Source organism: Sphaerodactylus townsendi, linkage group LG02 (assembly GCF_021028975.2).
Source record: "Sphaerodactylus townsendi isolate TG3544 linkage group LG02, MPM_Stown_v2.3, whole genome shotgun sequence".
Classification (NCBI taxonomy): domain Eukaryota; kingdom Metazoa; phylum Chordata; class Lepidosauria; order Squamata; family Sphaerodactylidae; genus Sphaerodactylus; species Sphaerodactylus townsendi.
The window spans coordinates 114,335,414-114,407,502 of NC_059426.1; the positions used below are offsets into that span (position 1 = coordinate 114,335,414).

Below are 72,089 nucleotides of genomic sequence, written 5' to 3' on the forward strand. Positions count from 1 at the left end.
TACTTTGTTGGATTAGGGGAATGCTGTAGACATAGTTTATCTTGACTTCAGTAAGGCTTTTGATAACGTTCCACATGAAATTTGTAATTGGTTAACAGAGCACACTCAAAGAGTGCTTGTTGATGCTGATGATTTCTCACCCTCTTGGATAAAGGAATAGGACGGATGCTCATTAAATTTGCAGATGATACTTAATTGGATGATCTCGACAAGCTGGAAAATTGGGGTAAGACTAATAAAATGAATTTGAACAGAGATAAATGTAAAGTTCTACATTTAGATAAGAAAATCAAATGTATAATTAGAGGATGGAAGATGCTTGCCTTGGCAGTACTACATACAAAAACATTCTAGGAGTCTTTGGCCCCTTCCACACATGCAGAATAATGCACTTTCAATCCACTTTCACAATTGTCACACCGTAACTTCCCACTGCAAAGTGGATTGAAAGTACATTATTCTGCATGTGTGGAAGGGGCCAAAGACTTCTAGAATGTTTTTGTAGACAACACACTAAAACTAGTTCTGGTGGGTTTTCCGGGCTGTGTGGCCGTGGTCTGGTGGATCTTGTTCCTAATGTTTCACCTGCAACTGTGGCTGGCATCTTCAGAGGTGTCACAGAGAAAAGTCTGTTTCTCACTGTGTCTAGTGAGAAGGGAAAGTTTAATGGGGTATATTGTCCATGTCCCAGGGTGGGGAACCAATCATTAAGTGTTTGGGTGGAACTTGCTATTCAAAGGTGTGGTTGAGTGCATTGTATTGCGGGTGAGGTTATCAGTCCATTTTTTAAGTACTGGAAGTCAAGCTTTGCTAATTTTCAGAGTCACTTCTTTCTCGTTGAAGTTGTCTTGGTGTTTGTGAATTTCAGTGGTCTCCCTGTGCAGTCTGACATAGTAACCTTCTGAATTGTCCAGAATTTCAGTGTACTCAAATAAAATGTTATGTCCAGTTTTGTTTAACACGTGTTCTGCAACTGTAAATTTTTCAGGATGGTTAAGACAACAGTGTCTTTCATGCTCCTTAATACGAGTCTGAATATTGTGTTTTGTGGTTCCTATGTAGACCTTTCCACAGCTGCAGGGTATGCGATAGACTCCTGAAGAAGTGAGGGGGTCTCTCTTGTCCTTTGCTGAGCATATCATGCCATATGTCAGCAATGCTGATTCTATGAATTTAAGCAGATCAAAAGAATGTTTAAATATTTGAATGTTTAAATATTTGAAGAGTCATGTTGAAAAGGGAGATTGGCCAGGGATCCTGGAGGGGTTTTTTTTTCTTTGTATTCTGTTGAACACAGAGCAGCAGTCAGTGGGAGAGTGGGTGGGGTTGTGAGTTTCATAGACTCACAGAGTTGAAAGAAAATCTGCAAATCTGAAAAATCTGCAAATTTTATTAGCATGCCCTCTGTTCCATCATCCAAGTCATTGATAAAAATATTGAATAGCACTGGGCCCAGAACAGAACCCAACTTGTCACTTCTCCCCAAGATAAAGATGGGCCATAAGTGAGCACCCTTTGGGTTCAGTTGGTCAACCAATCACAAATCCATCTAACAGTTGGATAGTGCAGCCCACATTTTACTAGCTTGCTTACAAGAATATCATGGGGGACCTTGTTAAAGACCCCGCTGAAATCAAGGTATGGTACATCCACAACATTCTCTTCATCTACCAAGCTTGTCACTCTATTAAAAAAAGAAGATAAGATTAGTCTGACATGGCTTGTTTTTGAGAAACCCATGTTGACTTCAGTGATCATGGTATTCCCTTCTAAGTAACAGACTATCAGGCTAACTGGGCGATTATTGTTTGGGACTTTTTCCTTTTTTTTAAGATAGGGACAACATTAGCCCTCCTCCAGTCTGCTGGGTCTTCTCCTATTCTCCAGGAATTCTAAAAGGTTATTGCAGGTTGTTCAGAGATTACTTCTGCCAGTTCTTTTAATGCCCGGGGATGTAGTTCATCAGGCCCTGGAGATTTGAATTTGTTTCAAGTAGCCAGGTATTCCTGTACTACCTCTCTATTTCTTCTGGGCTGAATTTCCCCTACTACATCTTCTGCTTCATTTCCCTCTGGTTAAGTACTGTTTTTCTTTTGGGAGAAGATTGAGGCAAAGAAGGTGTTGAATAGTTTTACCTTTTCTCCATCCCCTGTTAGCATTTTGCCATCTTCTCCATGCAGTGACCTATCATATCCTTTTCTTCTTCTTTTTGCTATAGACATAACCAAAAAAGCCTTTTTTATTGTTTTTAACTTCTCTTGCAAACCTGAGGTCATGCTGCACTTTAGCTTCTCTGATTTTCTCCACAGACATCCTAGCTATTTGTTTGAATTCCTCTTTAGTAATTTCCCCCTTTTCCATTTCTTGTACATGTCCCTTTTAAATCAGTTCAGGTCTTTAGACATCAATTCTGGTTTCCTTAAACATCTCCCATATTTCCTCTTTATTGGAACTGTTTGAAATTGTGTGTTCAAAATCTCACTTTTGAGAAACTCCCATCTATCTCTCCATCCCTTCTCTTTTAGTATTCTTAACCATAGGATCACACCCAATAGTTTCCTAAATTTGCTGAAATCAGCTTTCTTAAAGTCTCTATGTTTCTAACTCCTATATTCCAAGTTGCCACTGTGGGTTGCAGAGTGGACTGTTGCTTCTCCATCCCTACCCCTACCCCAATTGCCTTTCTAATGCACATGGAAATTATTACTGGACAGTCACTGTTATTTTCCACATGATTTTAATATATATTGCAGTTTCCAAGTGATTTCCTGCTCAATGGCAAATTGGAAAGTGTGGTCTGAGCTCCCAAAAGCTCACAGCTACGGCTCTGGCTAAGATGATCATGTGCAGAAGCATGCAGGGATGAGAATGAGAGATAGGTAAATGGTAGAGTGAGATGAGCAAGATATTGCTCTCCCAGCACTGGACATCTTCAGGTTTTACAATTCTGATATTTATTCAGTACCTTCTTCTCCGAGTCCACTCACTAGCAGAGGAAATCCACTGACTAAATCAATATTGAATTCTATCTGCACTGGAAATGAAAGGGGGTGGGGACCTCAAAAGGTTTGTTTTTTTTCTGAACTGAATTGTTGTTTCCCCAGCATATTAATTATGTTCAAAACAACAAGGGGGTTTTGACTCATTCCAGCTAAGCAAGCAATTTGTACAGAAGCTCCCTCTTAAAGGAGCAGCAGTCATCATGCTGTGGCAGACATCTGCTGCAAATACAGCCTGAATCTCGCTGCCTTCTGAAATTGAAAGGGAAGGGATTGCAGCCAAGCTTCGGCCACATACCAGGCAGCTCTTCTTAGCAAACATCCCTTGCCAGGGTTGGTGTTTTGGGTGAGGCCCCCGCAGCGTCTCATTGGACTTCCGCAGCCTATTAATACCCCAGTCCGCAGGTATGGCTGGGAACAGGATGCATGCCATGTGACTCCACCACAGAGCTGCTTTTCTCATGCTCTTTGTCTGGGACGGGAGTTCCGGCTGGGGGTGATCCATGGACTGTATAAAGTGCTCGAGCTTTCCTCTTTGCTTTCCTCAGAGCACTAACAGAGTCACTGATGTTCTCCCTGCCAAGTAGCTGACTAGTTCTGACAAGACCTTTGGCCCGGGCTCAGTGCAGAGGCACCATTATGTCACATTATTATTCGAGCTTTGAGCAGCTCTCCATTCATCTTTGTAGTTTCTCTATTGTCCAGAACACAGAAAACACATCCCTCTAAAAGTGCCCTAGTGCTTGGTCTTGCCGAACTAAACAGTGTCATAGTGATCAGCTCTCTCCATAGAGTAGGAACAAGAAAGAATTCTCTAATTCTTCAAAGCAAAGCAAAATTTCCATCATTCAAATAGATGGCTAGAAACGTGCTGGGGCTCCAGCCTCTATAGAAGCTCCTATATCTACCAGCATGCCAATTTCTCCAATCTCAAATTGCTGTTCTTACTTAATAGGAAGGGAATTGCACTGTGCACATGCCCAGTGATCCCTCCCCCCTCCATACTGAAAATAGGTGTTGGGTTAAAGCAACATGAATTCTGGTGGAGAGCAAGCTCTTCTAGAGTTAATGTGTAGCTCTTATATTGTAATACCTATTCAATAATGAACATCTGAGTGGAGTGAATGGGTTGGATCTAGCAGCATGTGAGTGGAAAAGCAACATCTGCAGCTACATGTAGCTCTTTAGTATAATTTATTAATGGAACAGAAGTGTGCATATGGAGCAATGGAATGTACAACAGATGGTTCACATGATTTCATTGAACTTGAGTTTGAAATTGTATCAGAAGGAATACCTTGCACCATGTCTTCTGCAGGTGGAAAAGATAGCGAGGAAACAATCCCTTTCTCTTAGCCTGAGCAGCTGGCAAAAATTATTTCAGTGCTTCTGCTTGTGCAAGAGTTGTTGTGCATGCAGAAACCTTCAGTGGGATTCAACTCAGTGCATAGGATATTCTTCCATGGGAAAGTGGAAGGACTCCCAGCATTTTTTGCCAAGAGAAGATTCTTTCTGAGCAGATGGTCCTGTTGCTAGGTGCCCATGTTTCTTCACATCTTTTGCTCTTTTCATTCATTCGCTGTTATTGCCTGCCTGTTGCTTGGATCTCCAGTGGCCCAGTTACTCCAATTTAGGCCCACCGATTTCAGTGGGGTTCAGACTGCAGTTAGGCCACTGCTTAAGATGGCAGTGTTTGTCTCTTAGAGTGATTGCATATAGAATTGTTTTCACAGAATGGCTATATACCAGTCACACAAAATCAACAGAATATCACATTTTGAGGCCAGTTCTGAGTGGGAGCTTGGCAGCAAGCCAGTAGTCACTTTTAAAGACCCAGCGGCTGATATAGTTGAGCCTGAATACTTTTTACATTCAAGTCCAGCTCTGCACTGACTTTGGAATAATCTGTCCATGTTCACATTGGTGCTAAATCTAGAACAGCTACCACCATTTTACCATATGTAAGCAAATAAATACTTGGTTAACAACATTGATTATCTGGGACTGATATGTTCTATGGATTCCACCCATTATTCTCTTCTTGGGATTAATGTATCCAAGTTGTGTAGTTTTAGGCAGATAAGGTACACTGGAGTTAAAATTGGTATTCTTACACATTTATTCAAGGAAAACAAAATAGAGTATGCAACCAGGCATATAAGAAAATTTTAAAACACGGAAAAGCTCTGACTTATCAGAAGATGGAAAATGCTTTGTCAGTGTAAGATGCTTAGCATTACAATAGTTCCAAAGAAAGTTACCAGTCCATTTCAGGCAGGCACAGTTATTGTAAGGAGCAAAATAAGCCTCTTTCACACAGCATCTCATGAGCTGGGTTCCCCAAATAGGTGTCCCCCAAATTACAATGAAAATGATACTTTTTTTTCTTTTCAGGGGTAAAGCTTCTTCTTTCAGGTATAGCTGATGACCTTGCAAGTTGACCAATTTTGAACCAATCAAAGGAACGTTGGTTGCATTTTCAGTTACACCAAAATTTTCGAGCTGTGTCATCATTAGGAAGGAAGGTTATTTACCCACTAGGGGCTGCATCAGGAAGTGTCTGCCTGTAGCAACTGAATTGATAGCAGTGGATCATACAAAGATAGAACAAAAGTGGGCTAAATGTATGGCCGTTTCCGCACGGCCTCATTCGCATGCCTCACGCCAAGAGTTCTGGCGGTAAGGTAAGGGAAGCTTCAGTTCGCATGCAAGCATTACGCTTGTAATCCGAGCCGAAGCAGATTAGCTGAAACGACAGGCAGGCAGGCATCCGCGTACGGGAGCCGCCTCTTCCACCTTCTGCGCCCCACTCACGATGTCCTCGTTGAGTCGCCTGCTGTAGGCGTCGAAGCCCCGACCGCGCTTCGCCCTCCGACCCCTGGAGGTGTGAGGACGGGTCTAATGCCCAGCGAGAACTGTAGTATGGCGACACGAGGACATCGCGGAGTGTCGGGTTCTCCTGAATAAGCGCAGGCGGAGATAGCGTTTTAAATCTTCCGGCGGCCAGCGATTGCGCGCAGCATCTTACCGGAAAGACGCGCCTCCCAACAACAACCCTTTAAAGGGTTGTTGTTTGAACTGGAAGCGACCTGAGGCAGCCCTGGGGAGTGGGAAGCCGAGTCAAAGATTCAGGTCAACGGCGGCCTCAGAAATCGAAGCGTTTTTAAAGCTCCCAGGCCGCCGTCGGAATTAATGAAGCACGTCTTGGGCGGAAACGGCCTATGATCTTGATGTTTTCATTCCACTACAACTTTGGAGGACAGAACATAACTACACTTTGTCACAGTTCTGCTTCTCAGGGCTTGCCATGATGCAGTATCCGTATTATTTCATGGTGGTTGCAAAGAAATATATTCTTTGAGCTTGTTCACAAGAGATGCAGGTGTGCTGAGATTTGGATCACAGGGTACTACTGAGTCACTGTGGCCTTTCCAGTATTCCTACCAGTTGGTAATAAACCACGCATGGAATGGCTCAGAAGACTAGGGAGACTAGGCTTCTCTAGGGAAGAAGCTTTTCAGCATCTAAGGCTAGGGAAGAAGCATCTAAGGCTCTAGGCTTCTCTAGGGAGAAGCTTTTCAGCATCTAAGATTTCTCATTTGTGCTTTCTGATTACTACTCCTTGCAGACTCCAAAAAAGACCATTCAGCACAACAGTCAGGCATTATATGGAGAGTGACTAGAGGCCTGTACAGCATCAATCAGGGAGCCATGGAAACAACACTGGGAAGAGGGGTGTGGTTCAGCAGCAAAATTGGAATTGACTAAAACAACCACTACATGTTCCTGCAGATGGTGTTGGATTGGTCAAGGGCATGTCTCAGCAGTGACCAGTGGTAGTACAGAAACCAGGAAAGGTCCTTTTAGTACAAGAAAGAAGGACAAGGATGACTAGTCCCCAAGTGCTATGTCCTCTCAACAGATCACCTCACCCCAGCACTTCCCCAACACAAGACTTGTTTGGATTGCAATTAGAACCATGTCAGAGAGAGAATAAACTACCAGGTTAGGCTCCAGCTATTGTCCATCTATTTTGTTTGGCATTTCTAGACTTATTGATTAAAGAAAAAGTTAAATGTTTATTAGGGAACTATATTTTAAATAGAAAAGCTTGGAGACTGGGATAGCCTCCAGCTGCCTTGCTGACTAAAGGAAAGAGAGGAGGAGGACTTCTGAGAAGAAGGAGGAAATTAGACATATGAATATCTGTGTAAGGGCAGAGAAGAGATGCTAGAAAAGGGTGGAAGGTCTCTAACCTAATATTCCTATTTAGCTAACCACTTGCCCACCCCCTGCTGCATCTTCTTCTGATTTCTTGGCACACATTGCTAATTAGACATTGCTAATTCTAACAAGGAAGACTCAACATCTTTTCATGTGAATTATATGGCATGTAAAATAAGAGTTTGGATTTATACCCCCTTCCCAATCTCCTTTCCCTCCCCACCACCACAACAAACGCCATGGTTGTGCCCAGTGTCTGATGTGTGTGCATTCTCTCTCTCTCTGCTGTGATAAAGGCTTCTTGATACTGCAACATGTAGCTTTCTCTGAGAAGAGACATGCTTTTTGTTCTGTCTTCTCAAGTCATATTTGCCTGTGTTGGTTGCACCACCACAGCACACTTTGGGATTGCAGTGCCCACCAGTGCATAGTGAAGGGCTTTTTTCTTCCATTGCTGACAGGGTCTGAAAATGACATTATAGTTTACTTTCCCCCCAGCTGCCAAGCACTGTGAAAGCAGGAGGTGGCTGTTTGTTGTTCTCTGTTGGGAAGAGTCAATTCTTCTTTTACTGTAATTGGCTCTGCAGGATATACTTCAAAAATTCATCTGTCCCCAAAGGAGAACAATGAATAGGACCTTGCTGTGACCCCACAGGAGCGAATGCCCATTATAACTAACTTGCTGCCAATCTGAACCCTGTGGATTGTAAAGAGTATGAGAGGCCACCTTCTAATCAACTATCTTCTCCATCACATTTGGTCAGGAGACTTTCCCTAATAAGTTTTTGAGTGTTTTTCTCCCAAGTTGGGTTCAGAAAACCTGCAGGAAACAAACAGTCTTATCTCACTATGACAGTGTAGTAGCAGTGCTCCATGGGAATTAGCTCTGGTTCACTAAAAACTGAATGTGTGCAGGTTTCATTACGCCATACTAAAGTGTCATAGCCAAGAAAGAAAGAACATGGCTCAGGCAATCCCACATCCATAATCTAATTCATCCTTGTGGTAACTTCATCCCAGCCACAGGACACTTGTGACATTCCACTTTCTTTCTTCAACCTTCTTTTACTCCCCATTTTCTTTAACAAATAAGATTCAAAATGCCATTAATTCAGAATAGTGTTTCAGAAGGTGTTTCTCCTTCTCTCTGTAAGCACACTGTGTTTCAGAAAGGCAAGGGATGCTTGGGATGATGTCTGAAGAATTATTCTTACATTAGGGTGCTGTGTGGTTTCTGGGCTGTATGGCCGTGTTCTAGCAGCATTCTCTCCTGACGTTTCGCCTGCATCTGTGGCTGGCATCTTCAGAGGATCTGATAGTCAGAAAGGAAAGCAAGATGCCAGGCACAGATGCAGGCGAAACGTCAGGAGAGAATGCTGCTAGAACACAGCCATACAGCTCGGAAACCACACAGCACCCCAGTGATTCCGGCCATGAAAGCCTTCGACAATACATATTCTTACATTAGCCCTCATAGAAATGCACAGCATTCCAATGCTTTTCTGATACTGCTAATAAGAAATCAGAAGTCCAAAGCTCCAGTAGCTCTCAAATGCAGGAAGAACTGCTGAAAAAACAGATGCAGGCATACTGAAGGACAGGTCTTCTCTGCTGAGCTTGCTACTCTTTCAAGCCATCGAGGCTGCCCTGTTTGTGAGTAACAGTGCAGTCCTAAGCGGACTGATACCCAGTCTATGAAGTCTATGTCCATTGAACTCAATTAGCTTAGAAGGGTGTTAACTGCATTTAGGATGGCAGGGTAGAGACGGCACTGTGGTTGGACAAGACTTGTTCTGTCTCACATTGCTAGCAAGCAGTGTTCAATCTGGACAGGCCTACGCCTTAAAAAGGGTTTGTCATAGGGCTTTTCCTCCTCCCAAGCAGCAAGCCTTGCTTCTCATTTGCTTTCCAATGCTTCTGACAAACAGACTAATTAATAAATCAAATGTGAACTATCTTACATTTCCCCCATGCTTCATGTATGCCCTACCATGTTTGCATCACTGAAAAGAACGGAAAAGAAGTGGGTGAAGGCTGCGATGTTACAAACCTCACAGCTGGTTAGTCCAGTGCACAGCTGGCACAGCTGATGGAAAACATGCTGAGCAGGTGTTCCTTAAGCTTCATTCTGGGAAGAGGAAAGAATTCTAGAGACAAAACCACAGCTGCTCAAGTGGGTGTGTTTGGGCACACCCATAGAAACCAACTGTTAACACCAGCCAGAAGTCCAGCAAGACTCTTTCATCTGTGCATTTGGAAACCTCTGCAGTAAAAGAAAGGAAAACAATATTTCTATCTTAGGACAAAAGCTCACAGTGGAGTTTTGCACACAGGGACAGATGCATAGTTTTCTCATAGCTGCTATGGCTGGCAATACAGTATGGCAATAATAGGGTGGTTACCACATGACAAGTTTCCTTACACTTTCCTTGTCTCAATTCCCAGGCAGCGGCCAGCTCACCTCACCTATACACTGCAAAGGTTTCTTCGGTTTTTTAAAGGCAATTCATATTGGTATAATGTTATAGCAATATGTATTAACACATTCTCTGAATTAGAAGCTCATTAAAAAAAACCTAAATCAAAATCATTTTTCAAAACCTAAAACTCTAGTCCTTTTCATTTGAATAGTATTCCTTTCCCTGTATGTCTCCATAAATAATGGCACTAGAATCAACTAGGCCTGTAATTGCGACAGGGGGCAGGGCGCGTGGTAAGGGCTTCAGTAAAGGAGCATGCGTGTCCCTGGGCTGCCGGACGGCCTCGCCTTACCACCGGTAATATGCATGTTGACACACAAGGGCTTTAGGGTGGAGCAAGCTACCTTTATAATGCAGCAAGCGGTGGCCTCCGCCTCTTTCGATGCCTTGAGGCAAACTGACCCACCCAGCCTCCCAGAAGGGTTGGGATATTTTAGTTTTTCTCATCGCAGTCCTGTGGGGGCAGTTTGAGCAGAGGAGCACATTGTTTTGGGGAGAAACTGAGCTTACATGCTGGACCTCCCTTCCTTTGGGGCCTGCATAAGAGGCTTGGAGAGGGATGGGCTCGGGGAGCATGCCCCTAAGGGCCTCTGCAGGTGAGCCCAATACTCCAGATGGCTGGGCCACAAAGGAGGGGGAGGATGCCCCATGGCCCAGGAACTCTGTCCTCCCCAACAAATTGGGGTGAAGCCAGAATCAGCGAGGGAGGCTGAACGCCTGTGAAGATGCACTTCTCTTGATGGCCCAGCTTCGCTGTTAAGAATTACGTAAATAAAAAGGGCTGTGACCCTATTTTAATCCAAGCCATGTCTGTGTTACTTGAGTAGCCTCTGCACATCTGGCCGCAATAAAAGACATCAGAGTCTTATTCACTTTTAAAGTGAAAGCTGGAAATTCAGAGAATTCCCACATGTATTGCTATAAGGTTATATCAATACAACAGTATTCAATTGCCACTTCAAACAACCCCATAGTGGTGAGGGAGAAAATGGCTGCTGTGAGGAAAACTGTTGCTATGTGGGTAGAACCAGGAAAATCTAAACTTTCCTGTCTACAACCATCCAGGCTTTTTTGTGATCATTCCAAAACTTTTCATCAAAGCAGGTTTGGAGAAAATAATAGAGAAGCCAGGGAAATCCTAGGAGGTACCCTGTTGTACTGCAATGAATTAGCAGAGTAAATAATAGGGCACAAATATGAGTTGTTTTGTACAACTTTACTAGATAACAAAATTAAGTTACACTTGCTATAGGAACAGCAAACTCTATCTATGCAAGTGCTCAGATCTGGGTATCTGTGCCTATGTATCTGTCTCTCCTCTTTTGCTGGAAGAAGAAAGGAGATTCTAGTCATCTGACCTTAGCAATTAACTCTTGCTTGACTGAATGAAGCAGACTTGTAAAATCCTAACATGTACAAATGTACCACGGCGCCATGGGAAAGCAGAAAAAAAATCTCAATAACATCACTGAACTCAGGGCAAATAACTTGTGTAGAAATGGCCCGTGAGGCATAAGTGGCTTCCCATACACTGCTCAGCAGGCCTATGAGCGTCTTCCTGAAAACACATGGGCTGGTGGTGCATTAAAAATCATTTTAAAATGGCCCGCTGTAATTTAACCAACCAAAAATTTAACCAACATTTTTTTTTGTAAACCACTGTGTGGTACTTGAAAGTCTTGTCCTCTAATTCAAGGTGCAAGACACTTTGGACATACTCCAAGGAACTCTTCAAGTGTCTCCAGACATTACATAGTAACCAAGCCCAGGCATTGGAACATGTTTCAGTTTACAGTACATCCTAATGTAGTAATAAATGATGTGGGTTGTTGCTAAGGCGCATGTTCCACTCTGAAGAAAAAGATGAGCTGCTTTGTTTTGCCTTTACCCTTCCTTGCCATTTTCAAGCATTTCTTATGTGAACAGCTTGATCATTTGACAGCATCCTGGTTAAGCTGTGAAGAACGCTGCATCCTCTGAGAGGGAGGAAAGAGAAAGCAGAAGGAGAGGTCACAGAATCCTCAACAATTCGTCTTTGCAGCCATTTGGCTTGTGAAAAATATTACATATTGTTCATAGGCATCCTTTTTTAGTAAGTCTGTTCTGCACACTTTCTGTCCCAGGGAGTTTTGTTTCAGGGCATTTTTCCTATGTAAAACTTAAAGCAGTTTTTGCTCAAATCATTCAAGAAAATGAGTGTAAAACATTGGTCTCTTGCATTTTGTCTCATGTTAACACTGAAGTTGTGTGAGACAGAACATAAGGCACTTTGAAAGTTTGGTTGCCAATCTTCAGGCTATTTGTTTATTTATCAGAATTAGTGATATCCCACCTTTCCATTGTCCTTATTCAAGGCAGCTTACAGAGACTGCAGAGATCCATTCCCCCTGCAAAAAATGGCAGCTTCAGAGAATGAGTTCTATGGCTTCATATTCCTCTCCTTCCCCAAACTCCAGAAAATTCCCAACGTGGAGCTGGGCCGGCAGCCCTATTTGGAAGTATCTTGTGTACAAGAGGGTCTTAAAGACTCCCGGGACCTCAAAGGCAGATTGCCCATGTTCAGTTTTTGTTTGACCCACCTCCATGCTTTCTTTCCTTGAGACAGGTCACCCTGCCACAACTATTATATTTTGCCCTTTTAGACCTCTCATCTACAGTTTCCTTGACCTCCAAGGACCATGAGCTCTCATGAGGCAAGATAATATTATCCATGATAGTTTGTATCCGTTCCATTTACTGTTCCATTTCCCTTTGTTTTGGATACACTGTTGTTTTGCAGTGTGTTGCAGGGGATATTCATCTCTGAAGTTAGGCAATAAATTTTTAAGCTGTAACTTCTTGTGTCTGATCTTTGTCTTTACTTAAAGGAAGTAAGCAGGGGGGAAATCCATTGTCCTCATGCAGAGTACAGCAGGAGAGCCTTGCTGCAAGGAAAGCAGCTGTGATGCAAAGGGATTGCCTGTTGCCACTTATGAATGATTAAACACTGGAGATCTGCCATTCAGCTCTGCAGAGCTGGAGCAGATTGGACTAAGAAACTATCTAAGAAAGAAAGGAGCGTGAAATGGCAGCACTTTGGTGCGTAAGGGATGGGAATAGTCTTGAGGATTACACCCTCCCCTTATATTAAAAGGACTTCATGTGTAAGCCGCAGTGAAATAACATTTGGTGACTAATTATATAAAAATTATTTAGTGCCCAGCTTTTCTTCTCTTTGAGTCCCCTTTATCATATAGCAGAGACAGTTCTGCTGTGCAGATCTTTCCTTGGGCACTAGGTGCTTTTTGATTCATCAAAAAAAAAACCTGGCGTTTGTGGGAGCTCCTAGAGCCAGAGGAACCCCCTGCAACTTTCCCCCCCTTGCTATATTTCCCAATTATTTCTTATCCTTTTATTGCCAGCATAATCTACTTATTTCTTGTCCTCCTTCTCCCTTCTCCTCTCATTCCCTTCCCTAGAGGATCTTTCCCAAAAAAATCCAAATTCTTTGAAAACCAAAATCTTGGAATCCCTGCAAAAAAAGGAAAGGAAAGGAAAATAGCAAATGTGCTTGATGGGATGCAGAATTTTATAGTTCTTTTTTGCATAGTTCGGGTCCTTTTTCTGGCAACAGCATATCTTTTTTTTGGTTACAAACAACATCCTAAAATGTTCAGTGCACTTGAAAATGTGTGATGTTACTAGTAGCTCTTTAGCATTTTTCTGCTGCTGCACAAAGCATACCAATACAGCCAATAAAAGTGTTTTTAACAACCCTATTACAGAATAATGTCTACAGAAAAGTGCCTGCTAAAGGACTAATTTGCGTGAGTAAATAATAATGGGCTAATCAAGTAATTTATTTACTTCAGAGCAGATTCTTCTCAAGGTGCATAAGAAGTCAACTGCCAGTGGCTGCTTATTTAATGTGCTTGATACTGGAAAGCTGGGCCATGCTGTGGCCTCCACAGATAACTTCAGGTATTGTTGTCCATCTTCTGAGGATTTCATAAGCTGCTAAGCAGTGAAGAACCCAAACTACACCCCTACCAGGCTCTCCTATCTTTCCCCCTCCTGGCTAGGTTGCAAGACTACCACATGGCAAGGAATACATACATAGAGTACACAAGTGCACACAACTGCTGTTGTGGGGCTTCCTGGGATTGCATCTATTCAACTGCTGCAAATAATAACACTGTTCCAAAATACCTGAAAGGCTGGGGAGTGCAGCTTTCTTCCTCTTCATTCTCTTGTATGATTGCCAGTTCCGTCCCTCTCTTGATGGCACAGATGATTTATAAGGCAGCACTCAATTTTCTGCAAGCCCAGAGGTGAGGCCACCAAACTTATTTTTTCTGCTGACCTTTCACAACCATCCCTGCTTAAAATGGGTTTCCCTTGTCCAAGCTGGGGGGGCCTCTAGCAACATGGCTATGCACTGCAGAAATTGATGCTCTTGCCCTTTGAAAGGCCACTAAAGGAAATTAACTGGGAACTGTGCAGCTGCCCTTCCCTACTTTTATATTTTTCCATAAGTATATGATGCCAGTTCCTAACAACCTTCCACAAGTGGCTGCAGTGCTATATCAAAATCTATGGTGTGTGTAATTCTAAGTGGATATAATTCCCCCAAAGGGGAAGATGCTTCTGACAACTGAGGTGCTCTTTATGAGTAGCCTGGAGGACTTCCACTGGTTTTGAAAAATCAACATGGCCCTTTCCAAATCCAATTGCCCTCCAGGACTTGCCACCTTGTGGCTGCAACTGCTTTCTTGAGTCAGAGTCTGGGCATTATTTTCACCATGAGGATCAACATTCCCAAGGCAAATTTCCCATCTCCCAGTTGGACCATGGCCATGAAAGGAGCACATGCATTGAATGTGGAGACCACCACAACCCCTTGCCAGAGTGGGTACTGATATGGGAAACTCAGTGCATAATGTCACCAGCTCGCCGAATGAGTTCTACTTCATGGTACAACTGAGAAACTCATCACAGGGATGCAGATTGGGAAGGGAAAGGATGAACTGGCCTAAACACTTAATTTATTCATTGGTATTTACTATCTTTTTAGACTACCTTTCAACAGAAAACTTTTCAGAAAGCAGCATACAGCAATATATATAATGTATATATCTGTACATTGTTTTCTGAAAAGTTTTCTGTATACAGTAAAGTATAGTATATTAAAAGTTTTACTATACATAGCAAGAAAACACCCGTACAGCTAAACTTGCACATACAAACTCTTACAACTGAATAAAAATAGTGAGAATAAAAGATAAATGGAAAGTCAGACCAAAAAATGATCTAGTATAATAAAATGTGACATGCTTGCAAGTAGTCCTGCTTAAACTTGCTCGTTCTCTATGTTTCCAATAGTTCTGTAGCAGAAGTGATTTCAGAGGGTGTGGGTTTTTTGCCTCTTGCTTGGCAAGCAGAACCTGCTAGAACTTCCTCTTCCATGCAATTCTTAAACGTACAGGAACTCTGGTCTCCCCCATAGCATCTAGTCAAACTAATGAAAAAAAGAGGGAGGTGGATATTTGCAGAAAATAATTCCAACTTTGTCTGATATTGTCAGCTGGAATTAAAAGCAGGTCCTTGATCCAGCAAGACTTAATATGAATATTGATCCAGCAAGACTGAATATTAATAAACTATTCCAATCCCTACCCTGCGCCATGATTTCCTGGACCCAAGCATTCCTAAATAACTTGTTTATGATTGTGCCAACTAAAGCATATCAGAAGCAAAGACCTAGCCTAAGCAAGGTTGATAATGCCATATGTACCAAATACATTTGTAATATAAGGCAAAGCAAGGTGGCTCCAGACCATGCTCCAAATGAAGATGACCTTACCCAGCCAAACTGACCTCTTGGCTTTTTTCTTTTTGCAACCTTGAATATGGAGATCAGACTTAGAATGACAGTCATCATATTCAATAACAATATGTGAGCTTTTCTGTGATCCACTGGATCTCTGTGAATTCATGTGACACTGTGACACTGAATAAGCACCCCACACATGGAGCAATCCACCACCAACTCAGTAAATCTGATTTTCTTGTGCCCAAGACTGCAAAAACAGGAAACATTCAATCAATGCATGAGCCATGATGAGCTTGATATACCTTGTTGAGGCCGGGTTGCAGGTTTAGCCTGAACCTGCATTTGCCACTGTAATTAAAGGTAAACCTTTCCAGGAAAATGTACCAGAATGCAAATCAATTCATCATGGTTGCTTTGTGTAAGTATTGCTAATAGAGTTGCCAACCTCCTCTGGTTGGCACCCGGAGATGTTCTGCTATTACAGTCGATCTCCAGATGATCAAGATCAGTTCCTCTGGGGGTAAAAATGACTGCCTTTGAGGGTAGCCTCTATGACATTACATCCTGCTGAGGTCCCTCCCCTCCCCAAACACTGCCCAGACTTCACCCCCAGACTTCACCCCCAAAATGTCCAGGTTTTTCCTAACTCAGAGCTGGCAATCCTAATAGCTAACCTGTTCCTTTCTAAATGATGCAAAAGTTCACTGGTTCCTAGGCTAGACTCCATCCAGAAAACACCTGATGTTTGGTCAAGTACAGAAATCTCTGACAGGTTTTTTTTTTAATCCAAAAGTATGACCACCTGAAGGGTTGCAGGCAAAATAAATAGCAACAGTACAGAAAAAATCTAGATGAATCTGACAAGGCACAGGATAGGCTCATTTTAAACCTACCGTACTCCCTGATAGTGATGGCAGCGAAGCAACTATATCTCTCTACTACCATTGCATCTGTACAATGTAGACCTGTGGAACTCTTTCAAGTGCTTAGGAGGCTATTAGGTTCCAGTCTACAGAAGGTGAACTGCTTTGCAGCCCATTGTGATCTTTTTGCTAAAAATGTTGCAGATAAAAGCTGTCTCAACCATTCCAAATTGGACTATGCAAATAGCAGTGATAGAATGGTCCCCAACTCAATTTTGTCCAGTGATGTGGGATACATTTCAGCTTGTTTGCTGTGAGGCTGTGGACAGAATTTGTGGAAGTTGAAGACCTACTACTTGCTTGAATGGCACTTACCCCATCTGGCTACTTAAATCTACTACAGTGGCATGGAAGGCAGTAAATATGTCCCTGAAAGAGAGGGTGGTTGCCCTTCCTTTGAGCAGTGGTCCATTCCTAAAGAAAACTAGACCCAGGGGTGTTGAATAACTACTGTGTTGTACCAAATGGGCAAGTCTTGAGTAAGGTAATTGAACAAGTTGTGGCTAGGCAACTTCAGGGATTTCTGAATTAAACAAATTGTTTAGATTCATTCTGATCTGGTTTCAGGCCTGGTTATAGAATTGAAATGGCCTTGGTTACTGTTATGGATGAACTTCTTCAGAAGATGGATGTGAGAGTACAACTGGGAGGCACAGTTCAGTAATGGTTTCAGTCCTACTTCAAAGTTCAATTTCAGTGTGTGATACCACGGGGGTTACTGCTCTGCCCCTTGACCTCTGGCCTGTGGGGTCTTGCAAGGTTCCATCTTCTAAGCTTTTCAACATATATGTAAAACACTGGGAGAGGTCATTTAGAGATTTGGGCTGAGGTGCCACCAATATTTAAATGACACTCAACTCTATCTCTTGCTTCCAGCAGATCCCAAGAAAGCTGTTGAAATCATGAACAAGCGCCTGGAGGGCTTTCAAGAATGATAGAACTAGCCAGGCAAACAGCACGTGGGTTTTTTTTAAATGAACATATTTTTTTTAAATGCTCCATTGAATTGAACCATTGGGTTGTCTATCCCAATACCTTGAAACTGGCAACAGTTCTACAAGGTCCCAGACATGAGTCTTCTCCAACCCTGCAACATCAGAGTCCTTTTAACGACAAATGCTGAACTGAGTATGGGATCTTATACAGGTGGGTATGTGATCTGCCAATGAACTACAGGATGTTCTCTGGTATGCGTGAATATTCCAACAAAACAAAAGTTTGTAATGGTTGTGGAGAGACCATTCTTGAGCAAACTGAAGTTAGTGAATGCTGTTGTTTTGACTTAATTCTTTATTACATATAAAAATGGCAGGAAATTAAAATCCATGCTACTGTCTCCTTGGAATGGCCATTGCTTTTCCATGTGGTCACTTGCAGCCACATGATATACTTGAATACCCATCATTCTTCCTGCCTTTGTCCATGGACTTTAAAGCTAAAACTACCTCCTGTCCCATTCTACCCCACCAGGTACAGTGTTTGCCACACCAATTAAAGGGGTTAATATTTGTCCTGAGCAGCAGTAAATGGTCATTGAGACTGGCCTGGTGAATGTAACCCTCCAGGAACAACTGATTTTACTGAATTCTTTATTTGCAGAAAACACAGAGATAAAGCATTAAGGGTCTGTTGTTGCTGTTCAGCAAACCATTTTTTTTCTTTTTGGCACAAAGAAATGTCATAGGTGTTACTAAACAAACCATGGATCAGCGACCAGCCTGATAACATGACTCAAACAGACATATCAAAACAAGATTAAAAACAAGGAGATATTCCACATTCAGCTAACAGTAAAACCTGCTCATAATAAGGAAGAGTTAAATGGGAAGTGACAACACTATTCTTAAATTAGACATATATATATATGTATATATTTATAGTTACCTCTTACATTGTAAAAGTAAACAGTGCAAAAGTATATTTCCCCAGGTGTCCTTCATTGTGGAAAACCTGAGGGTTACTTTTTTTCCTTTTATACATTGTTGTGTGAGTCTGATTTGTAAACATTGCTATCCATCCACAGTTTCTTTAATTTGCTTTTAAGGTACCCAATACTCATATTTCATACCATGAGTGGAGATGCTTTCTTCATGTTTACTCCTTTTGAGATTCCCATTCAAGAATTAGTGCAAATTTCAAAGAATAAATGGGGAACGGGAAAATAAGGCAACAGTTAGGAAATGGCTCGTATCAAATTTAAAATACGAAACCCTAATGTCTGTGTTACCAGAAGGGCAAGAAGTCCCTTTCTTCCACCAGGCTGATGGAAAGGTTCTTTAACTCCTCCTCAGAGGACACTAGTTTATAACCTAGTTGTACCAACAACTGCTGGCAGGCATTCTGTGTGAATGCCACAATTTCATACGAAAGGCGGAACCTCCACTTCTCAGCTGTTGCTGCTGAGTTTCGGACTGTACCATACTTGTGTTTGGCTGCAGATCTGTCTCCTCTTGTGTTGTTCTGTATCCATCGTTCCACGTTGCTGTCCATGGGGATGCCCAGGAATTCATACATCTCCTCTGTCTTTTTCAAGGGATTCCTGGCCAGGTCTTCATACCGAAGCAGCATGTATTTGCCCTTGAGCCAAGATGGCCTGTTTAGTCCAGTAGAAACCGAGTTCAAAAAGTCCTCACAGACAGTAGTGAGCTGTGTCACATCCAGGTTATAGGGTTTCCTACCTGTGCCATCCCAGATACGCCAAAGCCTGTAGGTATCTCGAAATGTCTCACTCCTGGAGGCAAGGATGCCCCTAGGGTCCCTCACCAGTTGTATGATTTTCAGGTTGAGCCTGGGGTCCTCTACCAAGGCTCGGAGGTCACTGACTTCAGGCACCCGCACAGTCTTGATAGCGACATGCCCATGCTCTTTGCATGACTCAGTTGCCAGTGTTAGGTTCAAGGTGCCACATTTTTTCACACAGTCTCCTTCCTCCAGCGGAATATCAATATTTGTCAACGACTCACAAACTGGTGGGGAGCACAGAGCCTTGCTGGCCCCCCGGCGGAACAACCTATCTGTTGTATGGTTCACCGGCGGGGGCTTAATGTAATTTTCCAAGAAGTAGAGGTCACAGTCATAGAGGCTCCTCAGTAAATCTCGGCCAGCTCCCAACATGATCCGCCTGTCTGTAGAGCCCTTGGTCTGTGTCAGCTTTGGGATCAAGGTGTACTGGACATGGTAGAGGGGTTCAAATAAATAGAAGACATCAAAATGTTGGTTAAACAGCTGCCCAACAAAAGAGGAGCCACTTCTGGTTGTGGCCAAGATGAGGACATGTGTCTTCTTGGAAAGATTATATGCAAAGGTTGGGCTTTCATCACAAAGTCTGTCAGCTGATTCAGTCTCCTGATTCAGGCTGCAGTTCATTGGGTTGGGTACAGGGCAGCTATGGAAGGACTTGGTTGTGAAGGTGCGGATAGCTGTGTACTGGATAGCAATAGAGGCCAAAGCGAGTAGGAGGACAGCCTTCCAGGAACATTGCATGGCTGATCACCTTCATGGAGATTCTTCACAGGTTGCTTTAGTATCTGCAACACAAGAAAATCAGCCTAGTTGAATACAATATTGCCAGAATACCTATTCTACAATATAAATCAATTGTGGAATATAATTTGAAGCAGGGAAAGAAGCATCACTGGAACACAATCTTCCTATTTCACACATGGGGATGGCTGGATTAGGGTATGAAAATACTATATTCTGCCATCTGAAAGCAAAAGGTACGATGCAAGACAGACAAAGGCACTGTTGTTCTTTCTTTCGGGGATGAGGTTGGAATTTAGGTATTTCATATGTTCCCATTTTAAAATAGGAATTTTGTAGAATTATACTTTCCCACCTACCCCTTTTTTGGGATTGTGGGGAAGGGGAGAATGCATTTCACAGACAGCAAAACTCCTTATGACCAAGGTCCCACTGTGGGCATTTCCCCACTTGCCACGACCCCCCGTATGCCGCACGCCCAGGCTTCCCCACAACCCCGCGCTCTGCGCGGGGTCATCAAAAGGTGCCGTTTGGAAGAGCGCCAGGAATGACGCACGCTGAGGGGGTGTGACAGCAGCAGCCTCGGGGCGGCTGCGTTGTCGCCGCCCCTGTAGTGGGGAGTGCCAAGGGACCCCGCGCTACTTGCCTGCAGTAGAGCGGGGCAGAAGGTAAGTGGGAAAACGCCCTGTGATGCAGCAATTGGTGTGTCAATTAGACCTCTGAGAGCCAAATTCAAATCCTCAAGTAAATTCAAATCTTCAAGTACTTACAAGGCTGTTCTGAAGATAAAATATAGGTGCACCACGACCCCATCTGTTTGCACCCCAAGATTTTTGCAAGACCAGATGCAAAATTCTATATTAACAAGCACACAAACACTAAGTATGCACAAGAAAAAGGAACAAGGCAAAACAGGTTATGAGAGCTACAGAAATCCTTTTTGATTGTTGAAAAATTCAGTCTGTTCTCACATCCTTCCAAAGGCTTTTAGCAGATGCTACCCATGAACTTCCAAACTGTTTTTTTTCTCTCATGACTATAAGGCTCAAAACAATAGTACCATCTTCATTTTACAAAATCCTCAGAAACTTACATCTTGTCTTACTTCGAGATGTGATCTTTTCCCTCCTTTAATCTATGCATCTCCTTGCCTAAAATGTAACTATGTTTGCCCACAGCTTAAACCTGATGTGTTTCTTTATCTGCAGAGCTACATGGCAGTTCAAGAGTCAACTCGGCTATAGGAGCAGGAGGAGATATGTAGGTGCAAATGACACACGTGCATAAATGTGCAAGCATTTCTCATGCTTTGTATGTGAAGCAGGGAATAACTTGAATCTTTTATTTGAATCTTTTATTATCAGCGAGAGCTTCCCCACCTCCACTCACCCCAAAGCTCACCAGGCTACCAACAGCCTGGCGAGAGCTTCCCTGCCCTGTGGCCCGGGGAGCTTTGGGGTGAGTGGAGGTGGGGAAGCTCTGGTGGGAGCTGCACCCACCCCACCTCCCTTCAAGCTCCCGGGGCCACAGAGGGCCTGGCAAGAGCCACTCCCACCCCCTTGCCACCTTCCCCCACCCCTTGCCACCCTCTACAACCCCTCCCCACCCCTTCCCATTTCCCCCACCTCTAGCAATCCCTTTCCATCACACCCAACCCTAGCCATCCCTTGCCACCTTCTCCAATCCCTACCCATCCCTTCTCACCCTCCCCACCCCTAGCCACTCCTTCCCATTTCCCTCACCCCTAGCCATCCCTTGCCACTTTCCCCCACCCCAAGCCACCCCTAGTCAACCCTAGCCACCCCTTGACATATCCTCCAACCCCTCCCCTCTCCACCCCTCCCCATTTCCTTCACCCTTAGTTATCCCATCCCATCTCCCCCACCCCTAGCAATCCTTATCACCTTCTCCAATCCCTACCCACCCTTTCCCACCCTCCACCCACCCCTTCCCATATGGGGGGGGTCAGATTTTTTTCCCCAGGATCCATTTTTCCTAGCTACACCTCTCTTAGTCATCCCATTTTTTTTTTACAATTATGGCTGATTTCAAATCCCACCTCTCCCACAGAAGAAGTGGACCAATTCAGCAGCAGGGCAGTTCTGACTTGCACTAAAGGGGGAGCTTCTCCTCTTGAAGTGCCCCATCTCCTGCCCCTAATTGCTCTTGATTATTGAGTAATTGCTTTTCTCAGCAAAATACATGGCAGATCCGAATGAGAATGGCTTAGAATCTTTGCTGCACTATATTTTATCACAAAAATAACCATTTCAATTATGTGTACCATTCACAAATCTCGTTAAGTGCCTGTGCTTTATCCTCAAGTATTTGTATCCAGATTAGAACAAAAATTATATGAAATAATCCTGATTAAGGGAACATGAATTTTTCAGTTTCCAAAGGCACAGACTCTACATCCCATAAATGTCCATCATATGGTTCTGGGGAAGGTGAAAAGAAATTGTTTTTATGTTCCTCCCCCAATACAGAATTCACTTCTACATCTGCTGCAGAAAACATGGGACAGATCCACTAGAAAGTTTCCACTGAAATAAGGGGGGATGATTTTCGCTGATTTCCCCCTCCCACAGCAGATCATCAGCCCTTCTGGCATGTTTTTCCAGAGGATCCCTGGTCTTCCAGGAGCACCATTTCTGGAGGTAGTTGCGGCTGCTGTGGGCATGGGGGCACAGAGGCTGCAGTAGGCATGGAAATCCCCCTCCAATGAAAATTCCTTCAGTCAAGGTTTTGTGCAGGATCCAACCCATTAATATGTTCAACTGTAACATGCAGAGTTATCCTTGTGCTGTCTCTTTCATGTCCACACCTAATGTATTGATCTTGAATAATTATACTCCATCAGTGGATGCATTTGCTCCAGACTGTTGAAGCTGCACACTGAACTCTTTCACACGCATTCTGAACTTTGATCTCCTTTGCATGCTGTTTTGCTGCTGTTTCAATGATCACTTATTCCAGGGTGATACATAGTCCTTCTCTACATTAACATTCTCTCCTTAATATTCAGCTCCTCAGTTTATGGTTTGTTGACCTCTCAGATAATATCAGCAAATCAAGGAAGGCTGAAGCAGTTTTCAAGCTTGCTAACTTGCTACCTTATGACAGGTTAAATAGTGCACAAGCCCAGACACTTTGATATCAAATGTCTTTCCCAAGGCTGCAAGCTAGTGAGTCACCCCAAACACTTCTCCCATATTGCTCTGGCAAGAATGAGCAAGTGTATGTGTGTTCTGCTAATGTCGTCAGGGTATTCTCAGGAATATTTATCAAAGAACATTAAAGGCAATTATAATAACATATTGAATTATATAAAATAAATATACATAAAATTCAGAATTAAAGTATAATCATGTAACTGTTGAGTTTATTTTTACAGTCCACAAGCCATACTGCTTGCTAAGGTAGCCTCCTTAAATGAGGTACCGTGTTTTCCCGAAAATAAGCCCTACCCTGAAAATAAGCCTTATCATGATTTTTCAGGATTTTTGGAGGATGCTTAAAATATAAGCCCTCCTCCAAAAATAAGCCCTACCAGTAGCTACAGATCATGAATCGCAGACAATGCCCTGTGCTCCCTGCCAATGAGGACGCAGCTTGTGTCACACGTGAAGGGGAAGCAATGGGTTGCCAAGAGCACGCCTTAATGAATTGTGAAGGTACTGTATTTCCCCTAAAATAAGCCCTATCCAGAAAATAAGCCTTAATGCATCTTTTGGTGCAAAAAATTAATATAACACCCTGTACTCATAACATCTTTTCAAATATATATCTTCTGCAGCAGCTGGGGCCAGCTTTCACACCCCAAAAATAATACATACAATGGCAAACAGATTTGTTGCTGTTAACATCTGAAACTGCCATCAGAGGAAATATGGAGCAAGTGGGGTGGCAGCAGGACATCTGTGTCCTGCTAGCAAAACAGGAAGCTTTTGGTGCTGCATTGAAAAAGAAATAGCTGTTTCCACAACTGCAGTGAAAGCTTATAGGGATGGCTGGGCTTTAGAGGTTGAGCATAAAATGCTGACAGCAAGTGCCAGACAAATCCCAGATTAATTTACCCAAATATTTTTACACAGCCCCTGCTGTGAGCATGCCCCTCGAGAAGAGCTCTTCTCAGCCAGCTGTTTTCCACTTTCTCTCTCATTCTTCAATCAGAAGTCTTTCCCTGCTGCCACTCACAATAGCTCACACAGAGTCCATGATCCACAGTAGCTGCTGTGAGAATTACCTAAATGAAAACACCCAAACATTTTGCTTTATCTGTTTAATTCATGCATCCACAATTCCCATCTCTGCATAGCTGGCTCCCCTTTACCCCTTGCTGCCTGTTAAAGCCTAACATCGCCCACACCTAACGGGAGAAAAAGAGCAGAGGCTGGCAGGCAGTATGGCGAGAGGATTTCTGGAGCTGAAAACATCTCAGCACACAGTGCAGCAGAAAGGAGCTGGATTGGCTAGGGGCATGTTAGTATGCAGGGCCTGTTCAACAACCTCAAAGCTCCTGTGGCTTTTGCATATTAAAATTCCTGATGGGGCTGGAAAAGCACAAAGTTCCTGGTGATTTTTCCCAAGAGAGGATTGCTGTTGGCAGGCTGTGGTGTGCCTTAAAGCAGAGGGAGGGGCTGAGGCTGTGAGTCTCAACTGTGTGAGTTATATAAGGACATGGCTGCTTTCGTGCGAGCCCAGAGGCTGGTCTGAGCCACCAGTGTTTTTATTTATCAAATGCAGTCCCGACTCCAATAAGTTGGTGAAAGCATCAGGTATTTTTCTCTAGAAGAATGTATCTATTAGGCAATGCAGGATAAGAAACAGATGTTACCCGCAAAGTAGGATAGCAAGGTTAACCCAGGCCAAACCAACTCCGGCTGGCCAGCAGGCAAAATTTGGTGACCACAGAATTAATTTCATTCCAGCAGCTACATCCCAAAACTACATCTGTAACCAGACTCCTTATTCATTACTCAGGTAGGGAATTAAGTGCTGTTCTTCATTTATAAAGCACTGTCAATACAGAAGAATTCTGAATGCTCTCAAAAAGTTACTACCCAATCTAAGTTTTTGCAATGAGGAGAAATGAGGGAGAGAAGACAAGTGATATCAGCTCTTGTACTTGAACAATCTGAATAAAATGTGATAATTAAAAAACAGATTCTCAAAATCTGAATTAGTTTTTTAAAGTAAGACTTTGGTAATATTGTGTCCTTTAGATTTGCCAAATTTGAATTGGCAGCATTGTAAAAAAAAATTAACTCCCATTTTTATAACTTCTTAAAAATGATTCCATCATATATTAAATCTACTTTTCTATGTAAAACAACAAACAAGAATAAAAAACTGACTTGTAAAGTCAAGAATTATGCAGGAGTATTATTTAAATTGCATTTTATATTAGTTAAGATGGTTCTAAGTTGCTTTATCTTAAATTGTACTATAAATGTTTTGGTTGAACACCAAATATATATTGTGTACCATATTAGGAATGTGTATATACTTATGCAAGTGGAGAAGTTGGAACAGTTGGGCATGATTTACTGTATTTCCCTTTTATGTCATTATTAGATATTTCCTTGCTCCCTAAACGCCCTGGTAGATCCAAGGGATTGTATATTTCCCTTCTACTGTTAGATCATGAGCCTTAGATAGGGTCCCCAGGTTTGATAGGTCTTTTGTCCCTCTGTATTAATTCAACTAACTATATTTTCTATTTTAATATCCATGCAACTTTTAAAATGTGAACATTTTAATTACTGTATACGTTTTTGTTCTGGTCTTTGACTGTAATAAATCATCATCATCATCATCATCATCTCGGTGATGTCTGGTGTATTGTGTTTCAACACTTTGTCCGTTTGGATTCGAAAGTCCCACAGGATCTTGACCTTCTCATTTTCCATTACTTTCTCTGGACAATGTTCCCACCAGTTCTTAGCTGTTCTTATGTTGTAATTCTTGCATAAATTCCAATGGATCATCTTGGCCACTGAGTTGTGTCTCTGTTTGTACTCAGTCTGGGCAATCTTTGTGCAGCAGCTGAGGACATGATCTACAGTTTCATCAGCTTTTTTGCACAATCAGGCAGCCCTGCTGGGATCCGCATGAATACTACGCCGATACATTGCAACTTCCTAGGCCTCTGGGTGAGGCTTGAATTGTAATGAAGGCCAACAACCAGCTAAAGATCTGGCAGCTGTAAAATCTACAACAACAACAACAACAACAACAACAACAATAATAAATACATCCACTCAGTGATACTGATAGATTATACCTTCCCCGGAGATCTGGTGGCAGGGGCTTACTGCAAGTACAGCAAACAGTAGAAGAGGAGAAGCATGCACTGGCCGATTATGTGAAGGAAAGTCAAGAACAGGCATTGATTGAAGTGAAGTACAGACATTTGCTGCAAACCCAGAAAACCAAACAAGAATACAGAAAAAATGTGATTAAAATGAGGACTGAAAGCTGGCACAACAAAGCACTGCACGGCCAATTTCTGGAGAAATCAAAGACAAGGTGGACAACGAAAAGACTTGGCTGTGGTTAACAACTGGAACTCTGAAAAAGGAAACTGAATCCCTGATTTTAGCCGCCCAAGAGCAAGCCATTAGAACAAATTTGATCAAGGCCAAAATCGAAAAATCCTCTGATGATGCAAAATGCAGATTGTGCAAAGAAGCTGATGAAACTGTAGATCATGTCCTCAGCTGCTGCAAAAAGATTGCCCAGACTGAGTACAAACAGAGACATAACTCAGTGGCCAAGATGATCCACTGGAATTTACGCAAGAATTACAACATAAGAACAGCTAAGAACTGGTGGGAACATTGTCCAGAGAAAGTAATGGAAAATGAGAAGGTCAAGATCCTGTGGGACTTTCGAATCCAAATGAACAAAGTGTTGAAACACAATACACCAGACATCACCGTGATCGAGGACAAGGAAGTGACCATCATCGACATAGCAGTCCCCGGTGACAGCAGGCTCACTGAAAAAGAACATGAGGAGGTCACTAGATACTGTGATTTGAAAATCGAGCTTCAGCGTCTATGGCACAAACCAGCTGAGGTCGTCCCAGTGGTAATCGGCACGCTGGGCACCATCCCAAAAACACTAGGGCAGCACTTGAAACATCTTCGAATTGACAAAATTAACATTGGTCAAATTCAGAAGGCAGCCCTGCTGGGATCCGCACGAATACTACGCCGATACATTACAACTTTCTAGGCCTCTGGGTGATGCTCGAATTGTAATGAAGGCCAACAACCAGCTAAAGATCTGTGAAATCTATAATAATAATAATAATAATAATAATAATAATAATAATAATAATAATAATAATAATAATAATAATAATAATTCCATACCCTCATGGCCAATAAGGTCCATACCCTCATGGCCAATTGCTCACATGCAAGACTGGGGAGGAGAAAAATAGGGATACAGAGCTAATTGTTAGGAGAGAGTCTTTAGTACCAAGTAACCATATAAACTTGGAGACTCCTCCCAAATAAAGGGGCAGAGAAAGTGCAGGCATACATTTAGAACAGATAATGGGAGAAACACACAGGGACAACAATCATCTTGCTCCAGTGGCATACCGCCTATAGGGACATATCCCTGGGCAGACACCTTTTGGTCACATGGGGGGACACTGGACACCTGCTGGGTCCCTACACCCAGCCTCTCTCACAGCGTGGTGCCCCAGCCGGTACCTGGCAGCTCCCCCTGTGCCAGTGGCGCCCAACGTCAGGCCCAGCCATGCAGCCAGGAGGCTTCTTTCCTGCCGGGGGATCGTGCTGGCATCGTCCAGCTGCATTAGCGGCACCTGGCACCCAACCGATGCTGAGGCCAGGCCCCACCGTGTGGTCGGGAGGCCTTCTGCAAAAGGGGTGCTCTGGACTCCTGCCCTTCCCACTGACAGGGATGGCAGGAGCTGGCCTACCTTCGTGGCACCTGCCTGAGCCACCCGCAGAGCTGCCACCATAAGTGGGGTGCGTGAGGGGTGCATGGGGGGGTTACTAGGTATTGCCCCCGGGTGTCGTTTTCCCCCATTACGCCTCTGTCTTGCTCTCTCTGGGGAACTGAATTGAAATAGTAGACATGTTGCTTAGTAAAAAAAAAAGCTCTTTGCAAATCCTGCAAAAAAACTAGTGCTGCCTCATTTAAAGGAAAACAAAAAAGCAGGTGCAGTTTCTTCTTCTCACCACTCAAGGAACCATGAACCACAAATGAACACTGCCAGATAGGTTCATCTTTACAATATTTTTGGATTTTATTCACCACTGGCACTTTAGGACCTGCCTGTGTCAGGAGAAAGCTGGAGTAAACAGCATACATATATGACAGATAAATAAAAATGCATCAGATCTTTATATACTTCTCTCAGCAACTTCAGGACCTGATTCACATATGCAAAAGAGCACTTAAGATGGAGGCTTACATTTGGAAATGCTCCCATATTAACTCCCTGCATAGCAAGCAAGCAAAAGGAGCAGGTAGGAGCTTTTTCCCTGATGTGCTCATGTCCTATTGGCATTTTTATGCAAAGGAACATTCAGTGCTGGAGTCCACCCACTGAAATCTGAAGTGATGTACGGTATTTCGTTTTGCCATTTGATTCCCCACACATTTGTGAACCACACCCCAGACTATCTAGATGATCAATTTTCTAACAGTCCTAGTGTAGCTTTTCTAAACTCATCTCCGCACACCAGTGAGGTGGGGTGGGGGGGCTAGAATGGTACTGAATTCTGTTGTAAGGAAATGCAAATCTTACTGTTCTTGGCCACAAAGAGGTGAAACAGAACACATAATAGTCAAGAATTCATAGGCCCTTGGCATATAGCTCCTAGACAGCCCAGACATTTTGTGCATGTGTAAGTTTGCTGAACTTCGTTCTTTAGCAGAGAGTTCTTTCCTGCCCTCTAGTGGTTGTCCTCCATACTGGTTATTTTCTAAAGGGTTTGGAACTTTCCATCCTGGGTTTATAATAGATGTATATTCAGTGTTTGTTTATATAGCGGGGTGAAAGGGATCACTGGAGAGGGGGCATATGCCAAAATCTACTCTCTAATCTACCAGTCCTTCATTCCCTGTTTGGTTCCCCTCCTGCAAAATACCTATTGACATATTTCATTCTTGAATCATAGCATTGCTATGATTTCAAGCACAGCACAATTTCACACATACAATTTGTTTAAAAAATCAGTGAAGCATTTGGAGCTGGAATAAAGAGAAGCAATTCAGCTGCATACGCTAACCGTATGAAAGGTAACAATTTGTCTGAATAACAAGAAGGCTTGTAATTTAAACACATCTTTAATAATGAAGGTTCAACTGGCTACAGTCTGAAAGGTGGGCTGTAGCAATGCAGGTAACCCCTCCGCCAGCTGACCACAGCCTTCACTGACACTGAAGCACTGTTGGACTGCCAAGGATTGTGCCACATATTAGGATGCTTGGTGGTGATCATAAGCTTCTATCCCACATAGATGAAAATTGTGTTATATTCACACAGGAGGAAATTAATGCATTGTCATGTTTGTAATTATGTTTTAGAGGTCTGCTCTGCTGTTGAATACAATTTTTGCTCACTAGGAATGTATATTCATCACTACCCAGATGGATCATCTATGATGAGTAGCAAATCATAAATAATTTTATACGAGAAAGGAGAGACTTGAAGTCTCTTAACAGCTCAACCAGTGGTTTTCCAGGCTAACTAAAATTAGGTATACTCCTGGACAATATCCCCCCAAAATCTATAAAAGCAAATATCTGACACCAGCCCCTGGATCCTGGTAACACATCAAAGGTGTATAGCTTTGTAACATTCTTGTACAATGATATAGATACAACAGGCTAGTAATAGCCTCATTTGTTTTACCTTCAGGATCAACATATGTACATATTTATACAGTTTATTGTAGCCAAATTAGAATAATGAATGTTCCAAAAGCAGTTTTATTCCAAGAGAAATGGTACATACTGGGAGATTCAGTAGGTATCAGACAGTGTTGTTCTAAACCAGGGGTAGGGAACCTGCGGCTCTCCAGATGTTCAGGAACTACAATTCCCATCAGCCCCTACCAGCATGGCCAATTGGCCATGCTGACAGAGGCTGATGGGAATTGTAGTTCCTGAACATCTGGAGAGCCGCAGGTTCCCTACCCCTGTTCTAAACAAAGGTATATCCTTCTAAGACCATTGACACGAATAGCCTTAGGAGGGTGCAGCTCTGCTTAGGACTGCAGTGTTAACATCTGTTGTTGTATAGCATAAGAACAGCCTGAAGGGCTCTGTAGTTAAACTGCAGCAGCTGCTGATTTCCATCTACCTGGACACAAGTTCAGCCATGACTTTAAAGACCACTTGGCACCCAGTGTTGCTTGATTCTCAGGAAAATACAAGCTGATATTACTTATGTCAGGTTAGGGCAACATGGGACCTTGTTGTTGAACAAGTACATGACACTACACAACTTCAAAAGCAAGCCTGAAATCCAGCCAAACAGACAGTAATGAGCTGCTACCAAATCAACTGGCCATCCTGCACAACTGAAATTTTTCAGTTGTACCCAAAGAAGCTTAAGGAGGTCACAGCCACATGTCTGTTCTGAAGAGTTAGTAGAAGTGACACACTTTTTCATAGAGGGACGGGCTTTGTCTTTTAGTACCAACACAACCATCACAGCTAGAACGTGGTCACTTCCACAGGATAAACGCCCCCAGCATCAATAATTAGCAAGGTGCCCAAAAATCAATGCTTCTTTTAAAAAATTAAAAATTGATTTTTTTAAATTCAAATCAGAATTTTTTATTTAAATCATATTTTTTAAAAAAATAAAGTGCCTTTTGAGGAAACTGCTACCTAAACACAGTTTTCTGTTTAAGATATATTATAGCCCAAAGGTAATTTGTCATGAAATAATGTGATAGATAGATTTTATTGTTGGTCATTGACCATCACAATTTCTCACATTAAAAAAAAATACATCCTGTAAAAATTCAAATATACATGAGCTATATTTAAATTAAGTTAAAAACATTAACATTACATACAGACATCCACCTTCAACCTCATTCTCCTAGCAGCATAGGCAAATATAGCCATTCGACTTGAGATATAATGGCCACAGTCTGCTAACAGAAAGATCAACTTTTCCTCATGGCTCCTGTCCTTCACTAATGACATAAATCCTGTAATGTACTTTTTTTCGTGGGCTCATCATACAGGGGACATTCTAAAACATAGTGTACTAGGTCTTCTTCCCTACCACAACTGCATAAGCAATTCTTACATATCCTTCCTTCCTTAGACTATAGTGCCTTTCTCATTGCTGTGGGAGTGGAATGGAATCTCAGGTTAGTCAACTCACTTCTAAAGACATATGTTGATATGTTTTTAAGATATGTTGATCTTGAATTATCTTGTTTGAACAGCTTAAAATAGGGGGCAATCTTGGACTGATTTATTTTGTTCCTACTTGTTCTTGTGTCCATGGTGAATATCCATTCTTTTAGGCCATTTTCCTGGTTTGCTTTACCAATCAAATCATCCAGGATGGTATACTTTGTTACTGTTTCAATTAGATATGTACCCCATAGTTTGTCTTGCTCAATCGTTTTTTGTAGACTATACCAACTGAAGGTGTTGAGCGGGTTGGTTATATGTTTGTTCCAATGTTCAATGTTTGCTTTTAAAGAGGGTAACCCTAGCTCTGCTCATATCAGTGAAACTGATGGGAGTGCTAGGATCTTTCTCATAAAAAGATTTTGAAGACTTTCCACTGTCTTCCTCCCTGTTTTCCCCCACCCCCAGATCTCAACCCCATATAGCAGGTAAGGTATAATTTTGCTCATATAAATTTCAAGGCTGGGTCAATCAATCTTCCACCATTGGAGAAGAATTTTATTATCAACCCTGTATTTCTAAGGGCACCCATTCTCAAAGTTTCTACATGCTGGTTCCATGACAGTGTTTCACTAAATGTGATGCCCAGATACTTATAAGATTTTGTTTGTTCTATTGGGATGGCAAGGATGCTCCATTTATGTTTTTCAGCTTTTTTTGAATACCACCACCTTAGTTTTGATGGTTAGTCCTTCATCATTGCAGTATTGGCCCAGAGTGTCTGACAGTCTTTTCAGTCCTATTCTAGTCAGGGAAACCAACTTCACATCATCCGCGTACACTACAGTAGAACTGATATCTTAGTTTTTCCTATTGATGGTGACATGAACCTGGCTATATCATTTATATAAACGTTAAATAGCACAGAAGCAAGTATACACCCTTGCTTGACACCTTTATCCACTGGTATTGACTCTGACAGTGCTAACTTCCCTATTTTTATTCTTATTTTGGCTTCCTTATGTAACTGCTGAATTAGATAGAGCAGTTGTGAATCCAGCTTCAGATTATTTAATTTTTGCCACAGTCTATTCTTATTCAAGGAATCAAAAGCCGCATCTAGATCCACAAAAGCAACGTAAAGTGCTTTAGTCGGACCTCTCACTGCGTCATATGCTAGATGGTACAGTGTCTGACAGTGTTCTATCCTTGAGTGTCCCCTTTTAAAGCCTAACTGACAAGGATATAAAATGTCATTGTCCTCAATCTACTTTTCCAATTTGAATTTCAGATGTCTTGCATAGATCTTAGATGCAACGGGAAGCACACTTATTTGGATTTGTTTTATCCCATTTTTTATAAATGGGCACAACCACAGTTGAGGTCCAACTTATACTCCGAGGAGTATCTTCAGCAGCTACCTGTCTCCCAATTCAGGGAAAGTGGGCAGGAAGAATTACCGGGAGACAGGTGATTGAATTAATAGGCTTTTATTCAGATCAGAGAGGATTCGATCCATAACAAAGAAGAGCTGGTGAACAAAGAAAACTAGCTTTTTTATAATCCAAACAGGAGGTGGATTCCAGCTTACGTTTTCTGTGCATAATAAAACAATCAATTCTACATTTTGTGACAGAATATAAGCTTCTGTGTATTTCTTTAATTAGCTACTCAAACTCTCCTTTCCCGTTCCCTTCTCTCTATAATATATAAGAGTGCAGCTAGGTCCCAATTAGTTCCTTGAAGTTTGAAAGCTCATCTAAGGTTCTGGGCAAAATTCCACATTACATCACTAGCTAGATTTCTAATGCTGCAGGAAACTTATCAATTTTCTATAGTGCAAATAATATGATTCTTATGTGTGCTTATACCAATGTGATTCTCAAATGTGATCATAATCAATTTTTCTATGCTGTGTGTGTGTGTGTGTGTGTGTGTGTGTGTGTGTGTGTGTGTGTGTGTGAATAATTTTTCTATGCTGTGTGTGTGTGTGTGTGTGTGTGTGTGTGTGTGTGTGTGTGTGTGTGTGTGTGTGTGTGTGTGTGTGTGTGTGTGTGTGTGTGAATAAAATATATATTATCCTTCAAACCTTCATTTCATTCCTATAGGCCAGGGCAGTTCTTCAGTTTCCCTCTAGTTAACTGATTACCTCAGACCTCATTAAAAGTAACAACTTGCACCTGTTCATTCTGATTTTGCTCTCTTAGAACAATAATCTATTGGACAGACAACAGGGGGAGGGTTTATCCAGCACTGGTTTCTAGGCTGTGTAATAAGCTAAAAAATCTATCGTATGCTAGGATTCACTGGCCTATTTTGAGACTAGAGAAACTTTGGTCAAGAAGCAAAGGCTTCTGGTAGTGTCTCTTATTCTTGAATCGTTTTGCTTGTCCTGGTCACTACACAGCCCTGTGGTATTCTGCCTGCATGATTTATTTGGGTAAAAACACTTGCTAACGCCAGGGTCCATCAGTCCAGAAAAGTTTTAAAACATTCGGCCGGTATTAGGTCGCCTCCTGGGGACTTACCTAGCGGGAGTGAATTCACCAGTTGTCTTATCTCCCATTCAGTTACTTCCGGCCCTATCATACATAGATTATTTCCTGTGTTTCGTTGTCTAGTATACCTAGTGTTTTTGAGTAATGGTCAGTCCATGTCTTTACTTGAATGGCTTCATTGTACTGGGCCTCTTTTTATTTCCCAGTAATATAAGTTCCCAAAATAGTTTTTGATTTTTACCATTTGCAAGCTCTCCCAAAATTGTTTAGCATGGTTTTTTATCATGAAATAAGGATTCGTTTTAAATTATTTAGCATGACTCTATATTCATGCAATGTTTAAATTTTGTGGAAAATGAATTCTGTTAATCTGTTCACAATACCATGCTGTTCCAGAGATTTCTGTGAGATTATTTTGGGCAGTTTTTCCATATAGAAGATATTACCACACTTGCTTGGTTTTGCAGTTCTCAAAACTGCAAATTTGTGGTAACAGAGATAACATATATCTTCTTTATGGCAAAAGTGATATAAAATAAAAATACAGAGTTGCAAAAAAAACCCCTTAATTTCATTGTTCCTTTGCAAATCTGTGTAAGCAGTGGGAGGGGCTCCTTCTGCTTAAGTGCTAAGAAATTCAATGCATAGAACAGGGCCCCCAAACTTTTTAGACTATTGACCCCTTCATGGAATTCTTGTTCCCTCGCCGACCCTAGCCATGTAAAATAAATAAATATTATCAATAATAAATGTCTTTATTTGTCTAATAACAATGTGTAATGTCTGATTGGAGCTATGTACCAGCCATGCATCAATAAATTGTAATTTAAATGTATTGTATCATTTTATGTATTTTTATGTCTTATACAAATGTCAGCCTTTGACCCCAAAAGTTCATAACTGATCCTGGTGTTTATTGATCCCCTTTTGATCTCTAGACATTTACTGACCTCTCAGATAGTCCCTTTGATCCCCAGGGTTTGATGTCAGCCACTTTGGAGACCCTGGCATAGAAGATTTTTGGGAGTGTACAAGAAGGTAAGCGTAAGGAGGGAGGGACAATCAGGAAAAATGAATGTGAAACATTTCAAGAAGGTTTATCTGAGGTTTATCTTATCATTCTCTCCCTGGAGGAAAAAATCTATAATGGCAGCAGGTCATAAAAGAGGTCCCGTTTGGGAATACTTTAATGAAGTTCTTCTAACTTCTGGGTAAGACAGACATGCATCCAAAATGCAACAAAGAAATGCCAGGTCTGGTGGCCCAAATGAAACTGGAGATAGCTCACCTCACAATAATTTCATAATTATCAATCTATGTATTCCTAATAGTATAACCAAATCAGTATTTTTGATATAACTGTAAAACTAATCTGACAAGTTTTTATTCTAAAAATGAAACGTTCATCTGGTTGTAAATATTAACATTATACCAGCAAGAATGATTTGTATATACAAAACCAAGATTTAAAACTAGCCCTACCAACCAGTGATTTAAATCCACTCTGATAACTAGAGTCTAGCAGATGACATAAATAGAGTAGCTCTCAGCCATGATGAGACTATTCCCAGGACAGCACCGTGGAACAACATCCGCTTCCCTCAAGTTCTACCATCTGGATTGGTTGATCTGGTTCCCACCAAAAATCCAGACTCTACAGGACCTTCTCTATGATAAGCAGCCCCATATATGTTGGGTAAAGTTTAATTATTCCAGAAACATCCATCCTTTTTGCTTTACTACCACATAATTAGCATTAGCCCTTATAATTATGCCCTTATGGCCCTTATGGCCCTTATAATTATGCCCTCCAATTATGTGCTAAGTGGATCCCAGTTTGGCTGGGGGGGGGTGTGGGGGGTGTGGGGGGGTGTGGGGTGTGTGTGTGTGTGTGTGTGTGTGTGTGTGTGTGTGTGTGTGTGTGTGTGTGTATGGATGTGTGGGGTGCGGGTATGTTGGCCAGGGGATGGGTGTGTGTGGGTGTTGGTCTTTCTTTCACACCTTGCACAAGTCCCAACAATGCTGTCTATTCTGTCTGTCTTCTTCAATAATTTTCGATTAATGTCACATTTTGTATTGATTTCTTGTCTTAAGGTTACTTTCTGGGTAGATTTGAATTGCTTTATTTCACTCCAAAACTGGCTGCATCTCCTACTGGGAAGGAATTTCTGCCCATTGTAAAACGACTGTAAAAAGAGAAGATGACATATTACTAGTAGTACCCAAGTTGTCGCCAAGGCTTGATAATGACTTATCCTGATCACTTTTGATTTTATTTTCATGAGCTTCAGAAAGGGCCTGACAAAAGACATCCTGCTATTCTTGGAACGATGTTCAGCAGCTAATTGTAGTTGACTTTCATTCTCCTTGCTCCCTTCAAATCTTACTACATAGGGCGCGTGCATTGTGCCTTGTTTGGGTCTTTTCCTTGCAAGTGATAGCAACCATGACAGGGACAAACTGAAGATTTTGTGGAGATTTTGTGGCTGGTGAGGTACAGAAATGGCTGGGTAAAGATGTCTATTTTGAAACTGAATGTTGTGAATGAGAGACAGTGGCATGCACACACAATTACAGCAAGTTCTGAGAGGCAGAAAACTCACCTAAGACTAACACGCAGCAGTGTTGAGAGATCCGAGGACAGAGTAAGAGCCCCTTACTCAACATGATGAAACCTTAGTTCTTTCTCACCAATATGATCCTGGCAGTAGTCCAGTTTCTAGCAGCATCTGTACTATATTTTCACTACCCCTAAAACAGATTATAATGAACAAGCCTGTTTCCATGGAAACAATACAGTGACTCAGGACTTTGGGACTGGCTCTATACGCGATTGTCAATAGCAAAAAAGCTCTGGGAGATTTAGGATGCTAAAGAAACGAGAATGGAAAAGGCCACCTCTGACAAGCTGACACACACACACAGCGGATACAAGCCCCACACACTGTCATGTACACAGAGAGAAACACATAGGCACAACATGGTTCAAGTGCACTTCAGTGTCACGATTCAAACTCCTCCACCTGACATCATAGCTACTGCACCATTTGGAAGTCTTAGCTGCAATATGTTTACCAGAAGACAGCACCATGTTAATAGTCAGGTATACTCATCGAGCTGCCTGTTACTGTCACACACCTGACACACTTGGATGTTCATATCAGAATACCCGAGGCTCAGTTCTTTAATATGTTATCCTTGTACCACTTCCTTCACTGCATGCAGCCTATTTATGTGGAACCCCTATGAAACCCCTGTTCACCATAAACTTGTGATTTGCTGGAACAGAACAAGCTTTTTGGATACATGAAATTATAGTGTTAAACTATTTTAACTGATATGCATGGTGTGAATTTAAACAAGATGTTATCAAAGAAGAGAAGCACCATCTTGCATTTGCCTGTGTAAACTGAAATACACTGCTCCCAGATTCAGGGTAGGTGCCTTGCAACAGCACTGGAATACTTCATTCACTTCCTGCCTTTCTATATGTGATGCTTATAGCTCTTTTCCTGAGGTCAACTGCTGCTATCGTAGGTTTATTGACCAGCCAAGCCTGCTGACCCAGAAAAGACAGACACATTTCCTTTATTATCTCATACTGAGGTATTAGTACTTTGACCATTTGGTCAGTGGGGAACTGGGATCTGATTTATGGTAATCCCTGTTGGAGTTTTCAAGACAAGAAACAATCAGAGGTGGTTTGCCATTGTCTGCCTCCACACCACAACCCTGGTGTTCCTTGGAGATCTCCTATGCAAATACTTGCCAGAGTTGACTCTGCTTACCTTCTGGGATCTGATTAGATTAGACTAGCCTGAACAATCCAGATCAGAGCTAGCATCTTTTAAATCAACAACAGTCTTATCCTGCAAAGACACATAGGGATCTACGATATAAACCTATTCTACGTATGACATCTAGTTCATTGTTCTGTGCTACCGTCAAAGCTAAGTCAGAGGTACTAGCATCTGTGCTTTATTTCACATGAATATGTTAGGAACCTAAACATATGGGTGTGCATCCAGCCATCTAAAGACTTTTTAGAATAGGACTTTCCTACTTCTCTCTCTTGTTGCAACCACTGAATCCCTTCCAAAGTTTTTTTTCCCCTTGGAGTCAGCAGATCTTTAGGAACAATGAAGGGGTCAAAGTGGAAGGGGGAATTGGTGGAAATCACCAGCTCCTCTTTTGCAAACAAAGGTGTCATTCTGTTGGAGGATCAGTGTGGTTGTATACACACTATTACCTTCACAGGCAAAAATTACTACTTTCTACTTAACCAATACCTATATTCTACCTGCAGCACATGCAATTTTAAACACCTCATGGGACAGCTATACATTATAAATTCACTAACAGCACATGGTAAAAAGGGACATATTTCAGATACTGGGACCACAATGGGCTGTGCTGAGTGCTGCTTTTGCCATCTGAATGAAGATTGGAGAGTTCTGGTATCCTATGAAAAGGTTTGCTTGATTGGGAAGGTAACAATTAACTCAATTCCTTCCCCCCCCCCCCGTTCGAGCACAACGACAACAGCCACTAGTGCTAAACATGTCATCTGATTCTCTGCATTCCCAAGCTCACTGCGGATGAACATTATGTACAAAGTACCTCTCCCAGCTATCTCCAGCACATCTAATATTGGGAAGCTAGAGCAGCTCTAGACTGCAGAGCTGCCATGCACATTTGACTCTCCAAACTTCAACATATCATAAGTCTTGAACATATAAGTCCAGAGGCATCCTAGAGCTCAGTTTAGCCTTAGGACAGTACTGACTATCTAACCAGGGACTCAGGCTTTCTTCTCTTTCTATAGGTTCTTCAATAGGCACTTCTACCACAGCCATAGACATGGAGCTACTGCACAGGGGGAGGGGGGGATCTGTTAGAAAATAACGGTAGCTTCACTGCTTGTGTTAACTGCCAGACTAATAATTTTCTTCTTGAATTCCAATGTTGCTTCCTTGCAGACAGGAGAGATGACAGGTTTTAAAGGCAAGTGTTAAGACTTGGAGACAATTCTATTTCTTGCATATTTGAGAAGATATGGGAGCAAGGTGAACTAGCTGAAATTATTGAAGGGATCAATGCCCAGCAAGAAAAAAGGAAGAAATCAAACTGGGAAAGTCCATGTTTATAGAGTGAAAATGTGTCCTTCTAGGCACTACAAGGAGACTCCATCCTGTGTGTACCACTGGAATTAAACTCAGCTAGCCAGCAAACAAGTTGCATGTAACAAACAAATTTAAAGAATTTGGCAAGATCTCCTAGCCCTGGTTATCCAAGACTGTATATTCCTTTATATACACTAGTGATTTATATTCCTTTTATATATGAGTAAGGATAAGAGAGAGGAAGAGAGGAATACGTTGTGCTGGGAGGAAATGTTTGCTATCATAAACAGCTAAAAGTCTGGTAACATTTAGAATTAGACTGTATTTGAATCTTAGGAAGTCTTATTAGGTTGGGGGAGGGGGTTTGTTGGTTTGTTTTTGGTATCGTACATAATTGAGTAAAATTCCCTACAATAACAGATTCATATTCAGCAAATCCCACACTTTTCCAAGGAAAGCATCAAACCATACATTAATTCTACTCAAAAGTCTTTTAAAGCTTTGTCTACCTATGTTAGCTTTCTTCCACATCCAAGGCCTCCCTTACTGTTAACAGGGCGTGACTTTTATTCCCTTTATCTTTCTTTGCCTCTGCTCTCAAAGTGTTTCTGTTAAGCTTACAGGATATGTTGGAGCCAAGGTTGAAATGCATTCCCCAATTTGCTGTGTGATGTAGGATTACCCTCAAACACTAAATGTCCATGAAATTAAAGACATTCTCCTGCCCCCCTCTTTAAATTACGTAATTGAATTTTTGCTTTAGATTGGCAAAATTACACAGGAGATAGACAGCATCTTAAAGACTGACAAAATTAATTTCACATGAGTGTTTGTGAGTCAGAGCTTACTTCTTCAGATGCACAGAAGTGTGCCTCCATCACTTCGATACCCAGAAGAGGGAAGGGCCATTGCAAAGAGAGACTAATATAAAAGAAATTCCAAAGAGAAAAAAGGTCATCTAGAAGCTAGTCACTTCCAAACCACAGCAGCAAAATAGAATGAACATCAAATCTAATGCAGGATGAAGTAGGAAAGGGGAAGAGCCTCCTGCATTTTCATCCAGCTTGTTCATGACAACAGCCTTTCTTTTATCAGATTCTTTTATTGTGATGTCATATTTGTTTATTCTATTCCATTCACCACAGTTGCATTTATCCTGCAAGCAATGCTGTTCATTGATTATTTTGATTTGAGTATGGCACCAAAATCATTCTGCATAATAATCCAATGGGGCATTGTAGTGCAACAAGTGCTGGATGGACAATGGGTTCAGAGATGGAATGGAAAGAATTATTTAGAGGGCAGTAATCATTCCTTAAGAGGATACGTTTCAAGAAAAAATAACTGGAGCAGGGACACATTAAAATAACTGAAATATTTCTAAGTATTACACAAAGACTCCATCCTGTATGTACCACTGGAGCCAAACGCAACCAGCAAATTAATAAGCTGTATTTAACAAACAGTCCAGCTCTGTTGGTTGTGGTGGGTTTTCCGGGCTGCGTGGCCGTGGTCTGGTGGATCTTGTTCTTAATGTTTCGCCTGCATCTGTGGCTGGCATATTCAGAGGTGTATCACAGAGGGAAGTCTGTTACACACTAGTCTAGCTCTGTGTTGTTGAAAGCTTTCACAGCCAGAATCGAGACATCAGGATAAAATACTACAGGAACATGGCCATACAAGCCGGAAAACTCCAACATCCTAATCTAGCTCTGAATGGCTACTCATGTCAGTGCCTATCCGTTGGTAGACACAAGTGATTTCCTTTCCATTTACATATGGATAGAAATAAGAAAGAGAAAGGAAATATGTTGTGAGACAAAAATGTTTGATATCATAAATAGTTAAAAATTGATAAACATTTAAAGTTAGAAAGTTTATTCCAGTCTAGGTATTTTGTTGTATTGCAATGAATTAGCAGAGCAAATAATGGACTAGAGGTGCGAGTGTGTTTTGTAGAACTTTACTAGATAACAAATGAATTTACACTAAATATAGGAACAGCAAACTCTATCTATGCAAGTGCTCAGCTTGAGTATCTGTGCAGTCTATCTGTGCCTGTGTGTCTGCCTCTCCTCTTTTGCTGGAAGAAGAAACAGAGAGATTTTTCCAGAACCGAATGTGATTCCAGTCATGTGACTTTAGCAGTTAACTCTTGCTTGACTGAATGAAGCAGGTACCTGTAAACTCCTAACAAACCCCTGCTCAAGTGTCAGCTTCTAAAGTCAACCAGGCATAATTTTTTGATGGAGATTCTCAAATTTCATTTTGGTAAACAGTATATCCATTTTCTTGTCTAAAGGGTCTAATGCTTCTTTTAATGCCATCATCCATTTTTCTTTTTCATGTGGAGGAAACTTCATTTTATTCAAGCTTTCGGGTTCATTATGGCTTTGCCCATTCATGTGGTAGGTGTATCTCTTTGGTGGCAATCCCTTTGTGCTTCTTTCTGACCTCCTTACAGTTACTACGATCTCCCTTCCTGGTGGTTTGGCTCCATCTTCTTCCCCTTCTGGTTGGGAAGACTCTTGTTGAGACATGATGATGACATGGCGGCTGTTGTCATTATGCTTGAACAAGAAAAAAGGGGAATTAAGGCAGGCAACGCTATTACCCACTCTATAAATGTAACTTCTTCAATATCATGTCTGTTTGTGTGTGGGGGGGGGGGGTCATCTTATTGTGAAGCACACAGAATGCTTCTTTCATCTACATAGGCAACATTGCATATCTGGACATCATAGGTCTATGATGTCCTCTTGAATTTGAATTGTAGCCAACTAATATTCCAACTTGGATCTAGTTGTACATAGGTTTTTGCTCCAAATGGCTTCAAGTGTTTTAAACCAAGTTTCTTCTTATGCCATATTTCAAAAGGAGTCATTCCAATAGGTTTGCATGGTGTTCTGTTATAGAGCTATAATAGCTGCATTGACAGCTTCTGCCCAAGAGGTGTCAGGTAGTCCAGCCTGCATTAATAAACCAGATGCAGTTCAAAGTATTGTATGATTAAACCATTCTGCTAGACCATTTTGAAGAGGCGAGAATACCACTGATGTTGCATGTTGTGTAACTTCTTGTTCTAGATCCGCAGGTTGCAGACCCCTGTTCTAGATAATTTTGGAACTCACTAGCACTGTATTCAGCCGCGTTATCTGAGAATAAAATTTCTGGAACTCTTCCATGCTTGTTTTTAACAGCTGCCATTTAAGCTTTGAACTCATTCAATTCTTGATCTTTTGATCTGAGAATACACATGGACAAATCTGCTTGCTACATTAATAAAAGTCAACACATATTTGTTTCCACCAACAGAAAGCACTAGATGTCCAATTAAGTCTGAGTTTTCTTGGTGGTTTTTTTTGGCGGGGGGGCGGGGGGGGATGCTTCATATAGCTCATTTATATTATCTGAAAAAAGAGATTCAAACCCCAGCAAAGGCCGCACCATACAGTACCCTAGATTCTCTGCTACATACGTCTTTTAAAGCTATGCCCAGAGTTGCATATTTAGCAAAGAATATGTAGAAGGGCTGTTGATGGCTTTGGCTAAAAATATAGTATTCTGGTGGCTAGGGCCAGAGTTTACCAGGCACCAGACGATATCTCTTCATGTTACACAGAGAACAAAATGTCCCAGGTAAAACAGATTAGAGTGGTATGCAGACCGCATAAAGAATTGAGTTTTGGAACACCATAATTGTAAGTAATCTGTAAACAATAGGGCATATGTTAATAAATAGATTATCTAGGTAGGTAGGTAGGTAGGTAGGTAGGTAGGTAGGTAGGTAGGTAGATAGGTAGATAGGTAGATAGGTAGATAGGTAGATAGGTAGATAGGTAGATAGGTAGATAGGTAGAGGATAGAAACTTTGCATAGCAAGTTCCACCCAAACACTTCATGATTGGTTCCCCACCCTGGGACATGGACAATATACCACACTAAACTTTCCCTTCTCACTTAGACACAGTGTGAAACAGACTTTTCTCTGTGATACACCTTTGAAGATACCAGCCACAGATGCAGGTGAAACGTTAGGAACAAAACCCACCAGACCATGGCCACACAGCCCAGAAAACCCACCAGAACCAGAAAGCAAAGGTTGTCTAACAGTTCTGTTCTAACTAGAATCACATCCTTCTGAGCCCATTGACTTTAATGGATTCAAAAAGGTGAACTGCTTAGGACTACACTGCACCAATATTGTGTACCAAATCCCAATATGGATTTAAAATGTTTTGGATGTACCTCTTGTAAGAAAAGTTAATATCTTGGTGCCAGGAGGTAAACCCTCTTTTGTAGGGTGATTTAAAGTTACCATACCCACACATCCTGGGTATACATGAAGTTAAAGACTTTCTCTTGCATCCTCCTTTAAATTACATGGTTGAGTTTTGTGTTTTACCTTGGCAAAAAAAAACAAACCAGGAATCTGGTAGCACCTTGAAAACAGAAAAAATTAATTCAGCATGAGCTTTTATGAGTCACAGATCACTTCCTCAGATGAACCGAAGTATACATCCATCAGGCTTAGATACTCAGAAGAAGTGGTGGGGAGAGATGTTATAAAGAGAGGCTGGTATAAAACAAGATTCAATTAAAATAAAAACATAAGAGTGAAATGAGATATTGGAAGAGATTAACAACTGTAAGGGGGTGGATATGCATGCTGTTAGCATCTACAGTGAGTCAGGAATCCAAAGTCCATGTTAAACCTGGAGGGGTGTATGTGGATTGTCTTGAATTTGTTAATGAATTCCAGTTTAGCAATCTCAGTGAATCTACATGAAGGTCTTTTGGAGAACAATAACCTTTACAGCACTTAAAGTATATCCTGGGAAGTTAAAATGCCCCCATTGATTTCTGAACACTGTGATTTTAATGTTACATTTGTGTCCATTTATTCTTTTGAATAGGAGCTGTTCTGTTTGTCCAATTTAGAGGGCAGGAAGGCATTGCTGATAAAGGATGAGCATGTGAATGAGAACAAGATGGTACACCAATATAATTTTCTATAATAATATTACCCAAGTATATTGGCACAGAAGGTTGTCATCTGGCTTTGCCATAGGGTTTGGTACCTAGGTTGCGCCTCTGGCTGTTTCCACACAGGACAAATAAAACGCTTTAAGGCATGACAATAAACTGTTTCTGGACAGCTTTGAGTTCTGCACAGCTTTTAGCCCAAAATGTTTTGGAAACATTTTATTTCTGCCTCAAATTATTTTATTTGGATCCATTAAACAAATGATCTTTTTTCCAAAATATTTTCAAACTGATTGCAGTGTGGAGATCAGGAAACATTTTATTTCTCCTGCCTGATTTTGAAGCTCTCTCTGCTGCCTGCCATTTTCTGCCACTTCAGCGATCTCTGTGCTATCTACCATTTGCTGAAGTTTCCTACAGATGTTGTTTCATCTGGCACTGCAGCTGCCTGTCATTTCTGGCATTGCTATGTACTAATAAATTCATTTTTTTCTTGTTGAATGTGCTATTTCCCCTTCTTAATTTTTTTTTTGATTAAGGTAGATTTGATGCTATGTAGATATGGCATCTGAATTGGTGAGGCTTCAGATATCAAGTGTCCGTAGCTTCGAAGATGCATCTGTGTGTTCAAAAAAAGAACTGTTTTCAACTGAAATGTTTCATTTTTCAGTGCTACTTGGACAAAACCAATGAAAATTATTTTTTTCAAAATATTTCCAGAACATTTGGCAAACATTTTAAATGCTTTGTGTGGAAATAGCCTCTATTAGGAAGCCCACTGGTGTTGTTGAAAATCCATTTTGCATTGGAGGTCTGCCACTCAACGCCTGTGTGAGAGAGATATAAGTACCCAAGATGGTTTGCAAATCAATGATGATTTGTTAGGCTGGTTTCTGTTGTAAACTGTGGATGATAACCAGTGGTATTCTGTTGTTATTTTCCTATGGATCTGTCTTGGATCACACTGGTTCTGGGTACTGGTTTTACCAGCCTACTCCAATACCTTACTAGTTGGATACTGTAATTGTAAGAATGTCTGTTGTAAATCCTTCAGGTGAGAATCCCCATCAGAGGGACTGGTGCAAATTAGCTGTAACATTTGTAACATAGATTTTGGGAGGAGTCATGGCTGAGTGGTAGAGGTATCTGCATGGCAAGGCCCTGGAATCTCCAGTTAAGATATGTTAATATGCAACTTATCCCTGAAATCAGGCTCCATCCCTGAAGACTGGAAGATGGCCAATGTCACACCAATCTTTAAGAAAGGATCTAGGGGGGACCCGGGAAATTACAGGCCAGTCAGTTTGACATCTGTTCCTGGTAAATTAGTAGAATCTTTCATTAAAGATAAAATTATAAAACATGTAGAAAAGCAAGACCTGCTGAGAAAGAGTCAGCATGGCTTTTGCAGAGGCAAATCCTGTCTTACAAACTTACTAGAGTTCTTTGAGGGTGTAAACAGGCATGTGGACAGGGGTGAACCGGTGGACATTGCCTACTTGGATTTCCAAAAGGCTTTTGACAAAGTTCCTCACCAGAGACTGTTGAGAAAACTCAGCAATGAAGGAATAAGAGGGGAAGTCCTCCTATGGATTAAAAACTGGTTGAGAGGAAACAGGAAACAAAGAGTGGGTGTAAATGGGGAAGTTCTCACAATGGAGAGATGTCGGGAGTGGTGTCCCCAAGGATCCGCTTTTGGGACCAGTGCTCTTTAACCTATTCATAAAATGACCTGGAAGTAGGGGTGGGTAAGCGTGGTGGCCAAGTTTGGGCAGATGATACCAAATTATGTAGGGATTGGTGAGAAACCACAAAGGATTGCTAAGAGCTCCAAGCTGACCTTGATAGACATTAGGGATGAGTGGGCTCAGAAATGGCAAATGCAGTCTCAATGTAGCAAAATGTAAGAAGTGATGCACATAGGGGCAAAAAATCCAAACTTCTACATTAAGGACATCGCCTTACAGGGGTCAGTGCTATCAGTCACAGACCAGGAAAGGGATTTTAGGAAACGTCTTAGTGAAGGATAGTTCCATGGGAATGTCAACTCAATGCATGGCAGCTGTGAAAAAAGGCAGAAGCTCTATGCTGGGGATCATTATGAAAAGGAATTGATAATAAAACTGCAAAAGATTGTCATGCCCTTATATAAAGCAGTGGTGCGACCGCACTTGGAGTACTGTGTCCAGTTCTGGTCGCCGCATCTCAAAAAGGATATTGAGGAGATAGAGAAAGTGCAGAGAAGGGCAACAAGGATGATTGAGGAACTGGAGCACCTTCCCTATGAGGAGAGGCTGCAGCGTTTGGGACTCTTTAGTTTGGAGAGGAGGCGGCTGAGGGGGGATATGATTGAAGTCTACAAAATTATGCATGGGGTAGAAAATGTTGACAGAGAGACATTTTTCTCTCTTTCTCACAATACTAGAACCAGGGGGCATTCATTGAAAATGCTGGGGGGAAGAATTAGGACTAATAGAAGGAAACACTTCTTCACGCAACGTGTGATTGGTGTTTGGAATATGCTGCCACAGGAGGTGGTGATGGCCACTAACCTTTATAGCTTTAAAAGGGGCTTGGACAGATTTATGGAGGAGAAGTCGATTTATGGCTACCAATCTTGATCCTCTTTGATCTGAGATTGCAAATGCTTTAACAGACCAGGTGATCGGGAGCAACAGCAGCAGAAGGCCATTGCGTTCACATCCTACATGTGAGCTCCCAAAGGCACCTGGTGGGCCACTGCGAGTAGCAGAGAGCTGGACTAGATGGACTTTGGTCTGATCCAGCTGGCTTGTTCTTATGTTCTTATGTTCTTAAGATTGCAGGTGATATGAAAGACATTGTACCAGAGGTATGCTCCTGTACATGTGTTGATAATTCATTCTTAATTACACTTAATTCCTGAGGGATAGTGGTTTGCAAAACAGGGCGTCGAAGAGCTGCCTCTCAGCTTTGTATACGCAATCCAACTCATTTATGATGACAAACACTCCTCTTTTGTTAGCTTCCTTGATTTTGATATTTGTATTGTTTTTTGAGCTGTTTATTGCATCTTTTTCAGCACAGCTGAGATTATGCTGTTTGTGATGCTGTTTGTTGGCTATTTCAGTGTAAAAGAATTCTGTACAGTAATCCAGTGAAGCACTGCAACGTGGATGAGTATTTACCCAGCCACACTAGAAGAGGCTCTGTGTAGACAATAGGGTTAGAATGTGAGAAATCAGGTTGCAATGCAGCTTTTGAGATGTGTAAACAGCGGAGGTATTTTGCATCGCTTTGGCAGACATGCTTCTTCGACTCACATACATCTACTCAAACATGAAGAGGCATCTCCAATTTTCTAGTTGTTCAAAATAGACATGTTACAAAATATAAATAACAGCAGCATCAGACATAGCTCTGATAGAGAACTAAACTCAAAAATAGTTCCGCAACCATGTAGCCCCAAGCCCACATTTGCTGAAATAAGAGGAAATGAAGGGCACACCAGTTCAGACAGGTCAGTGATATGCTAAATCCCTCACATACCTGTTATTCTCCAGTGCAAGTTTTAATTTTTTCTCAGCTGGGTTCTCAATGGAAAGTGAGCTCAGCTGAGTGGGGAAAAGCTAAAATTTCCCAGGGAGGCATTTCTGACGGTAGAATTACTGAAGACGAAAAGGATTCTCCCTTTCAAATAACCGTGAGCTTAGCATTAGCATTACTGCTGGAGGTGGGAGATTAAGAAACTCATATAAAGCTGAGTTTTGCTGTTAGACAGCAAACTTTTTATATTGCACAGTATTGAAACCTGATCTAAACCCTTTGAACTGGTCAATCTGCATCATTTTAAATAAATACTTATTAGAACCTGGGAACTGTTTTTTGAGACATTAATATAATTCTAAGTTAATCATTTGTATCTTATTTTATTTATTTGTTTGCATTTATCCTCCACCTTTAACCGCAGACTCAGGGCAGGTTACAATATCTGACTCCAGCCCTTAAAAAAATATTTTAAAAATTGTTACAACTGTTAGTCTGCATCTGTTTCATCCTGTCTCCCAGAGGCTGTATCTGCTTCATGCAGTTTCACCCAATTTCCATTTCTGTCCCACTCCCCTTCCCCATTACGAGTGTAGTACAGTTTCTTCTCTGCATCCACTTAAGAGTATCTTTGGCAAATGCTTATTCAAAAGGGCTCCCAGCTATTTTAAATACCCATCAACAGACAGCTTTTGAATAAAAAATCTTCCTTCTGGTGCACCAAATAGATGCTTGCTTCAGCAGCCTGAGCCTTGATCATAATATTCAGCTTGCCTGCCCCCCCCCCCCTTCCCACTAAGATATGGTTTCATTTACATTTGGCTGAATATTGGTAAGAGCTCCTTCCTTCTCCCTCTCTCATGATGGACACTGTGTCTGTTGGGTTTTCAGTTCAAAATTGGGGGTGAGGGAACTGTGGAGCATATTCTAGAAGGTGATAGTATGAAATAATGAATATTGCTGAAGGGGTTCTAGGGCTATGATGTCCCCATGAATATGTAACAACCCTTTGGAATCTCTGGATTTCTTCAGTACAAGGAGTTTTGAAACATCACTTCAAAGCATGCCCATACTTCATTTTAGACTTTGCATGTTATAATTCAAAAGCAACACCACAATAACCAATCTATACACAAACAGATGGAGGGTAGCCTTACTGCACATTGGTAGAAGCAGCATACCTTCAAGCAGAGATTAGACAATCTGTGCCACATTCCCTCAAGGGGAAAACCGACTGCAAGACGAAAATGTGTATGGGAGCTGGAAATGCTCTGTTTTTTAAGACAAAATCTGAAAACTTGTTGCTGGGAAGAAGAGAGACAGAGCCTTTGCCTCAAAACTAATTGAGTATGATTTCTGTGCAGAGGTTCAGCTCTGGTTTAGAATCTGTAGTGGAATGGAGAAAGGACTGTCATCATTAGTGGTGATGTCACACATATTATCCAATAAGTGCTAGACACTTTCACATGACTGCATGCCAAGCAGCACTTAAAATTGAAATGGCCCTACTAAGCAACAGTATCTTGCTCAAATTCTCCTAAGCAGAAGATTCTTGCATTTTGAATGCTGGATAAAATGCAATAAACAGAAACACTTTTTGATGCCACATAACAAACAAAAGCATTAATTTTACTTCCTTTTTTGTGCTACATGAAAAGATCTTTTAGATTTCACTTCTCTGTAATGTTTCTGATCAATTTGGGGGAACAAATACAGTTATATAAATGAAGTCACAAATTCCCTTTTCCAAAGTGTTACCCCACCCCTAACCCCCACCCCCAAAAGGCCAGAGACACACAAGAACCTTTTCACATCTTGTCTCTGCTTACGATATTTGTAGTAATCACTTCATGTGGTGAAGGTCAACAATCAAGCAAGAGAGAAATTTTGGCCGGCACTTTTTTTCCGCCAACAGGCCTTGACACAAAAACGATTAAAAGTATACTTCCTTTTGCCACTTCAAATAACACTGGGTGTCTGGAATTGAAGGTAGAGGAAATCCTAATCCACCAGGGGAAAGACTATACAATACATAGTGATGTCAATTAGGAGGATTTATTCAAGCATCAAGTTTGGGGATTCCAGCTGTTAGTTGAACTACCGAGGAAAGCCAAAGAGAGCAGCACAGAGAAAGAACTACAGAGAACTGCTGCTGTCCATTCAAGTGGCAGCCTCCACTCCAGCCCAGCCTCCCAGTTCTGCACAAGAGGGCAACATGTACCCACTTGGTGGGAGGGAGATGGATGGATGGAGACTGAATGTTGTGGGAGCTCCCAGCCTGATCTGACCTACTCCCTGGAACTCCAGTAGCTGCCTTGAGTTACACCAACCTCTTTCCTCAAGGCACTGCCTGACTCTTAATTCGGGACCAGACCTTCACTTTGGCACCAGTTTACCCAAGCGAAGGTGACACTTGGATTTGTTGAAGGCCCTCTTCCCAAGAGTCAGTTTTCTGAATCTGCATAATAAACCAGTCCAGTCATCCCCACGTGTGAATGCACTGGCGTACTGAAAGCCCCCCTCCCTTCCGAGACCTGTGGAGCAAGCCTTCCAGGCACAGGCAAGCGACCCTCATCCACTTCATACCGATGAATATCCAGAACCACCACCACCCATTTACGTCGGTCCTACCATCCGACGGAGCGGTTCAAAACGCAAGACACTCTTTCACTCCTCGACTCCCAGCTTGGGTGGGAATCCGACAGGGTAGTTATGGGGCGTTCACGAGCCACTAAGATGCATTGGGCGACCTCCAGCGGGCGCCCCGATTGGGAGCAACAAATGCCGCTGGCTTCTGCAATGCCAACTAACACCCCAGCCCCAGCTCGGGAGCCCCGGAGAGGATCACGTCCCATCCGCGGTTCCGCTCGTGCCGCAGCGCTCGCGCCGAATTTAGGGAGAGCCGCCAGTCCCACACATCGACCGGCCGGAGCAGCCGTCCAGGGCTCGGAAAGCGCCTTCCCTACCCGGTCACGTCCCGCCTCCCCATCCCGGGCCGCTACCTTCGGAAACGCGGAGCTACTCCGGGCGCAGCGGCTGCAGGGCTCCTCCGCCTCATGCCAGGGTCGCCGCCACGGCCGTCGGCTCCATCTTCCCTTCGCACCTCAGGCTCCCTCCGTCCCCACGAGCGGCGGCCGCGGCATCCTCTGCCTCTCCTCGGGGCTGAGCTCTTCCTCTCGCCGGCCCCCTCGCACGACGCACGCGCGGCCGGCGGAGGAGGAAACCCGCGCGTGTGAGTGTCCCCCCGTTCCCCTCCCGCGCACTGCCAGCCACGAGCTGCCCCCGCTTCCTTCGTCTCCGCCGCTGCGGTGGGGGCTGCCAGGCAGGCAGGCAGGCAGAAGGGACGCTTTCTCTGGAGCTGCTGCCCTGTCTGCTCCAACCTCGGGGCGGGGAAGGCGAAGTAGGGCGACGGCGAGGCAAGGGTCCCGGCCGCTCTGCCCTTTCCGCACTCCGGATGAGCCCAGCTCGCCTAGGCTGCAGCAAGCGGAGACCGTCCCTCGCCGCTTCTGCCTGGTGTTGCCGCCTCGCTTCCTTGGGTAGCCTCTTATGCGAGCCCCGCCTGCGCGCCCCTCAAACTGCACAACAGCAACCAACGACCGGCTTAGGGGGCAGCAGCAGGAGGACGAGGAGGAGGAGGGCGAAGTAGCAGCATCCCTCCCAGAGCCAAATCTGCAGCAGCAGCTGCTGCTGCCAGCCCCTCCCCCGCCCCATCTTTGGGGTCAGCGCGCAGCCAGTGCTCGGCTCTGCCCTGCCTTAATTGGGGAAAGGGGAGGACTCCCGCCGGGCCTGCGCTCCGCAGCTCAGTGGTTCGCTCGCAAAGGGAACTGGGCGCGCCAGATCCGTTCAGCCTTGAGATGATTCGGTGGTAGCAGACCTCAGCGCCAGCAGCTTCAGTGGTTGCTCTGCCCCAACCGGCGGACAACTTTGATGCCTCCAGATGGCTGTGCGGAGTTTCTGTCTCTTAAAGGCGCCGCCGCCGCGCTAAAGATTCAGGGTGGATTTAGGACGCGCTGATCACTGTAGTAGTTGTGGCCGGCCTCCGGGGGGCGTTCAGTGGTTAGCTGAGGAGAGACCCGATTCCCGCCATCAAAGAGCGCCGGGTGATCTGAAAGGGTCTGTTTATACTAGCTACCCTGGGGACCCTGCAGCTACGCCGAGGAGGCATCGCTGACCTTGATAGGCCACAACCAACGGTCTGAGTCAATATAAGGAAGCTTCGTGTGCTCAGAAACGGTCCAGATATGGATGTATGATCTGCTTTGTCGCCAAAATATATTTCAAACCCACTGGCTTATTTTCAAACCAGAAGGGAGCGGCTTCACCAACCTCTCCTTTCACAATGGTTTTATGGCTCTACAGTTTACTTAAATTGAAGTTGGGGGCTTAATGCTGGTCTCATTTCAAGAGGCTTGTTTCCTGCAATTCAGTGAGCGGCTGAGGAATCTTCGGTATTGTGGTTTTCTGTGTTCCTGAAGATGCGTGCGAGTATTTCCTGGGAAAGCAGCTTCATTTTTTTCCTTGGAACTTCCTCAGGGGCGGAGCTTCCGGGGGGGGGGGGCTGGAACAAACGGCCGTTCAGTCGAGTGGGGGGGGGGGAAATCCCACACACACGGCCACACCCTCACCCCGGGGCAGCTCCATGGACCCTCCCCCGTCTCTCCCCACCCCAGCGAGGGAGCCCGGGCCCTGCCACCTCCCACCCTAACCTACAGCTTCCCACCCAAGCCCCATTTTCTAACCTTCCTCCACCCCTACCCTCACTTTGCCTCCCTCCCCCACCCCAATACTAACTCCCAACCGTCCCCACCTTCATATTCACCTACCAACCCCAAGTCACTTTCCATCCTCCCCACCCCAATCCTAATCTTTCCACTCTCCCCCCACCCTAGTCATACCTTCCAATCCTCCCCACCCTAAGCCTTACCTTCTAACGCTCTCTTGCCCCAAGCCTCACTTTGCCAACCCTCCCACCCCCCAGTCCTCACCTTGCCACACTATCTCACCCCAATACTAACCTGCCAACCTTCCCCACCTTCATACTCACCCACCAACCCAATAGCAGACAACAGCTTTTGGTGCTTTTGTGGCACCACCAGCTTGATCAAATACAGAGAAGTTAAAAGAGGCAAAGGGTTGTCAGTGGCGGAAAAGGAAAAAGCCAGTGTCTAATTTGGAGCCCTAAAATTTTTTTTTCTCAAAAGATTTTTCCACCCCTGTACCAGATCAATAAATTGAAGTTGTTTCCTCATTAAACACCTGTTGATTGGTTTATGGTGTTTTGAGGGCTTCCTGGATAATAATACCTTGATTACTCTGAAGGTATGCTTTTCCAATAGTTGTCTGATAAGAACAGGAATGAGGTGTATAAATATGGAGGAAGCAAATGTGTAATTTCTATTATTATTTATTCTTATTCTTATATTATCAGTGAGTAAGGAACTAGGAAGCACTGAGGAAAATACTGCACCACTTCATAGAGAGATCAATCCATCAATCCAATCCATACCATGCCATCAGATAAGTCACTAACTAGGGATAAAGTAACAGCAATTATAAGATTTTTTAAAATGATGGTATTTCAGCACTACACACATTTAGCCAGTGACCAAGCTTCCCCACACTTTCCCGCGTGACTAATTGGTTCAAAGATTTTTGGAAGTACACATATGGGTTATCAGTGTTGTCAAATTATTGCAAAGAGAAGTGGCTAACAAACTGATTAAAACAGTAAAAGATATATGTTTATTAGGGAACTACATTTAGGGAGGGAAAGACAGTGTGCTGCAACCTTGCTAGCTAAAAAGAGAGAGAAAGGTTAAGACTTGAGAATATCAGTCTAAGGACCAACAAGAGGTGACACAAAAAGATGGAAGGGTCGCTAACCTTACAACCATATCTAGCTGACCACTTGCCCACCCCTTTCTGGGTCGTGTTAGTTTCTTTGCATTCTAGACATTGCTGCTTCCAGCAATCAGGTCATCTTGCTCTACTTGTTTGTTGACAAGTTGTGTATTTTAGTTAGGGGATATACATTTTCATAATATTTTGTAGAGAGTATGTTATCCAGACTCAGGTCCATTATGCATGGAACATTTGCCTCGGAGCTCTTCGCTGTGCAGTGAGGTTGTAGTGTCTCCTCTAATTTCTCTGTTTTCATGTGAGGAGGCACCCCACTGCCTGCTGTACAGCTTATCTGCTGAACTCTTCTGGGTCTGCTTTTCCTGGTTCTCTTAACTCTACCCATTAACTCACTCTTAAAGGCATACAGTCACAGGATTGCTGGCTTTGTTGAAGCCCTTTAAATTACTATTATAGCAATATTGCTGATTGCGGTTATATCAATATTGTAACCTCCTTTCAAAAACAATCCTCCCTAAATGAAAGAGGCAAAGCAGTTCCCCAGACCACACTCTGGTGAAGAAGGGGAGCATGATCTAGAACTGATATTATCTCCTCCTCCTCCCCCCCCCCACACACTTCCTGCTGCTCCTGCAGAAGAGAAAGGCTTGTTATTTCGATATTCTTTGGTACTTCAGTAGTCCTGTATTAGGTCTATCATTATTTCAATAGATCTAATATGGTACAAATGCTTGAAGTTGAAATAAAGTTTTTAAAAGTTTTTCCAAACCTCTATTGGGGAGGAAGGAAGTAAAGTGGGGCAGGTTAGGTGGAGCAGAAAAGCCTGAAGCAAAGAATAATGCAGGGCCATTTGTTCCATCTTCCCAGTGAAGCAGGGGGAAAGGTCACTCTGCCCACTCTCACAAACTGGAGATTATGGGATCTGCTGTACAGTGAATGTGAGAGGGTGGGAAAGGCATCTGTAACAGAAGCTCTGCCCCGAAGAGAATATCCCTTCCGCTTGGGACACAGCACCAGTGTACAATCAGCTTCAGTGACCTGTGAATCTTCATTTCTCAATTAGCCATAGAGCTTCATATTTTGCCATCTGTGTTTGGCTGAGTTCTGCAGGAAGTTTTCAGGAACAATGCAATGTTGGTTATAGATTATCTTACACAGCGAACATGGATGCAAAGAAATCATTTGGTTTCAATGCAGTTTCCCTATCTTCCTTTAGTACTTCTTTCCCTTGTCATAAAATGCTCTAATCTTCTCGCTCATTGGTTCCCTACTGATGATGCATTAAAGGATGTTTTTTTGTCTATGTTATTTTAGCAAGTGCCTCAGATTACTTTTTTCACTTGCCTTACTGTCAACTTCACTTTGCTTTGCCAGCATTTGTGCTCATTTTATTCTCTTTGCATGGTGAAGTCTTTCACCTTTTAAGAGAAACCTTCTTGCGTTTTACAGCATCCTTACACTTGCTCATTATCTGTACTGGCAATTGGGCTTTCTCACACCTGAGCTGCTATTATAGTGGCTTGACAGTGTCATGCTTAAACTAAGTTACTCCTTTCTAAGCCCATTGATTTAAATGGTCTTAGAATGATTGAACTCTGTTTTGGATTGCATACTTAAACTTGCTAATATTCTAGATAGTTTTGATCCTCCCTTTTAATTTACTTGTCACAATTCCTCTCATCTTATTCAGTGGGACCACACCGGGCTTTATTGTGAATTTGATAGGGCTGTAATTACTATTCCAACACTTCCAACAATACTTACATCCCACTAGATTCTGGCCCAGTCTGGATTAAATTCAGGATCACTTCTCATCATTGTTGATGCTATGGCAGACAATAAAAATTAAAAACTGTAAAAACATTAAAATATTAAAACATTTTTAATGCATTGGGGTTCCTTGCATCAAAATACTTCAGTCCCCTACTTGTAAAGGCTGCAACTAACTCTGTTTTGTTCCAGTTCAGCCACACGGCAGGAGCCTGGATCAACAGTGGTTGTTACAAGCACTGCAGTGGTTTTCAGCTCTACTTGCTCCGCACCCAAATAGGGTGCATTACACACAGCCCAGCTTGATTCCATTTGTTGCTGCACTGCATGAAGGAACTTTGAGAATTACGCTTATTTGGGACTCTTGGCATCTTGCTGGATGTTGTTGACCATGGAAAAATAACAGCTGGGGAACCTAAGAGGGTCTAATTTCTCATAGGCCTAGAGGGAGGCTTTAAAAAAACCCTATGTAATGTTGAACAATGAAAGAAGTTCCCAGGGAAGCTGCTTTAAATAAAAAATGAATATTGTGAGCTACCAAGAATTAACTTGAAACATCCAGACTAGGATATCCTTCCACCTCACCAATTACTTTCCTTAAGCCAGTTTATTGATTTTTGGCTGCCTTGGTTGGTCTCATTATATTATCATTTCACACTGATTGGATACACTAGAAATAATATAGTCTGTCATGAATGCACTGGGCCTGTTACTGTGACATGCTTGAAAGTTCCCCTGCAGCTACAGAAAAAAGTGTAATTTATACTAAAGCAATAATTAGAAATAATACTGGAGGAAACCACTTTAGATCCAGCTGCAAACCGAGTAAAAAAGTTAAGACTTCAAACTGAAGTTCGGTTATATTTTTTTAACAGCTTTAAAAAGTGTTGGGTGAATCTCAAGGTGACCCAAGTAAATTATCTAAAAATCGAATAGATAATTATTTCCAGAACCTCCAAGCCTTTCCTCGTTCATTCATTCAAATGTGGAGGTTAAAAATGCAATCCTAAAAAAACACAGTTTTATGGGATTCAGCCCCATTGAATAAATTGCATTGAGTTATATTCTGAGTAAACCTGTTCTCTAGATTGTTCTCTACATCTTTTATCTCACTCTGTGGTTTTTGCTGAAATCTCATTTATAATTCTGGATACAGTAATGGCAGCATTCATTTTTTATGGGCCCCTTCTTGTTTAGTGTGTGTTTAATGTGAAGTGCAAAAGGTTATGAGGAATTACAGTAGTTTAACACTGCATTTAAAAAGACTCCCAGAGGAACACACTACTTCCCATTTCAGATATTTGTAGACAGAAGTGCCTGTGATTAGGCAGGCTTGCAAGCATCCTGGCTTATTTAATATTGCACAATATGATACAGCGAGGGGTACACAATGTGGTACAGTGGGGTTGAAATCCTTTATCAATATTTCATTTTTAAAAGAGTAAAACATTGGGATTCTTTCCCTAGTCTCAAATGTTGCAGAATTACAAGAAGAATCCCCCCCCCCCCAAAAAAAAAAGAATTTGGATAGGGCCTCTTTTGTTCTTCTCTTCTGGTTGGGCACATCACTATCATGTGATTTCAGCCAGCTTTGGGGAAAAAAGGCTTGTCCTTTGCTCATGCATTGTCTGAGTTTCCAGTGACCAGTGTGGTGCCAATTTTTTTTTTTTTGCTGCATGGGATGCTTTTAATAATCAACTTGTCCACAGCACTTGCTGCTAGTGTCACTCACATTTTTACACCATCCACCACTTGAGGCTAAGGCATGCACCTCACACTCTTTCCTACGTTAAGTCTCCCACCTCCCATTTTCCAGCTCCTGAAAGAAATTGCTCTGGTGGGGGGTGTTGTTCTAGGTAGGGAGACCAAATTTGCCGCTCAGCTGCTGGTGACATTTGGTTCAGGAGGTCTAGTTCTTCCATGATAAGAGCACCCAAGTCTGGATAAATTTGGTTCAGGAAATCCAGATCTATGTGCTCCCAAAGAGGTTACCCAAATCTCACATTGTTTCTAGTTGTTTCTAATGAGAGATGGGGACAAACCCTTGGAATTGGACCCCCTGGACCAAACTTCTCCAGACTTGGGTGCTCTTATCATGCAAGAAGAAGACTGCACAACATAGAGATCCTAACAGTTGGCCTTGGAAGTATAGAATGTTACAAAGTGTGACCTATAAGCTCTTGTCCCTCAGATTTTACCTTAGGCAGACTTGATGCACACACCATCCAAGCAGGATCTTCCAAATTTAGATCGGTGTTTGAGAAGTGTAGGTCATACAGTTCTAACAAGAAAAAAAAATAAAGTACTCCAAAAAATAGCATTCTTAAAATCATGAACCTTCTTAGACCCCTAAAACTTAAAGTGTGTTCCATTGGGAACTTTGAAATAACTTTCAACTACATTCTTCTTATCCTGGTGGAGAAATCAGAAACATGCCTTTGGCCTGAAGGTAAATATTGTTTATTCTGGGACTCAGCTAACCTTGGTTAGAGTAACCTTTGGAAGAACAAAAAAGCAATAAGCTGAGTTTTCTTTCTCACAGATGCTTTCAGAAGCTGATCAGAGAGGGGGATTGTTAAAAATGTGGGGAACTGCATCAGATTAATGCAAAAGATGACAACACATTCAAGGTGATTCACATGACTATTTTTCTATCATACGATAAAATCTATGATGCAGTGTTATCCATTCCTCAATTGACCAGAGAACTCTACTAGCATGAGCAAACTGCAAACTCAGATGACTGAATCCAACATGATACAGTGATTAGTGTTGGACTGGGACCTAGGAGATCCATGTTCTAATCCCCACCTTGCTGTAAAGCACATTGTGGTGTGAACTAGGATTAGTCACACTCTTTCAACCTAACCTACTTCACAGGGTTCTTGTAAGAATGAAATATAGAAGGGTAGCATATATGCTACACTGAACTTCTTGGGGAAAGGATGGAATAACATCTCTGTCTCCCCAGTCTGCACATTACCAGAGCGAGAGAGATCCTCTTCCTTGCCAGGACAATCCACAGCCTCCTGCTGCTTTTGGGTGGGACTGCACCCTCTTCCCTCTTGGGAAACCCTTAGGGTCTGAGATGGATTTGCCCCCCCCCCCTTCCTGGGTTACCTGGGCTCCCCCTTCCTCTGCAGTAACCAGGGCCACTACATCCCCACTGGCAGGTGGAGTACTGGCCCAGCTCTTTCATCTGTCCAGGTCATTTTGAATTCTGGCCCTGTTCTGTGCAGTATTAGCTACCCCTTTTAATTTGGTGTCATCTGCAAATTTAATTAGCATGTCCTCTATCCTATCATCCAAGTCACTAATAAAAATATTGAATAGCACTGGGCCCAGGGTAGAACCATGTGGCACCCCACTAGTCACTTCTCTCCAGGATGAAGATGAGCCATTGGTGAGCACCTTTTGGGTTCAGTCAGTCAACCAGTTACAAATCCATCTCACAATAGCTTTGTCTAGCCCACATTTTGGTTGCAAGAATGTCATGGGGGATTTGTCAAAGGCCTCACAGAAGTCAAAGTATGCTACATGCACAGCATTGCTTTCGTCTACCACACTTGTCACTCTATCAAAAAAAGGAGATAAGAACAGGAGCACAATGAGTTAACCAGAGCTCCGCCTGATTGGTCGGTTGAGCTGCAATTAGCCAGAAGCACAGAGAAGGTGTGTGCTCGCCTGAGAGAGACAGATCAAGTCAGTCAAGAGATAGACAGAGTCAGACATAGATTGTGTCAGTGAGAGTTAAGAGGCTAGGTGGCCAGAGTTCTTAAAGAAATCTCTCAAAAGCTGAGAGAGAAAAAGATCAGTATTTCACCAGAGACTAGGCAGCAAGGTGTTGGTGAAAGATCAGAGGGAAACCTATTCATGGGGACAATCCTAAAATCACATGAAGGGCTTGGTTATAGTCTCGAAGGAGGCCACACCTAGATATGGGACCGGATAGTTCTTGAGGGTGTGTTTTGTATAATTGGCAGAGTCAAGAGAGGGTTTAGAGCAAGGGTCTGCAACCTGCGGCTCTCCAGATGTTCATGGACTACAATTCCCATCAGCCCCTGCCAATTGGCCATGCTGGCAGGGGCTGACGGGAATTGTAGTCCATGAACATCTAGAGAGCCGCAGGTTGCAGACCCCTGGTTTAGAGAAACCCCAGAGCTTGCTCTGTCCCAGCCCAGTGTGAAACCCTGAGGAGTAAAGGGTGGTTGGTTTAGGATCTTGTTCAGGACTGTGTAGGAAGGTTTACCCTAAAGGAATCAACTGAGTGTATGAAGCTATATTTTAAACTGAAATAACCTTTTATGTGAAACAGCTAAAGAAAAGTACTGAGATCCTAATGTAACATCTACGTATTCTCTGTCTAAGAAAAAGAAACCCTTAAAAACTCTCTGTAACATCAAATTAAGAAAACCTGTAAATAAATTCTTGTTTCATTTTACTGTTCAGAAGTCTTTCAGAGACTAGTTTTCCCTCAAAAGGTGGCAGCATGAGTTTCCTGGCAGGATTTGCCTTCAGAGCTTGTGTGTGCATGTGAGTGGGGGTGTGCCTGGCCTATCAGCAGCTATCAGCTGTGCCCTCAGCCCTCCTGTAGTGCTGGGCTGTGTGTGTGTTACACCTTGGGATGTAGTTCATCAGGCCCTGGAGATTTTAGTTCATTTAAAGTAACCAGGTATTCCTGTACTACCTCTTCATTTCTTCTGTGCTGCATTTCCCCTACTGCATCTTCTGTTCCATTTCACCCTGGTTTAGCACTGCTTTCCTTGAGTAGTTCTGTCTTTTCTCTGTCCCCTGTTAGCATTGTGCCATCTTTTCCATGCAGTGACCCTATCGTATCCTTTTTCTTCTTTTAGCTGCAGACATAACAAAAAAAATTGTTTGTTTTTTTACCTCTCTGGCAAGTCTGAGCTCATTCCAAGCTTTAGCTTTTCTGACTTTTTCCCCACACATCCTGGCTATGTGTTTGAATTCCTCTTTGGTGATTTCCCCTTTTTTCCATTTCTTGTATATGTCTCTTTTAAATCTTAGCTCAGTAGAACTGTCTTTAGTTGTCCATGCTGGTTTCTTTAGGCATCTCCCACTTTTCCTTCTCATTGGAATGGCTTGAAATTGTGCCTTGATCTCACTTTTAAAAACTCCCATCCATCATGCACTCCCTTTTCTTTTAGTGTTCTCAGTCATGGGATCACACACAGTAGTTTCCTAAGTTTACTGAAATCAGCTTTCTTAAAGTCTGGAATGTGTGTCTGACTATGCTCAGCATTCCCTTTGCACTGTATGACAAACTCCAGGATAAATGGTCACTCCCACCTAAGGATTCTGCCACTTCTACCTCTTTAACCAGGTTAGAAGCAGATCTAAAATAGATTCCCTTTTTACCTCTTCCACCTTCTGGCCCATGAAATTGTCTGCAAGGCAAGTGAGAAATCTGTTGGACCTTACAGACTTGGTAGAGTTTTATGCCCAACAAATATCAGGCTAATTGAAATCTTCCATTACTGCTACTTCTCTCCTTTCTGAAGTTTGGTCATCTGTTCTGGGAAGGCATCATCCAACTCTTCAGTCTGGCTTGGTGTTTTGTAATATATCCCCACAATGAGATCACTGTTGTTGCTCTCCCCCTTAATTTTTACCCAGATGCTCTCAATCTGCCTTCCAGGATTTACATCACCAGGTGTAATCATTCCTGAGGTATAATGCTACTTCTCCTTTCCTAGCTGGTCCGTTTCTTTGAAATAGATTATACCCCTTAATTATTACATCCCAATGATGAGTCTGATCCCACCAGGACTATCAGTAGGCTGTAGGGCTATACACACAATAAAAATTTACATGTGTGTGGATTATATATAATATATACATGTATTCCATTTCCTAACTATTTAAGCTCAACCTAGATGTGTAGAGGGGGTGGGGAGAAATGTGGTAGTTTCTGGTAATATTCAACTACTGATCAACAATTTCTGACAAATTTTAGTTTTAATAATGGCATGTTTTGTTTTGTTTTGCAGTTTTCTACTGCCCAGCTCTAGTTATAAGCAAATAAATTGCTTTTTACTGTAAAGTGTTAAATACATGAAATAAAACAGGCTATAATGTGAATATAAATTGTGAAATCTGGTCAGACTGGTCTGCAAGTAAACTGAATTATGGTTCTTGCAAATGGAAGGGCTGGGGCACCAAGTTGGGCTGTGCTTAGGGCATCAGTCAGACTTAATCTGGCCCTGGGCAGGTAAATGTCCCCACTTGCAAGTTCCCACTAGCTAGAGTCCATAGTATTTATTTTCACACAATGGGTCCCCATCTTCCCTAATGCCCACTCTGCAAAACTGGATCCTGATGGCTCTGCCTCATTTCAAAGTCAGATGTTGTAAGGGGAAAGAGTTAGATAACTCCACTCCTCTCTCTTCCAAATCAATCTTTCCATTTAAATTGATGCCCTCATAGCTGATTTTTAGTTTTAAATTCACTGGGAGAAAACTGCAACACACATGGATCCACTGTCAGATACACCCTCAGGCTTGAAAGAGGCTCAAGAGAAACAGTTGGGAGTTAGAAAAATGTAAACAGCTAAAGAGACAGAAGCCTAACTTTGGGCAGCTGGTTGGGGGTGGAGGAATCCAAGCAGAAGCTGTTTGCTTTGGGAGGAACTGGTGCTGCTTTAAAGACTAGCACTGTTTGCTTACTTAGGTGCACGCACGCACATACTCATACACCATTCAAATGGCACAATTCTGGGGAAGGAGAATTGGTTGTGCTGGTATGATATTTCCCCCACACTACAAAGCATCCAACATGACAGGCAGCCCAATCCAGTGAGCAGCCAGTGATGGTACCTCTACAGTGCTGTATCACCACCTCCAGTGGGCTTTTTAGCAATGCAGGGAGGCAAAATTTTAAAAAACCTCCCCCCCCCACCAAAAAGTTCTCCATTTTGGCTCAGTGGGTTTACTTTATACCATCTTCAAGGGGCTTATGCCACTGAGGTTGGCTGTACCCCTGGCCACACTTCTCGTAATCCCCCCACTATGCCAGCTGCATCAGTAGAGGTGCAGGGTGCTGACATGGCACTCTGTGTCACATCCAGGAATCTCAGCGAGCCACTGTGGCTGCCCAACAGCAGATTTGTCCCTCCACTGACATAAGCCTCCCAAGGAGGGAATTTCCACTGCCATAGAGCTTCGCTGCATCCCAATGGTGATTTGTCTGCTCCCCTCTGGATTGGGCCAAAAGAACCTATTTGGGAGGGGGAATGAATATCTGGGGAAATTAGTACCTGAAGGCCTGCTGGAATACTGCACTAGTTACTATATTCTGGAGTATTTATCCACATCTTAACCTTAAAATTAGATCTGCATCTCCAACAGGAGGAATCCCAGATTCCACACAGCTTGAAGTAATTCAATCACACCAGTGATTGTGCTGCTCGGCTAGTAACTCTCCCCTGCCTGATAAACACATCACATTTTGGTTGTGGCAGTGAGGATTCCATTGGGAGTATCCTTGTGAAGCTAAGCTACAATTTTCCCCAGGGGAAAGATTTGCATCTATTCTAAACACACAACTGACAAAAGAAATACATCACTTATGAAGTCCTGGAAGATCATTTGTCTACTAATAAAAGATTGTGTGATTAATTCAGCAACTTTGTATTTGTTAGTGAACCAAATTCAAATATTTTTAATATTGCCAAAAGCTGAATAGAATGCCTTGTTCCAGAAGTAATACCAAGATGCTTGAATGTTGTAGTTAATAGGAACTGTTGGATGTCTTCAAGAAAGGTTTTCAATTCAGTTCCCCACTTCACATTACATTACAACTGATGCTGGTCTTCTCCAGCATCTATTGATCAAATATGGGCTGCAAAACTGTGCTCAGAACTCAATTCCAGGTGCCTAGGGACTGAGTTGATTTGGGAGTATGGTACATGGGAATGGGGGCTTATGTCTTCCCTCCACCCCATTTTCCCAACCTGAAATAGCTGTCTGTGGTTATTTATCTTGTTGGAGGGTTGTGTGTAGACTGATGGGCCAGTGAAGCAAATAGTGTGCACCTAGAGTCATTTCAGGTTAACAAAATGGTGCAGGAGCAAGATTTTTAAGCCCTTTTCACACTAGGGTCCCAATCCAAATTGGGGCCCTATACACCTGGGAACTGAGTTCAAGGCATGGAACTTGCAGCACAGACATGATTTCCAGGAACGAGGGATGAAGGAAAATATAATGTATAGCTAAGCACTCAGCAGTGGGAGCTTTCTCAGTTGGAAAGACAAGGAAGACTCCTACAATTATCTCCAAGGAATGCAGTGTCACATAAGGAAATTTTATGTGAATTTAGAAGCAGTCAAGGAATCTGTATAATTAGTATCTGACCAGTGTCTGGAGGCTGCAAGGGGCTGGATGAGGCTGAGTAAAGTGTAAGCACTGTAGGTCAAGGGTAAAGTTCATCCTGGAATACATGTTCACCTTGCAGTGGGTGGGGCTGTACTCTCTTTGAAGGAGCAAGCTCACAGTTCCAGTATTTTCCTGAATCCCTCATGGACCCTCAAAATTAAGGTGACAGAAGTAGTCAGTAGTATGTTTTTCCACCTTAGGGTGGATCATAAGGTTGTCAGTTCTGAGTAGGAAAGTCCTTGAGATCGGAGGGTGGAATGTAGGGATGGTGGGGTTTGAGGAGGAGAGGGACCTCAGCGGCAAATAATATCATACAGTCCACCCTTCAAAGCTATTTCCTCCAGGAGAACTGATCTTTGTCATCTGGAGATCAGGTGTAATTCCAGATCTCCAAACCCCACCTGGAGGCCAGCAACCCTACAGGTTCACCAACTGTATTCTTTTCTGGAAGAGTGGACCTAGCTGCAGTCACTGAATTTCACCAAGGTTGGGTTACTATGACATGGTTAAACAGTTTAGAAACTTCAACTGGTATACTGACTCTGCCAATGCATACAGCTCATGCTTTGAAGTCAACCAGGGAAAACCTATTGCAGAACCCCCATCAGAGAAATTCAGTTGGTAGGCCTGCATGTGAGAGTTTCCTCAATTGTTGCCCTGCTTTTTGGTACCTGCTCCCTCTTGTGTTGAGGATGGTTCCTTCTTTAAATGCTTTCCAGCATTAATGACAAGGTTTTGTTTTTTTTTAAAAAAAGAAAAGTACAGCTTTTTTTCCCAGTTAAATGTTGTCCTCGGTGCTTGCAAGTTTTTAACAGCTGCTGTTACTATTTTTAAATGTGTGTGTGGATTTTATATAAAGTCATAAATATTCTAATGAATAAATATACAAGTGTCTTCCTTCTCTTCCCTTCACCTTAATCTATGAAGTTTTTAGGGATACTTTCAGTAGAACTACTATATGCTATGAAGCAAACAGGATTTGTCTTGTAATATTTTATTGCAGGGACAATGGGCACAAGCTGTCAACAACAAACAAGTGGGAGGTGCTTAGCTCTTAACTCTGTCTTCTGCAGTCCCTTCTCCCAAACATTTTTCTGTTCTCTTCAAGGAACCAGAAATCCACAGAAATGAGTTGGGGAAAAGATCTGAGGAGCTGGATTACAGAGAGCAGGCTTTCCAATTCCAAGCTGCTGGTGGTGGGTACAAACCCCTAAATGTGCTCCTCATTCCCTGCCTGCACTCACTGAAGTGGCAGAGGAGGGGAATGAGGGAAATGACATCACACAGTGTGGCAACCTGTAAGTGACCTCAATATGTTGAGTGATTCTTTAGGAACCCCCTCAATCTCTATGGTTTCTTACCAAAGAGACTGGGGAGATTTCTCAAGCATTGCTTGACAAAGTGATGTCACTTCCACATTTTCATCATGTGATGGTTTTTTTCCACATGTTGCATATTCAAAAGCTTCCCCTATACAGGCCTACATTTGGCAACCCTAGAAGGGAGGCCTAGTATGGTGTAATAGTTAGCAAATTGGACTAGGATCCAGGAAATCTGGGTTCAAATTTCATTCTGCCATGAAGCCCACTGGATAATTTTGGGCCAGACTGCTCTTAGTCTCTCACAAGATTGTTGTGACAATAAAATGGAGACCCATGTATGCTATCCCAAGTTTTTTGGGGGAAAAGCAGAATAAATATGTACCAAATAGGTTTGCCATAAAAGGGCCGTGCATCCCTTACTCAGTGAGGACCGAATTGCATGTGATGCTGGGATTTGGTTATTGAAACTCCTGATGTGCTGAACTCGCCCTGAAAAAAAGTCTCAGAAAGGATTCAATCTGGATCAGTGCCACAGCACTAAGGATGGTAGGTTAGCTCTTTCCTTGTACTCTGGCAAAATGTTATTTTCTCTTTGCCCAATACATACAACTGCTTTAAGCCCTTGGGTTGGGATAAAACTGATACAGATACTTGTATTTCTTCTTACTGGGACTCAAGGCAGCCCAGATGGGCTATTTTTAAAAAACGCATAGGGAGATCAGAATGGTCCCGACCCAAACAAGGGCCCTATGTGGTTGTCTTTTTTAGGTACAAAGTCCATGTCAGTCATGACTTTCTAGCATCTCTCTACCCCAGGTATTTACTGATGTCAGCTAGGCCTACTAATACCCTTTCCCACAGACAGATAAAAGTGCTGTCAGTAGTGGTGCAGCTTCCACAGTAGCAAAGGACTATGAGCAGGTGGGCGAGTGCGTGAACAGTGAGTTGTGGGGGGAGGCAGGTGGGCCCGGCTTGGTGTTTGTGGCAGTGGGAGGTTGAGCAGGGGAATGGAGAGGCTGTTGCCAGGCAGGGGTGTAGCTAGGGTAAATGGAGCCCGGGGCAAAATCTGTTTTGCGCACCCCCCCCCATGGGCAGCGTCCCTTCCCCCCACGACCAAACAACATTTTTTGGTCATCTCAAAGTCACCATCGCATTATAAAACATGCCCCAACACACAAATCTGAACACACCCAGGGCTCCCTAGTTTAAACAACATTGAAAGTGAAACAGCATCACTTTTAATGTCGTTTAAACTACAGAGCCCAGATTCTCCTTTTAAATCCACCTTAAGGGGATACTCTGGGCTCCCTAGTTTAAACAACATTGAAAGTGATGCTGTTTCAGGGTAGATTCCCCACCCCAAACAGCATCATTTTCAATGTTGGTTATTGTTGGTTTTCTGGGCTGTGTGGCTTTGGTTTGGTATATCTATTTCCTAATGTTTCACCTGCATCTGTCGCTGGTATTTACAGAGGTGTAACACAGAGAGTCCATTATACACTGTGTCCAGCCTTCTCTTCTCACAAATTTATCTCTGTGATACACCCTCTGAAGATGCCAGCCACAGATGGCAGACAAAACGCTAGGGAACAAGATCTACTCAGACCATGGGCCACACAGCCTGTAAAGCCTGGCCAACTACCAGTTGAATCTGGTTCCTTTGAAAGCCTTCAAGAACAATACTTTCATTTTTTTTTTAATCTAGGGAGAGCCTTAGGATTTCTTTCCCTTTAAATCCACTCCAAAGGAGGTGGATTTAAAGAGAGAACCGGGGAAAATTTGAGGGTGCCTGTCAGGGGAGCAATGTTTAAGCCAACAGTACCAAACTTCTTTAGGCTATCTTCAGGGAGACTCCTCCTGATGAAACTACTCAGGTTTAGTGAAGCTTGGTTCTAGGAAGCCCAAAGTTATGGGACCCTCGAAAAGGGTAGCCCCATCTACCACCATTAGCTCCCATTGGAAACAATGGGGGATGGGGAACCCCTTTTGGGGGTCCATAACTTTGGACCCCCTGAACCAAACTTCACCAAACCTGGGTAGTATCAGCAGGAGACTACCCAACTATGATACCTCACTCTAGGTTTGAGTGAAGTTTGATTCAGGGGTTCAAAGTTATGGACCCCTCAAAATGGTGCAGTCCCCATCTACCATTGAGCTCCCATTGGAAACAATGGGAGTATGGGGTCATTCCATTTTTGGGGGGTCCATAACTTCTTTGGACCCCTGAACCGAATCTTCACCAAACCTGGGTAATTTGGTATCAGCAGTGGAGACTACCCTTATGATGCCACCACCTAGGTCTTAGTGAAGTTTGATTCAGGGGTTCTAAAGTTATGGACCACTCAAAATGGATACAGCTCCCCATCTACCATTAGCTCCTCATTGGAAACAATGGAGTAATGGGAGGTCACCGCATTTTGGGGTCCATAACTTTGGACCCTGAACCAAAACTTCTCTCACCAAAACCTGTGAGGTAGTATCAGCAGGAGACTACCCTTATGATACCACCTAGGTTTAGTGAAGTTTGATTCAGGGGGTTCAAAGTTATGGACCCTCAAAATGGTAGCCCCATCTACCATTAGCTCCCATTGGAAACAATGGAGTATGGGGTCACCCATTTTGGGGGTCCATAACTTTGGACCCCCTGAACCAAACTGCACCAAACTTGGCTGGTAACATCAGGAGAGTCACCTGACAATATCCTGAAATTTTGGTGCTGCTATCCTAAAAACTGCGCCCCCTGCAGGCCAAAAATGGAGAAAACCCTGAAAAATAGAAAAAGCCACAAATGAAGCTGCAATTTTTCCGCCCACCACAAGGGGGCGCCCGGGGCACTTGTCCCCGGATGTCCCCATGGTAGCTACGCCTCTGTTGCCAGGCCAGGTGAGAGAGCAGCGGTTTGCCACCACTGTCCAGCCAGCCTGGCTTAGTGTTTAGGCCAGTGAGGCAGGATACTGGGGAGGCTGTTATGTTAGGGAATAAAAAAATGTGGTGTGCTTCTTGTGAGCAGACAGATCAATGTGATCTAGGTGACAGCACTTGTCAGACAAAAACACCTGTCAAAACCTGATGTAACTGTACAGAACTGGTTCAAACCTGATCACTGACCTTTACTGTGATAGGCTAACAGAAGTATAAAGGTAGAGCATATGCAATTGTACTGTGTCTCGGGATTTCTGAGTTGTTGCGGAGCATACTGTCCAATTGTTTGCTGATACACTGTAAATAACTTGCACCTAAAGATAAAGTCTTCTTTGGAAGTGAAATTACTTTATGGTGTTGTGTTTTTTCTTCTGCCATGCCAAGCCTATTGCAGCCGCACTTATCCTGCCTGGGTAACGCAGTTTCCACTGTAAAAGGTCTACTCTGTCATGTTCTTGGGTCGGGTGGAACAGTGGGGGCTTGCTGCCACTGTCCTGCCAGGCCCAGCTTGATGTTTGGGCCATTGGGTGTACTAGGCACTAGGGCCTAATGGGAATGTTCTACAAGGAAGGAGGTCCAGGAAGTGGCAGCAGGTGAATTTTAAAATCCCCTGAGATCTTTTGGTGGGAAAAGGCACAGCTGTTAATAAGATTCTTGTCTGTTTTCTCTGTGGAACTCTCCATGCCCATCTTACAGTCAAAGTTCAACTCTACCCATTCCACCTCACCCCACTGCAAACTACTGTTTTAGTTGGAAGACCCCTCATGGGACTGACCGAACAGAAATAGGCTCTCGTGTGCTGTACCAAGGGGAGAGAAAGGAGCTTTTTTATTGCAGTGTCAATCCTGCCAAAAATCCAAGGCCTCTTGAAGCAAGCAGCAAGGTGACACAGCCAGCATTTGTTGGGAAAAATCAGGAAACAGGCAGCATGGTTGTTGCAAGTGGAGGCCACAGAAAGCAGCTAGTTCCTGAGCCAAGGGTGTCCGTCAATGTTGTTTTTGACACTAGAGACTAGCAGTGGAAACAAACAAGCAGGCTGCAGAAATCAAGAATAGGCAGGCTCTGTTGACCACTCACCAGAAGCTGGTATTCTTTGGACATCGTGTCCCTTGACAGTCTTATTGGACTCCTGCTGTCTCAAATGCTTCCAACAGATAATATGGCTTTGATAGAAAGAAACATTAATGTTTCTTTTCTCTGCCCAAATCATCCTGAATGAGCGCTTTGAGATTCTTCTTCTAAGAGTATATTCTACCTTCACTATTGGGGGCAGTTCCCTCTCCTGAGATCCGGTAAGCTTTTTCCCTTCTTAAAATGACTTTTTCTTCCTTCTTTATAATTTATTCAGCTTGAGGAGAGAGAAAAATTATTCTGCATGGTAATAAAAGAATAAGAAAACTACCCTACCCTGCATTTTTGATAGTGAAAATAAAAATTCAAAAATGCAACCTTTCCCCCCCCCCTTTTTTTTTTCTTTTCTTAGCAAAGGGGTGTTGAAATATTAATCTGAAGTTTAATGTTTTCTACTAGAATAAAGCCAGGCAACATTTCTGAAATGCAAATAAAAAGAACTCAAAATGTAATTTTTAAAAAAAATATATTTTTATGTGTGCCTGACTGATTGAGGTTAGCAATTCTGCATCATTTCATCTGCAAACTTTAAATAGTTTCTATCAATAAGAAAGTAACGGTGAGGAGGCAGAGATGGATGCTGAATGGGCATAAAAATTTGATTAGCTAGTTTGATTGTGGTGCCACCCTGGCATCACTCCAAGACGAGCTATTGAAAGTGCTCAGCCAGCTGTACCCTCAAAAGTGAGCGATAACGTCGAGCATCAGATGCCAGAGAGGATCTCCTTGTGCTTTGATAGTGCAAGGGAGGAAGGTTATGGATGCGGATCTACTGGAGATTTGTTTGGATATTTTTCTAAACTATCCTGCTACCATACTGCCTTCCATCAAATCCAAACTTTGACTAAAGACCACCTACCAAGGGTGCAGGCAGCTCTTTCGATCTGGCTGTTTTTCTTTCTGTCTATGGCTATTATATAGATTCCATATTCATTCAAATATGCTTCTAGAATGTTACTTCTTGGTAAATGTTAATCAGGACAGCTCATCCCTAATTCTTTGTTCTCATTTGAAATGTTGAAATGGGTGTTGGCTGAAAAGCCATATGTCTCATGCAAAGCAGCAGTTTAAGTCCAACATGTATGAGAGAAATAAGCTTGCTTTTATTCTCTAACAGAGAGTAATAATGTTTTTTTTTCTCAATGAACTTTAAAAATGGCTGATACATTTTCATCTTCAGCTATGCAGGATTTATACATATATTTTTACATGGAACATTTTGAGAAACAAGCCCTCAGAACAGCACCCAGGAAACCCTCAACTTGGTTCCAATTTGTGGTTGACACTTTTACAATCTGGAGCCATGGCAAGGAGGAACTGCTGAATTTTCTGGACCACCTTAACAGCATCCACCCAAACAGCCAATTTACCATGGAAGTTGAAAAAGAAGGGAAACTGCCTTTTTTAGGTGTCTTGGTCTTTTGCAGACCCAACCAACAATTGGGCCACACAATATACAGAAAACCAACACACAGAGACCGGTATCTACATAAAAACTCCAACCACCATCGACAATAAAAAAAAAGGGGTATAATCATAACTCTAACAGACTGTGCAAAATGAATTTGTGAACCTCACCTCCTCCCTGATTAAATCAATCATCTAGACTGGGCTCTGCAGGCTAATGGCTACTCCAAAACAGAAATCAGAAGAGCTTTAAGACCAAGAGAAACCCAGAGGACTGAGGAGAAACAGCCCACCACAGGAAAAATATTTCTACCATACATCAAGGGAATCACAGATCAAATAGGAAAACTGATGAAAAAGCATCTTCAACCATCTTCAAAACTACCAGGAAAATACAGCAGATGCTACACTCAGCAAAGGACAAGAGAGACCCCCTCACTTCTGCAGGAGTCTATTGCATACCCTGCAGCTGTGGAAAGGTCTACATAGGAATCACAAAATGCAGCATTCAGACTTACGGAGCACGAAAGACAGTGTCGGCTTAACCATCCTGAAAAATCTGAAGTAGTGGAACATGTCCTACACAAAACTGGACATTACATTTTATTTGAAAACACTGAAATTCTGGACAATTCGAAAGGTTACTATGTCAGACTTCACAGGGAACCCATTGAAATTCTTTAACACCAATACAACCTTGGCCCTTTCCCCACTTACCACTCTCCTAAAGTAGCGCGGGGTCCAGCTGCACTCCACACTTCAAGGGCAGTGAGAACGCAGCCACCTCGACGCTGCCTCTCTCGCGCCCCCTCAGCGCACGGCATCCCAGGCGCTCTTCTTAAGGGCGCCTTTTGATGACTCCGTGCAGAAGCCCCTTGTGAGAAGAGTGCGTAGGGGCAGCCAGGCACGCTCCTGGGATGCCACGAGCTGAGAGGAGCGCGGCATAGGGGGGATGGAAGAGAGTGGGGAAAGTCCCTTTAACAAGAAAGAAGAGATTCTGAGAATTAACAAAGCTTGGCTATCAGTACTTAAAAACACCAGAATCAAAGCCCAAGGGCATGCTAAGTTCATGGACAATGGACTCCACCCAGACACAGGATTTGCATTCACCAATACTGCTGATGCTGCAGGGAATGCAAATGCGACTACAAATGTAAATGGATTGATAACCCCATCCGCAATACAATGCACTCAATCATACCTTTGCATAGCAAGTTCCACCCAAACACTTACTGATTGGTTCCCCACCCTGGGACATGGACAATATAGACCCCACTAAACATTTCCTTCTCACTAGACACAGTGTGTAATAGACACCCTGACCCCCCCCCCCCAATCTATACCTACATCACTGCCAGCCACAGATGCAGGTGAAACGTTAGGAACAAGTTCTACAAGACCACGGCCACACAGCCTGGAAAACCCACCACAACCAGTTGAATCTGGCCGTGAAAGCTTCCGACAATACATGTCATGACTTGTTTAATTTATCTTACACTTTTTTGGCTTTGTTAGCAGAACCTGGGCCAGTAGAAGGATATATGAAATCAAGCTGTACCAGAGGTTGATTGCCCGGCTTAATTCACATTTGAGAATTGTACTCATTTGAGAACTGTCTGTAAGAGTATCTTGTATAATTGATACAAAAATTTTAAATATAACTTTGCAGATACTTAGAGTTAGCTATTAGCAAAGCAAACCAGGGGCAAAAAGGAGGTGTCTGATTTTGTTCCCTCCTGTCCTATTTTAAGAAGCATCACACATAACTTGGCCCTCACAGAGTCCCATCCTGTTGCATTCTCTCAGAGCATGGCTGCAGGTTTACTGCCCCCAATGCCTTTGCCATGAGCTCTGAGGTT

The 72,089-nt window shown here is 42.7% G+C and overlaps 1 protein-coding gene across 1 annotated transcript; it reads right to left on the minus strand.

Moving 5' to 3' along the window:
• Positions 1-18,013: 18,013 nt before the first annotated feature.
• CHST1 (carbohydrate sulfotransferase 1) lies at positions 18,014-51,482 on the minus strand. The gene is made up of 2 exons (XM_048486238.1): positions 50,429-51,482; positions 18,014-19,965 (listed from the first exon to the last, which is right to left on the minus strand). The coding sequence occupies exon 2, from the start codon at positions 19,919-19,921 to the stop codon at positions 18,662-18,664; it is 1,260 nt and encodes a 419-aa protein (XP_048342195.1). The 5' UTR covers positions 19,922-19,965; positions 50,429-51,482; the 3' UTR covers positions 18,014-18,661.
• Positions 51,483-72,089: the final 20,607 nt, after the last annotated feature.

Coding starts and splice junctions, on each gene's coding strand:
- CHST1 (XM_048486238.1), bottom strand. CDS start 19,921: ATGCAATGTTCCTGGAAGGCTGTCCTCCTACTCGCTTTGGCCTCTATT.